The sequence below is a fragment of the Thamnophis sirtalis genome, unplaced genomic scaffold (assembly GCF_051295495.1).
Source record: "Thamnophis sirtalis isolate CommonGarterSnake01/CBP01778 unplaced genomic scaffold, rThaSir2_p1.2 scaffold_2, whole genome shotgun sequence".
Classification (NCBI taxonomy): domain Eukaryota; kingdom Metazoa; phylum Chordata; class Lepidosauria; order Squamata; family Natricidae; genus Thamnophis; species Thamnophis sirtalis.
Window position 1 is genome coordinate 168,060,018 of NW_028261382.1, and position 72,089 is coordinate 168,132,106.

At 37.3% G+C, this 72,089-nt stretch overlaps 2 protein-coding genes across 2 annotated transcripts in view; both read right to left on the minus strand.

Moving 5' to 3' along the window:
* Positions 1 to 215: 215 nt before the first annotated feature.
* On the minus strand, positions 216 to 40,333 carry RANBP9 (RAN binding protein 9). Its single transcript, XM_087707413.1, has 14 exons — positions 39,728 to 40,333; positions 34,116 to 34,227; positions 22,015 to 22,067; positions 18,732 to 18,899; positions 15,378 to 15,400; positions 14,167 to 14,351; positions 12,334 to 12,446; positions 11,469 to 11,577; positions 10,449 to 10,642; positions 9,574 to 9,721; positions 8,588 to 8,709; positions 4,433 to 4,584; positions 1,890 to 2,001; positions 216 to 1,182 (listed from the first exon to the last, which is right to left on the minus strand). The coding sequence occupies exons 1-14, from the start codon at positions 40,167 to 40,169 to the stop codon at positions 1,052 to 1,054; spliced, it is 2,064 nt and encodes a 687-aa protein (XP_087563539.1). The 5' UTR covers positions 40,170 to 40,333; the 3' UTR covers positions 216 to 1,051.
* A 16,308-nt stretch (positions 40,334 to 56,641) lies between these two features.
* MCUR1 (mitochondrial calcium uniporter regulator 1) overlaps positions 56,642 to 72,089 on the minus strand; it is a 16,776-nt gene continuing 1,328 nt past the window's right edge. Inside the window, exons 2-9 of the mRNA XM_087707414.1 lie at positions 69,229 to 69,327; positions 64,819 to 64,922; positions 64,102 to 64,203; positions 63,426 to 63,467; positions 61,441 to 61,512; positions 60,852 to 60,905; positions 58,163 to 58,277; positions 56,642 to 57,463 (exon numbers count right to left, since the gene is read on the minus strand). Coding sequence (XP_087563540.1) covers positions 57,408 to 57,463; positions 58,163 to 58,277; positions 60,852 to 60,905; positions 61,441 to 61,512; positions 63,426 to 63,467; positions 64,102 to 64,203; positions 64,819 to 64,922; positions 69,229 to 69,327 — 644 coding nt within the window. The 3' untranslated portion in view covers positions 56,642 to 57,407. The remainder of the gene's footprint in view (positions 57,464 to 58,162; positions 58,278 to 60,851; positions 60,906 to 61,440; positions 61,513 to 63,425; positions 63,468 to 64,101; positions 64,204 to 64,818; positions 64,923 to 69,228; positions 69,328 to 72,089) is intronic.

Below are 72,089 nucleotides of genomic sequence, written 5' to 3' on the forward strand. Positions count from 1 at the left end.
AAAAAGCAAAAGTTAACCACAGTAATTCAGGGCACTTAATTTAGTTGCATCAGCCTTAAATCATAACAGGATTTTGGTCCAGGATATGTGACTTGATGTAGCAATAATACTTTAAAGGTGAAAGATTTATATGATCTGAAGAGAAACCAAAGTATTTAAATTTGAATATTTAAATTTTATCTACTTGAATCCCAAATACAACACAAGCAGAAAAATAAGGTAGCAATCCTACCATATGTAAGTATTTAATGGCTGATTAATTATGGTATCACTACATTTTATTGCAATAGAGTACTCATTTAAGCACTTTTTAAAATGCAGGGTGTACAAAGATTAAATTAAGACTGAAATTGACTAAATATTTGGTTTTTATATAAATAGGCCATAACCACACTGTGTTGACATGTAATACTGTTATGATACAACAGTTAAACAGGTGAGTCTACAACATAAGTTGTTTGCAGTTAAACAGGAAACAGAGCTGAAACGACCATGTTAAAACAAAAATCACTAGGAAACAGATTGAGATTGTAAGTAGCAACAAACATATTCACTCAGCTCCTGAGTATTTCAAGTTTTACAGTACACATTAAAAATATTTCTTCCCATCAATACTATACAGCCAAACTGTCAGGTACATATGCAGTTTGCAAATTACATTTGATTGATCTATGTAATGAGGGTGAAAGTTGGCAAATTATCCTGCTTGAAGTTTACATCACCCACATACTAACACATCCACAACATTATCTATTTTGCCCTGTCCTCCAAGAGGAAGGCAGAACTTTTTGGTTTGTTTGTAACAATTCAAAGGTTTTTTCAATCTGATGTTACTGATGATATTTAACTCCGGTTAAAGATGGAAAATATCTCCTAACAGTAGTTTAGAAAATCATTTGCATCATGCTGTAAACTAGGAAGCAATGTAAAGCAACAGACCTGTCCTTAGTACATAATTAAAAAAAATCCAAACTCCCAATTGGCAGAGTTGGTCTACTTTCATGTTGAATATATGCCACATTATACACCATGGACACCTTCAGATGCATAGCTAGTGTAGATAATCTTCCACTGTGGCAAATGCACAGGATCCAATTCCTGATCGGGCCATCAGACCTAGACACTGTGAAGCCTGTCCCATTGCGAGAGCAAGAGGAGGTTGCTTTGGTAGATTGTGTGTCTCTGAAAAAATTCAACAATGCACTATTTTAACTTGTTTTACTTCTCAAAAAACGATATCCACTAATATTTCTACCCAATGATTTAATGATTTATTTTCAACATTACTGGATGGGCTGTTAATTCCATACTAAGCAGTAGTTTAGTTCACTATGCAGACCATGTCAAATCATAAACTGTTAATGCCTCCAATATTCACTGAATGTTAATAAACTCTTGATAGAAAGTTCTGACGTTGGTGAAAGAGAAGGCCCATTTGTATCCCCTCAACTAGTAATGCAAAGGCGCTTAGCCTGGGTGACACAATACCTGAATGTCAAGACTGCTTATGGAATGATACTAATTATTTTAGGTGTAATAGAACAATCCTTCATTTCTAAGCTGAAAGGCCATTATATTTCATATTTCCCTATGACCGGCAGAGTGAAAAAGAAGTGAGGGTAGTGGAGTACATGGCGGGGGTGGGTGGGTGGGTGAAATGGCTCTCCTACTCTGGCTGCTAAGAAGCCTCTGGATAGAACTGCTTGTTTGTACGATACATCATGAGCTTGATAATAAATGGCAGACCCAATGGAATACTAATATGTAATGGCTTACAGCACAAGAATTATTTTTTATCAGAAGTTCCTTCAATAGTCAAGTAATCTGTTTCCTATGTGTTTAACGTACCTTTACAAATGTTTATAAGGAAGGAAACTTAACAGGCTTACCTAGTATTGCGCTGTTGAGAACTGAACATACAGGCTCTCTCTGAATGGGATCCAGCTGATTTCCAACAGGACTATTCCATGGATCAGAATATGCAAGTAAACTGAAAGCATCCTGTTGAGGAAACAAATCTTTGAAATTAGTGGATAGCCATTTATTCTAGATGCTTCAATTTAAGATTACTGCATAAAGCAGGAGAATAGACTTCATGACTTAAATGAGCCCTTCTAAGTCTATGATTAGGGGCGTGGTGGCTCAGTAGCTAAGATGCTGTGCTTGTTGATCAGAAAGGTCAGCGGTTCGGCAGTTCGAATCCCTAGTGCTGTGTAACAGAGTGAGCTCCCATTACTGGTCTCAGCTTCTGCCAACCTAGCAGTTCGAAAGCATGTAAAAAAATGCATGTTTGGAAGGTAAGTGTTACATGCGCCTTTGGCATTTAATCATGCCAGCCACATGACCACAGAGACATCTTCGGACAGTACTGGCTCTTCGGCTTTGAAATAGAGATGAGCACTACCCCCTAGAGTTGGGAACGACTAGCACATATGTGCGAGGGGAACCTTTATCTTTACCTAAGTCTATGATTCTATTAATTGTGTGAATTATGACATTTACGTTGTTCTTCCTACTGAAATAAACTAAAGCTATTTTCAGTATTAGGTTTTACCTTACTCAGATCAAATCTGAATCTCTCATCGGATGCATCATAACATTTCTCAAAATATACACTTGAAATATTTGTACCCCCTCCCTTTAATATTGTCAACTGGTGTTACTTCTGTATAATAATAAAATAATAATAGTTTCTAGTATTAAACCTCAATAAAGACTGAAAATGTGCTAGTTAAGAGAAAAGGAGGAGAATTGCCTAAAAAAGAAGGCAAATGTTTTATTTAATTCCCACCAACCAATTCTAATAGGATAAATTCTACTGCATTCCCCTCAATACAATTCAATCTTCCAATCACTTATGCAAAAGAAAAAGTCAGCACAATTTCATGCTATCTATATTTTCAGTACCAAGAGAAGACAATTTATGTAGCTCAGGATTGAACTGGGGAGTCTTTGGCGCTCTCTGAGCTTAATTGTTTGCAGACATTTCATTACCCAAGAAGGTAGATTCATAAGTTTGAGTAAGTGTGGGGTTTGCTATCTGTTTATAGCTTGCCTTGCCAGTTTTAGTGGCGGTATGGTGTTCTCCTTGAAAGGAACGATGGTGTGACCTAGAGGTGGAGATCTCGGCTCACAATCAGGAGGCTGTGAGTTCAATCCTAGGTAGAGGCAGATATTTCTCTCTCTGGACACAATGAGAATGTATCTGCTGAATAAAAGTCCGCACTGGCGACAGGAAGGGCATCCGGCCAGTAAGCACTCTGCTTGCTCCATTCAGCTGCCCAGAATCCAACCTGAAAAGGATTATGGGGTTGTAAAAGGAGATGATGATGATGGTTTTCTCCTTGATAGTTCCTATTGTTTTCGGCGTGACTGTTTTCCTTAATTAATCCTTTATCTGGAGGTTGGCTGCTGGAGAGGGTATGTTCTGGTCTTTTTGTTTCCTTCCTAATGTTTTTATTGTGTCTTTTGAATAGCATGTGAATGTGGTTTATTTCTCTGGGTCAAATGATGGCTGATTTGTCTGAATGCAAAACTTCCAGATATCGGTAACATTTCTGGATTCAGTTTAGTCTAGGATTCAAAAGAGATAGTAAAAAAGCTAAGGAGGAAACAAAAAGACCAGAACACATTCTTCTCTAGCAGCCAAACACCTGGATAAATAGGGATAAACACCACTTAAGCAATCAGGCAAAATATGCTATCCTAATCTAGGAACTACTGCAAAGAAAGCCACATCCTCATCAAAACTGGCAGGGAAAGCAACTATATATACAATAAGTTGGGTGCAAACCCCATACTAACTTTCGTGACCCGTCAAAAGCGCGTTCCACAAAAGCGCGGTCGACGAAATCGCGTATGTGACGTCATCACAACGCGACGAAAAAGATCGAAAAATTGAAATAAAAATTAAATTACAGCAAGCCGATTCACATAAAGGTAAGGGTTAGGTTAAGGGTTAGGGTTAGGTTAAGGGTTAGGTTAAGGGTTAGGGTTAGGTTAAGGGTTAGGGTTAGGGTTAGGTTAAGGGTTAGGGTTAGGGTTAGGGTTAGGTTAAGGGTTAGAGCGTTAGCGTTACGTTTAGCGTTAGGTTAAGGGTTAGCGTTAGGTTTTTCGTTACGTTAAGGGTTAGGTTTAGGGTTAGGTTAAGGGTTAGGTTTGGGGGGGTTAGGGGAAGGTTTTAGCTTTATTTTTTACATTTTTCGATCTTTTTCGTCGCGCTGTGATGACGTCACATACGCGCTTTCGTCGACCGCGATTTTGTCGTCCGCGGTTTTGTGGTAGAACCACTAACTTTCATTGAAGATGTTACCTAGCTGACTAATGAAATGTCTGCAAGCAAACTACAGTTTTCCTCTACATTGTATAAATGGAGTAGGATCTGAACTTACCATGTTATTAGCAATTTCTACACAAAGGTGACATGACTTACTTTGAGCATTTTCTTGTTTTGTGAGTTTTTGCCACACTCCCTTCTTAGTTGTTCGCTCATAGCTTGTAATTCTCTGCCAAAGTGAATCATTCTTTCAATAGCTGCTTGGCTACCACCACACAGTTGGCGTCTTAACTGACTGGAATCCACCTCTGTAAGAAAAACAAGGTAGTAATTAGATAATGATGAAAGCAATGCAGGTATGGGACATGTTCAAATTTAAACCAGTATTTATATATATATAACATATACAGTATTTATATGATTGCTGTACATTATGATAACATAATGATTCTCCCTCCCTCCCTATCTATCTATCTATCTATCTATCTATCTATCTATCTATCATCTATCTATCATCTATCTATCTATCTATCTATCTATCTATCTATCTATCATCTATCTATCTATCTATCTATCTATCTATCATCTATCTATCTATCTATCTATCTATCTATTATCTATCTATCTATCTATCTATCTATCTATCTATCTATCTTTCTTTCTTTCTATCTATCTATCTATCTATCTATCTATCATCTATCTATCTATCTATCATCTATCTATCTATCTATCTATCTATCTATCATCTATCTATCTATCTATCTATCTATCTATCTATCTATCTATCATCTATCTATCATCTATCTATCTATCTATCTATCTATCTATCTATCTATCATCTATCTATCTATCTATCTATCTATCTATCATCTATCTATCTATCTATCTATCTATCTATTATCTATCTATCTATCTATCTATCTATCTATCTATCTATCTTTCTTTCTTTCTATCTATCTATCTATCTATCTATCATCTATCTATCTATCTATCATCTATCTATCTATCTATCTATCTATCATCTATCTATCTATCTATCTATCTATCTATCTATCTATCTATCATCTATCTATCTATCTATCTATCTATCTATCATCTATCTATCTATCTATCTATCTATCTATCTATCTATCTATCTATCATCTATCTATCTATCTATCTATCTATCTATCTATCTATCTATCTATCTTTCTTTCTTTCTATCTATCTATCTATCTATCTATCTATCATCTATCTATCTATCTATCATCTATCTATCTATCTATCTTTCTTTCTTTCTATCTATCTATCATCTATCTATCATCTATCTATCTATCTATCTATCTATCTATCTATCATCTATCTATCTATCTATCTATCTATCTATCTATCTATCATCTATCTATCTATCTATCTATCTATCTATCTATCATCTATCATCTATCTATCTATCTATCTATCTATCTATCTATCTATCTATCTATCTATCTATCTATCTATCTCTATCTATCTCTCATCAGTGACAGTTAAAGAGTTATATGAGAACTTCTCACTAACTGTATTCCTACAATGTAAATTGGTCTGCGTGGCTAGTCTAAAAACATTCACAGAGTTTGAATGTCAGTTGGGGATTTGTCTGTGTCTCCCTAGTCTAAATTCAACACCACTATGCTATACTACCCTCCCAGGAAACTTCGTATGACACACCAATTGAAAAAAAATTCAAGGACGCAAATGCTCAGGGAAAAAAAGTTTTGACTGCTTTTCTGAAATCACCAAGGAATACAAACACCAACCGATACTTTGAAAGAGAGTTCTATGAAGCTGAGACCAAAGCCAAAAGCTGTGGCAAACTGAAGATCCTCTGCTTCTCTGGAATATACATGCTTGAGGTTTTTTTTTTGGGGGGGGGGTGGCTTGGGGAGGGGGGAAAAGGTTAAGGAATAAAATAGCTTCCTTGAACCTGAACAACGAAGGCTTATTATATTATTCTATCCCTTTATAAAATAAAGAGAATCAGGGAAATTTGGAAAATCCTTCAGACAAACAAAACCGCTGTTTTAAGCCTCTTATTAGGCTTATTTCAGTCCTTGGGTGAAAAATGCACACGACATTTTTGCAGGTTGCAAATGTTGCTCTGCAATATAGTCTCTTAAGTATCTGTTTGTATCTGTTCACAGCTTTTTCCCGTGTTTCCCCGAAAATACATGTCCTGATAATAAGGCAAAATGTAAGCCCTCCCTGAAAATAAGCCCCCTGGACACCCCCCCCCCTCCAGCCAGGCAGAGCGCCACTCACCGACCTAACAGTATCCTGAAGGCGCCAAGCGATAGGAACGGGGGGGGGGGCAAAGGCTCGTGTTTCTTGGTGCCTTCGGGATACTGCTAGGTCGGTGAGCGGTGCTGTGCCCAACTGGAGAGGGGGGGTTGCCAGGGGATTGCTCTCTTGTGAGTTGGCTCCCGAAGAGCTGGGCACAGCCTCAGGGTCGAATGGCTGTGTTGCACTGATGCAGCAGCACTACACAGCAGCGATGAGGTGACCACACTCATGAGCAGCCAGCTAGGCACAGCGGCATTCACTAACCTAGGGGTATCGCCAAGCCGCATGAGCGCCTGTTCGCCGCCCTCCGGCTCCCATGGCTTGGCGTCTTCGGAATGCCCTAGGTCAGTGAATGGGGCTCTGCATGGCTAGAGAGGGGGGGTTGTGCGAGCAGTTTTTTTGCTCCCCACTCGTGCACCTCCCAGCCTCACGATGCCCTTGCCTAACTCTCCCTGCAGAGCCAGGGCATCTCCGCTGCCGCCACCACCCACATGGCTTTTTCTACGGCTTCCAAAGCACGGAGGCAGGATGCTGAGTCTTCCGGAAGTTGCCACTCTGGGAATACGCTCTATGGTTGTACGCTCTGGAAGTATGCTCTGCCTCAGCCAGCCCACAACCAAAGAGTGTACTCCCAGAGAGGCCGCTGCCGAAAGACTCGGCTGTGGATCTCCAGGGTTTGGAAGCCGGAGAATAGGTTATGCTAGTAGCGGCATGGCAACGCTGGCACACTGGCCCTGCAGGGAGAGCTGGGCCAGGGCATGGTGAGGTTGGGGGGCACACCAGCTGGGGAAGGAACAGGCGCTTGCGCAACCTCCCTTTCCAGCCGGGCAGAGCATCATGCACTGACCTAAGGGTATCCCGAATGCGTCAAGCCGCAGGAGCTGGGGGGAGGGCAGAGCACCATGCGGCTTAGCACCTTTGGGATATCACTTGGTCCGTGAGTGGCGCTCTGCCCAGCTGGAAAGGGGGGTTGCCGGGTGGCTGCTCGTGAGCGTGGTCACCTCATGGCTGGTATGTTGCGCTGCTGCGACAGCGCAACACAGCCGTTTGCCCCTGAGGCTGTGCCTGGTTCTTCGGGTGCCCGCTTGCAAGAGAGCAGCCACCCGGCAACCCCAAAACAATACCCCCCCGATAATAAGACCCAATCAATATTTAGGGAGTCAAAAGAAAATAAGACCCTGTCTTATTTTCAGGGAAACATGGTACTATATCCCAACTCTGACCTCTGAAAATTCAACTGATCAGTCACAGAATTATTTTCTAATATTTCTACAGAATATCACATCTATATCTCAAATAGTAAGACAAAGCATACAAAGAATTTAGGCAGTCACCAAAACTACAAAACCCTCCTCACATCTTGTTCTGTGGACTGCAATGGTTCTTTTCCTAAAACTTTTGTAGAGGGAGTACTGTAGCATCGTTCAGTCTGTGCCTTTTCATTTCACATCAGCCGTTTGGGAAGAAAATTATGTGGCTGATGCTAAGACATGCTTTTCAGCCCGGAAGAATCAAATGATGGCACAAAGAAGCATACCAAGTAGTATCAAACTACTAAGCACATCCGACTCTCCATTTTGAGCACTTGCCTAATCAAACACAACACAAATGGAGCTTATCCCCATTTTAATAGTCTGATTCCATCAGTATTCTGCAGCTTAGCTGAGCCATGGAACTGACACAGGTAAGGTATCCAACAAAAATAATGCTAATTCAAATATTTGAGATACTTAGTATATATGTACTTAGGGAAAGGTGGTCTGTATCCTCCAGGTATTTTGGACCTGTTCTCATCAGTATGAATATGGACAAAACACTTGGGGACAAAATATCTGGGGGATATCATGTTGTATGTATGAGGTATACTTTGCATAAAATATTTTTATAATAATGTTAAATATATAAACTGACACAAGAGTTAAATATCCTTATCATTCGGAAATCATTTCAAATAACAGTAATAAAAAAACAATATTTGCAAAGGTAGATAGATAAAAAAAATTCATTGCAGACCCATTTCTGTGTCACATTCTTCCATTTCATGGTCATGTTTAGAACTACCATTTAAGAAACCATTAGATGATGTCTCTGCAACTCCATTAGAGTAGTGGTCTGTTTCCATGTCTACATCATTGCTGTGAAGAAAGTTATGGATAATTTTTATAATTAGATCTTATTTGTAAATATTCACATTGTAATCTACAACCTCAATGTGGCAGGAAACCACCATTATTTTACTATATATCCACAATACAGCTAAATTCTGTTTTGAGCGGACGATGTAGCCCCATGGATGGGGAACCCGCTGCTACAACTCCCAGCATCCTGTAGTTCTTGACTCTTTCAATAGAGCAGTGTTCTCCAACCTTGTCCACTTTAAGACTTGTGGACTTCAACTCCCAGAGTTCCTCAGCCAGCTTTGCTGGCTGAGGAACTCTGGGAGTTGAAGTCCACAAGTCTTAAAGTGGACAAGGTTGGAGAACACTGCAATAGAGCCTTTGCTTTCTTTGGTAAGAAAGCTCTTTCCTTACCCTGTGCCAAGATAAGAGAATCAATATGGAAAACCTTGCCGCTCAACATGGTGTTAAATGAACTGTAGAAAAATCCTAAAAAATGATAAAAAAAATACCAAATAGCCCTAGCTCTAAATTTTAGGGAGCTCAAATGAAGCCATGGGCTTTCTTGCTGCTCTCCTTTGCAATCTGGAAGTTGGCAGGCAGGCAGTCTACCCATGCATGATGAGGGGTGGAGCTCTTGTCATGATACTTAGCCTATTAACATTGTCATATGTTGTCCTTGACATACACACATGGGAATTGATGCCAAGCTACTATCATCCCAATTCTCAGTGGCAGCCCACTTCTATCTCACCATACTGGTGTGAGGGTGAGGAGAACGAGAAAAGAGCGGAATAAAGGAGTACAATAAAGGAGAGCAAGAGAAAAAACACGACAGCTGAGCGAAAAAGAATAAAACTAGACAGAATTACATTTATTTACCTGGAATAGTTGTTGATCTGTTGTGATCTTGTTACATTTATATTGTTGAGTTCTGGTACACTTAAACTGGTAGACTGATGTTTACTGTGACAATATGACTGATGAACTTTGTTTGATATCACTCCATTACTGCAACTATTTTCAAAACCTAAAAAAAGGCGAAGGAATCAAATAATAATTTGAATGAATAGAATGTGTTCTTACATGATTACAGTATATGTAACTCATGTAGCACGTATGCATTAACGAATCATAATAAACTTATGCATCAAGTAAGCGAATTTAAAATAAATCCTGGTTCTTGCCTCAAAATACTTAAAAGCCAGTCCTGCTCTAAGGATAGTTCTTTTCCAGAAAGTGGTACCATGAACAGTCTGTGTGGACAAACATGGTGTAAAAGCACAGAGGAAACTTCCCTTCTTCTAGGTACACGTCACGACATGAATTTCTGAGAAATCTTTATTTTCACCATGAAGGCAATGGTAACACCTCTAGAAGTTTGAGGTGTGTTGAGTATGTATTCTTTCTCTTTTTCCTCCTGCCCTATTTCTTCCCCCCCCCCCCCAAATTTTCAGAATACCAATTAATTTTTATTAAGTGAAACATTATTGAAAACAAATGACATCACACAAAGCAAGAACTCCTCTAGTTTAAACTAGATCATATTATGGAACCTGTTCATAGAAGTGCAGCCTGCAGTGGGAACAAAGTATTATAAAACAGCTTGTAACCCTTGAAGGAGATACTGGCAAAAAAGGGTCAGTTTCTCCTATTTGACATTCCAGGCCAGGATGCACAACACAAATTATTCCACGTACTAAGTGACAAACTCTGAAGAAGATAAGAAAGCGACGTATCGCCTTCTTCAAACTCACCAGAACAGTGCGTGCTACTTCCTTTGCCCGTGGTTGATAGACTATGGATATTCATTCCATGGCTGGGGCTCATACTAGGACTACTAAATGATCGTGGACTAACGGGATAGCTATCTTGTGATTTTGGACTGTGACCTCCTAGACACCGTACTTCGCTGTCTGTACCATTGACCATTTCTATAAATTGACGTACCCTGGAAAACATGAAGAGAAGATATTTATGAAGATCAAACAATAATTTTAAAAACCAAGCTTGTAATATTCGCACTAAAGATTTCTACAATGGGGGCTTACTGCTATGTTATATAAATGATAGCCAATTATGCATCTATTTAATTAGGTGTCTAAATTGATGTATTAAAATAATGAAATAATAAAGGAAGAAGTCTTCTTCCTTTCCCATAGAAATCTGTACATTAGAGAATTAAGCAATGATAACATGCATATCCAGAAATATGTTCCATGCAATCAAATCAATTTTGCTTCTTGGGGGAGTAACTATTAGAAGGAGATTCTAGGCTTACCCTTTCACTTCTGGGGATTAAAAAAACATTTTGTCAACAAATAAGCCTTGAAATGGTGGGACACAACTCTGTAGGCAAAATAATGAATTGCAGCACTGATATGATCTATGGGCAATATACATATAGAAATCAAGACTCAAATAAATGAATGGTTATTGGCACACTTCACAAATACTGAGTGTAAAGAGGTTCTATCTTCATCTAATGATCTATTATAGAATCAACGTAATCAGAAATGTTTTGTTTAAATTTTAACCTACTTTTTAATTTTTTTAATCTTGCTTTTAATTCTCCTAATTTTTAATTTTAAGATTAAAAATTTAGGCAAAGTTTGGAGCCATTATTTTGTTATTCATTCGGTGAACATAACTACATAAATTCCCAGATGATTAGTAAAGTAATTTGATGCTATAGGAGCTTGAAAACCATAAAATGGACACACAGAAACTCCCCCAGACTATTTATTTACAAATATCTGCCTTACATAAAAACTCACTTCAAAGCAAATAAAAGATTAGGATTTCTTTCTAACAGACTTGGATACAACTGCTGTGTTGTTTCAATGGCCTCTCCCATTCTTCCTGCTAGAACCAGTTTCTGAATTCCTATTGGCAGAAACAAAAGTACAAGTTTAAAAATGTATATTTCACAAGCAGTTTAAACAACAATTGAATACTTCTGGATCTCCCCTCTCCAGTCTTGATAAGAGCCTGAATTTCTTTCTTTGCTATGACAATATTGATGTTTTCCTTGGATCCCACAAATCTCTTTCTCATCATGTTTTACTAAAGTTGATGAATTACATTTAACTTTGATCAAATGACTAGGATCTAAAGTTAATAATTAAACTAAAAGAATTCAGACAATTTTTAAAAATCTGCTTTAGTTCTAATACAGTGTTATCAAAAATATATAAAATATTCCAGATAGCTTTGATCATAATTATAAGCTATGTATCTATTAATGTCTTGACGATGTATATAGTTTTAAACTGCAAATTGATATTAACTAATAATAAAGCATGTAAGCATTACTTCATTAGAAGTGTACTAAATAAATTTCTACATATTGCTTTTTTTAATCAGTTTGTTTATTCAGCTGTTTTTATAAACACATAATATAAATGTAAAAAAATAAAATTAAGTAAATAATCATTATTTTTATTAGGTAACAATCCTATCAATTTTTTGTGCATAATCAATTTCTGACAAAAGAAAATCATGCTTCTACTGATTATTCAGATATTTAAAACCGTGATCAATGAAATATAATATCTGAAATCCAAAGGCCACTTAAGAAGAAGCATTTCTATATCTCAATATTTAAATTCTTTTAGACATCACAGTACTATTCAAGCTTACTTTGTCTATTTTTAATGGAAGCTAATTCTTCTAGTACAGTCTGGTCAGTAGATCTAGCAAAAGCCTCTGCTGTTGCACAGTATCCATGGTGTACCAAATAAGATGAAACCATCCTGTAAAAGAAAGTTAATACAAAATATAGCATGGAGGCAGCTTTACCATTTAATCCTGCTGATTAGGCAATTTATTTACAAGTATTTCTTTTCCTTGAAGATTCACTTCAATACAAACTTTTTTCAGTAGGTTATGTAAATTTACTTTGAATAAAATGCTACATTTATTCTAATATACAGTTAAAAATAAAAATATTATAAAATATAATGACATAAATAAGAATATAATGATATGTATTTACAAGTTATATATATTTAACTTTTCTCAATTTAATATTGGATACATATGTATATTTAAATACATATGTACATTCAAGTTAGTTACCAGTTGAAACCTAAACGTTTAAACAGAACATTCAAGAGTGCCAAAGATAACAAAGACTATAAAATGGAATTACACACAATGGAGAAATCGTTTAGTACGGTGAGAGATGTGGTAGAAACAGTAACATAGTGATGTGTAACACACGTAATAATGTGCATGCAAAGAGTATTCTTTGTCCTAGACAAAGTAGTTTTGGATATTAAAGAGGAAATATTATCTGCATTCTCTATCCATCATTTATCCATTTATCCAAATGTGTCCACATGACTCTTGATTCAAAAACATATATTAGTTACAAATGGCTTTGAATGAAAAGCAGCAACAGTAGGTAAATGGCATGTGTTAATTTAGCTTTCACTGAAAAAAATATACACAATTTTCCAACCTCAATCAAGCAGAATCAAACCTGCAGTACACTGTTCATAGAATAATTAAGAGAAAATAATTCTACACATTCTTCCCATCAAATTACTAGAACAGTATCTTCTTAATCCACGTCAGTGCTAACAATTCACAATAACATGAAATACCCTATCCTGATTGTAAAGAATCCATAATGACAGGATTGCCAAACAGAGCTCTCTGCTTGATTGAATGGTATGGTATGAATTAAGGTATGTACAGTTGGAAATAGTGATTAGTCCTAAATGAAGTACCGTGTATTTAATTATCCTCTCCTGGTACGTGCTGCATACTCTATTAAAAATATTAATATGAAGCATGCAAAGCTTAAAAGAGCAGTACTTAAACTAAAATGATTTTGCCAACTACATTTGCATTTTATAGATCACTTTTAAACTTGAAATTAGCGCGCATACAATAATTCTAACATTTCCAAGCACAAAAATGATTCAAGATGTTCTCATAAAATAGACCTTTTAAATTAGATGCACTAGAACAAGTTTGGACCAGAAATCAATGCAGCCATCACCAAGTTACAGTAATCAGATAATGAGAGTTGTGCAATGCTTCAGGTATGAAAATGGGAAAAGTGCCTTGCAAGGAGTATATGCGAATATGCATGTCTGTGTTTGTGAGCTGTACCATCTATCTAAAACTCTTTAAAACAACAATGTCTTTTTCCAGGATTACATGGTTGTCCTCACAGCAGCCCTTAAAAATAGTTAAGAAACTCCCGTCGTACCCTTTTCCCTTCAAATCCAAAGTCCTGCACAGCCCTACCACATACACAAAATGAGTAACATTTATTTAAAGGAGTTAAATGCATGGTGTTACATGGAGATAACTACATCAGATAAAATTATCCTCTCAGGAATAAGAAAGCATGTCTTAATTCACAAGAAATATAGAACAAGATTTGCAGGACCAGTTTTAAAATCTCCCAAATTTGAATAGGAATTTAAACAGACACTCATTATAATCTTCAAATCATACTTTTGGATCATCGTCTGCCATTCTCCTTCCCGATCTCCTATAGGGAATCTGTCAATCTGAGCCTGAGTTTTGGTTCTCCATTCACGCATATAGTCTTCAATGTCAAATACAAATGGATGTTGTCCAAAATTAGCATCCACAACTTCTCCAGGTGTTTGAAGTCCAACTGTGGGGTATAGATTTGGCTGCAAGAGAGAATTACAATATAAAATTTAATTGTACAAAATGCAAATAATTTGAAGTTAGCATTAAAACCATATAATTAAGTTAATAACTTCTGCATGCTCCACCAACAGAAAAATTAAGTAGTTAATGTTTGAGTTTCAAGACTATTTAAGAAATCCTCAGGAGGAAAAATTTCACTCAGTGAAACTTGCAGAGTTCTTGCCAATCAGGATAGGCAATAGACTTGATAATCTTATGAACTGAAATGAAGCAACATCTAGGTTTCAAAAGTCTGAAGCAGGCCTGTCTCTCCAAGAATAAAAAAATTATAAAAACAAAAAATAATTTTTGTAATGAACAGGTTGATAAAACAAACATTCTAAAATAATCTACTGCTTTTGGGGGGTTGGGTGGGTGGGGGTTAATGTGTTGGACAACATTTTTCAAATCTACCAGAACAAAAAACCAAAAATCAATACATTCTCATAACATGATGTAGTTATTATAGCATCATTTCTCAACCTGGATGGCCTCTAAAATGTGGACTTTGCATTTTGGAAGCAGAAGTCCATCCATCTTGAGGGAAATCAGATTGGGGAAGGCCAGAATTGGTATTAAGCTAGTGCAGTACTTTTACCTCATTGCTGTGCATAAAAACTAGCTATTGTTGCCTAGAGATTTTAGCACAAAATTTTCCTCTTGTCAGTACTTCTTTTTATATGTATGAAGATGCCAAAAACCTAATCAAAGACCTTATATAGGCAAAGGATGTGCTCTACAGCTAAACTTAAATTTCTGTATTTGCAAATCCTCCAGATAAAACATCAAAAGTTAGAAATACATAACTCCAAATAGTAATCATAATTCCTTAGAATCCTCTGCCATTATTATAAACAAATGCTTATTAATTAATTTTGATATTTTTAAAAAGCACTTTGCTCTTATGATTTAAAAAAAAATAGAACTAACTGAAAAATGCATAATACGCAAGCAAGGAAAATCCTCTTTGGGCACAGATATTTTATACTTTAATACAATGATCTTACCGGCAAGTCTGTAAAAGCAATACCTGTAATCAAGAAATATTTAATTAAAATCTGAGCTGTCACAGTCAACACAAGTCATGCTTCAATGGTCTTGTAGTTAAATTATGTCTCCATACAAGAGAAAATATTAACAGCTATTCACTTCTTTCTGCTAGAAAATAAATTTATATAGGCAAGATATCCAATAGCAACCGCATTCCATTATTTACATAATTACATTTGTAATGAACAAGGCCAGAAAGCACAGGATTGTCAAAGTATTTAAAAGCACCAATTTACCAAGTAAAATTCTTATTTTCAGCTTCAAGAAAAGCTAACTGAAAAGCTTCTTTTTAGTTAATTCTTATGAATCATACTTCCACTACTGTGTACCAAACTTCAAAGGGTTACCATTCTGTCCTTGCTTGTTTGTTTATCAAATTTGTATGGCCACCACTTTCTCATGGAAAGTGATACTCAGCAGCATACAATAGTACAATAAAACAGATATAAAACAATTGTTAACCTAAAGCAATTAAAATAATTATTAAGGAATATTAAAAACTAGAATATAACAGTTCTGTATAAAACAGAACTAAAGAAGAAAAGTAATAGACAGTGGAGCAACAGTGGAGCAACCTTTGAGTTCATCCATCTCCTGGCGTATCCAGACCTGCTGGTATAACCAGGCCTTAACTATTCCGCTTATGATACCAAATATATTATTCAAATTTTCAAAGTAATTGCAATAAACCTAACGTAGGACGTTTCACCAATGATGACTTTGTCCAAGTTTAAACAAATACAGTATTATTTTAAATGTTACATGGTATTATGACTAATAAATGAGTTGCTACCAAATTGAGTGGCAAAATAACCACTGTCTCTTATATGTAGCAGTCCAGCTAACGTTTTCTACTACTGCAGAAATGTAATTCTCATGTGGCAAGTTATTTTGGTGTTATCATAAAGACTATACCTTATCAAGTCAAATATGAAGGACAAATACATATAGGCAACTCTTTTCTCTTTCTGAATACAGTGGTGCTTAAATGTTTTGAATCTTTTTGGATTTTCAATATTTCTGTATAAATATGACTTCTTCTCCACAATGAATCCAATTAAAGATATGAGTGAAAAATATTCTTGTTCATTTTTATTGAGGAAATGATCCAAAGCCACCTAATTGTATATGTGCCTCTAGGATAATCAGCTCATTTGAAAAGAAAATTAAAGCCAGGTCTTTCAATCAATGGGATGATAATCAGGTGGGGGCGGGGAGTGTCCTGTCTAAAGAACAGTGTTCTGGATATTCAAAATCTGATCTTCACAACACAGTTATATAGAAATATGTCACGGCTCAAACAAAGGAGACTTCTGAGGACCTCCGAAGAACAGTTGTTAATGCTCACCAGGCTGGAAATGTTGTAAAACTATTTTCAAAGAAAGCAGATTGTTTATATATGGAGGCAATTCTCCAGGAGGTCTCGAAGAACAGCAGGGTAATAACTTAACAAACTAAAGGCCTCTCTTGCATTGCTGAATGTCAGTGTCCATGAGATCACCATCAGGAAAAAACTGAACAATAGTATATATGGCAGGATTGCAAGGAGAAAGCCACTTCTTTTCATCAACATGGAAGCAAAAATCTTAGCCAAATTGTGTATTGAAATCTCTTTCTCTTTTCTCTATTGATGCTAGTTCTAGAGAGTTAAGACTGAACTCCTCAAAGTCTTTTTGATATTGTTCTCAACAGTCAGATCTGAATGCCACAGCCAAATTACCAGTCGTGGGGTTTTTAGTTGAAAAAACTTTACACCTGCAAGCTACTCATTCTACTTTATTTGCCAGCATATTACCGGTAATAATACCTTCACTTTGGCTCATTTTAATACTTTGCCTTCAACAATATTAGATGGATGTCCCATTCACCAACAAAAGCCAGAAGGAAACCGAGACCCCAACTGGTATATTTTTTGTTGTCTCTCCCACAGTAACATACATGCAAGAATATTTTCACTTTCTCTCAACAAAAACTTAAATGTGTTATGAAGGAGAGGATTTTTTTTCCTGCTAAAGGGTCACAATCCTGCCATCAATAGCATAGTTATCAAGTTTTTATCTGCACTGATTTCCATAAGAAGGGGTAAAGTGTCTTGATTATGAGGAGGGTCTTCTGATTTTTGTTTTGTTTTGAACTTGTAATTTCAAAGGTTTTACACAACTGTTTTATTGCTTCTGTTTAATTTGCTCACTATTTCAGTGTTTTATATTGCTTGACCATAATTCTATTTAATTAATACAAATCCAGCTCATCTTTGCTGTCCTGATTTCAAAACTCTGAGTTATAATGGCAACATATTATCTAAGATATAAACAATTCATAGAAAAGTCTAATTGTTCTACTAAATGCTATGTATTTTAACTGTCATTCTCAAATCAAATACAATATTTTACCTTAAGAAACTGCCCTATAAAATTAGGTCTATTGGTTTTTCACTTTTGTTGAAGATGAAAATTAAAACTGTAATGCATTCATTGTACAATATTTACTACAATTACACATGAAACCAAGGGAAACCAAACTGGGAAACTATCACATATGTGTTCATTTCATGTTTTTTTCACTGAATGTATAATTCCACATCCTTATTTGTTTAATTAAGCTGTATTGAAAAATATTTAACTTACTCAAACATTAATTCTTGAGATAACCAGAGTAACTGGAAAGCAATCACATTAAAAGGCTATATTTACAATAAAATCAACTATATAAATTTCAAAGCTATTATCAAATTGCCATTGCCACTGATACTGACAGATCATAGCACCAACAAATAACAGCAATCAGCTGTTGCTTGTATTTCATTTTTTTGTGTTTTTATTGTCTTTATTTGCTCCCCTGAGTCACTGGTTTGAAATGGGTGGCTATATGAACGAATGAATGAATGAATGAATAAATGAATGAATGAATGAAGTTTTCTGAACTTTGATAAAGATCAGAAACACTTTCAGAATTCATTTAGTGTTTCAGGAATGCCATTCCCACAGAACAGAAGCATTTCAAGCATGCTACTAAACTGTATTTTCAGTTCAAACTAATAATGTTTTATTCTTTTAAAATGGACAAGCATGGATATTACATTTCTCCAAAACAGATCATAGTCCGCAGAGAGGTACTAACAAGGACCTTGCTTGAGAAACTAAGACCTGTTTGAGCCACACTTTAACTGTTATATATTTTTGAGTGTTTATTTTTTGGTCAGAGTTAAGCTCTGAATCAAAATTACATATATGTAAAATTTGGAAAGATGGTCAAATTTGCTATCATCCAGTATTTGATATTTTTACAAAATAGAATCATTTTTTTCATACCCAAACTATGCCCATTCTTTGTGTAGAAGCAGGTATTGTTGATCAGGTTTACACAACAACCAATGACATCACCAGTTGTAAATGTTGGACCATAGGGCTGTCCAGTTCCCGAGGAACAAAATGAGTGCCCATCATCTCCATGGTAACCATATGAATGTTTATCCCAACCTAGAAACAAGACAAAAATTAGTATTTACTATATTATAAAATGCCCAGAAATAGATTTGAGAGCTGCATCTAAATTTAATTATTCTTTTAATAGATTCAAATACTATATTAAATCCTACTAGTTTGTTTAAGGCTGGATGCAAACTAAACAAAATGTCTGGACTGTGTCAGCCTCAACATACAAGATTTTTTTAAAACGTTTTATAAAGACAGGAAGACAAACATTGTACTTCTGAGCTCAAGAAACAGAAGGTACCATGGATATATAAGTTAGCTATGTGTATTTGCAGCACTATGAACTATTAGATAGGAAGAATATTTATTTATTTATTTATTTGCTATAATCTAAATGCTGCTTTAATCTAAACCAAAGTATAATTAACTTATAGAATAAGATAAATAAGAAACACTCCAAGAAATAGACGAAAGTTTCCAAACTTAGCAGGGAAGTCTCCATCACCACAAAGTTATTCCCAAAGTGGATTTGATTTAATGGCTTAATGGATTTCCAATGGGAAAATAGATTAGAGCCACACTGACCTCATAAAGAATGCTGTTCCAGAGAAGGAGGCTACAACTAAAATGGCTTATCGCTATGACTCCTGGATACAGTATTTCCTAAGGGCCCAGAGCTACTCTCCTTTTTTAGCAAATTGAAGCCACTAGAAGATGATCCCATAAATATCAGTACCTAAGCCATACAGAGCTCTAAGGTAACAACCAGCACTCAAGTTACACCCAGAAGAAAACTGGTAGTCAGTGAAGCTCTTGCCTTAGAGGTGTTAAACGGGAAAAGTTAAAGGCTCCCATCACTTTAAAAGTGCTGCATTTTCAACCAGTTGAAGCTTTGGAGTAATTTTCAGTGACAGCCCCATGAAAAGCATATTGCAATAGTCCAAATTAAAGGTGACCAGGCATGAGTGACTATGAGCAAGTTCTCCAGGAAAGGCCTTAATTGGTGCACACGATGGTGTTACACAAAGGTTGCCTTAATTATAGTTGCCATCCATTCATCAAATAATTTGTCCTCTGATTCAGGTTTGGCATGTAAAAATTGACTGTGAAGTTCTTGTTCAATGCAAGATTTGAAAGCAGCAGAAGAGGTACTGAAATGTTCTCTTTCTACCTAGGAAACAGTATTCTCCCCTTCTTCTCTTCCCAAGTTATCTTCTCTAGTGTCAGTTCTATCAAGATTGTAATTGGCCTGTCCACCATGCTGTTAGGTTGAAATTTTCTCACACATTCCTGTACTATTTAGCTGTATCAGCCTTATACAAATAAATTAACAGAGTTTAGAAATCTCCAGTAAACTGACTTTGAAAATGAACCTGGTTCTGTCATTACAACATGAAATTGTGGGCTACATCTGAGGCTAGACAAACATAAAAAACAGATGATGTATGGAAAGTTATATGTTACTCTTGGCATTCTGCATTCACATCAATAATTTGCTGAATTTTGTATAAGAACAAGTGATTAAAATCTGATTCAAAGTAATGAAATTAATTAATGAAATTATTTTTTCCCTTCTCATTTTCCTTTCCACTACAATTTTTAGAAATGTAAATAAATGCACTTAAAGAAGTTTATAAATATAATGATTTATTCAAGATCAGTTCTTCTGGTTTCAAGGAGACATACACCAAAATATGTGTATATAGTTGTTGTTAAACCTTTCAGACCAGGAATATTTTTTGCATTTCCTCTCCCATTTCCTCTTGCTTAAGGACAGTGAGAATACATAGTGCTGGGGATAAAATCACAACCAATCTTAGAATATATTAGTTATGTAATTATTATTTAAAATGCATTTTAAGATAATTTTCCTAGTTTAAAACTAAATCTAGGATTTACGCTACTGTTACAAAAATAACTGAACTTGAGACTGACTAGCAGTGAAGAATGACTGGCTATAAAAACTAATCTAGATTTTTGGACTATGGTTTGAGAAATTTTTAAAAACACTATTTTAAAATAGTATCATCTTAATTAATTCTCACTTAAAATTCAAATTAGACAAAATGTTTCTTCAATGTTTACATTAGCTGTTTTCAGCCACTGAATGATATGGTACTATTCTATAGTTCCACCTTCTATTCTCCTCATTCTACACATATTCAGTTGGAGGAGAACATAAAGCATGTTTGCTTGAACTGGCATAGAGAATTTCATGTGATGAATCCTAATAAAACAGTTCCAAAATGTATCAGTAATAGTACTAAAACAGATGACTAAAACGTGTCTTCAGTTTTCAGGCAGAAGTCAGGAGGAGAAAAGAGGCTAAGACCAATACAGTATGTACATCCTATTGTCTGCTCAGCCATTCATTCAGCCATACATAAATTAATCTAACAACTGGCTATATTTCAATTAAGAAAAAAAGGATTTAAATTTTTTTTGGGGGGGAGAAGGTGATAATTTAAACCATCATGCATACAGAAAATGAAAACCACAGTGCAACTTAGGCAATTGCCAATACAGAAGCCTTTAAGCATTTTATAATTAGCAATCAATTCATCCAAAGCCTTAATTTCCAAGCAGAGTTTCAAATAACAGGTAAGAAAAACATATCTGTTACTGATAACTTTTTTGGGCCCAATTGTTTAGGAAGTGTTCCTCAAATATATTGTGAAAGTGAAATCAGCATCAGAATAGTGTAAAAACTATCTTTTCGAATTCTCTGTTAGCATCTCGACTCCTTCTCTTGGTCAAAATGTTGCATTTTGAGACTTCCTAAGCAGAGCCAAGTTATTCACATAACGGTAGCATGTTGAATATTCCTTTTTTGGACAGAAACATCCATTTATATGCCTATTCCAAATGAAATTTATACTGAGTTACAGAATGCTTTTTTCAATTCTGTTATGCTAAATGGTATTTAATTGATGTTTGCATGGAAGGCCAGCATTATCTTCCAGCAAATCACTCTTGAAATGTAAGTTTTGATAGGATATGACAAGCTATAGCTTGAATAAAATCCAACAAAAACCAGTCTAGGATTTCTAAATCCTAGATTACATTAAACATTTATTAAAGATAATTCTCATCTAGAAGAAAGAAAAGTTGAATATCAAAACAATAAAGGTTTTTTAAAAATAATTATTCTTCATCATACCTGGTAGTCTGTTCATGTTCACTCCTTGAGCTGAGAGCCCAATTCCCATATATCTGAAAAATGGAAATTAAACAGGTCACCTTTCTCTGCTTTATATATTCTCATTTCAAAACAGTAATGAAACAAAAAAGCAATTTTTCAATTTAGTTTTATATACAGCTTTTCAAAGATAATACCATTTTTTGAATATTTTTGAATATTTTTATTCAAAATATTTGTTTGGCTTTTATTATTTTCCTTTCCTGAGAGTATTAAAGACTGATAAAACATTTTCCCAATAGTTAGATATTAATGAATTATTGAGCATTTGTTCTGGTGTAACTAACTAATCAGGAAAAAAGATCCTGTGTTACATTTCTCATTTGGATTATATTTTGAGTTTGGAGTTTATTCAATTTGTAGGCCGCCCTATTCCCCGAAGGGACTCAGGGTGGCTGAACAAAAGCCAAGGGAGGGGAAATTACAAAAAGTAAGACAGAAACAATCAGACAATACGAACAACTTAAAACCACAACACACACAGCAAATTCGAGTGGGGGGGGGGGAACTCAACCCCAGGCTTGCTGGGACAGCCAGGTCTTCACGGCCGTCCGGAAGGCCTGAAGGGTGGAAAGGGTCCGAATCTCCACGGGGATATTTTGACTCTGCAAATTAATCTCGAAAACATTTGCCAAAATTTAAGAACTATTTCAACAAGGAACAAACACCCCCCCAATGTCCAACTTTGAATTTTGCCATTGCAACAATCTTCCTAAAAGATAACATATATAAGCTATAGTGGATGGAGCCTGACTTTGACAGGTAGAAATGCCTTAAAATGGTTCCAGGGGAAAAACATATGAGCTTAGGAAAGGAAGAAAGGGAAGAAAGAAATCTGGTAGAAAACAAATGAAATGTCTTTTAGGATGAAACTCCTATAGGTTGTGGGAAAGAAATGCTGATTTCTAAAATCTTTTTGTAGGATTATGAAAAACAAACCACATTTCATGAAAACGAGGGGGAAAAAGAAAGTAAGTTGATTTATAATGTATTAATTTCTACCTAGCAAGTAAGATTTTGGAAAAGGAGAATAATTTAAACATCTTTAAAGTGTATTTTGAATTATAATGTTAAAGGTGGATTTTCCCCTCGTTGGTATGTTTGATTTTTGATGCAATTCAGAAAAATATATACTTTTCGAAAGGAAATCATCCTCCATATATCTATTATATGGAGGAGCTCATCCTCTAAAACATTAATTAAAAAAAAAGAAAATACATTTTTCCAGAGATATTTAATATTAATGCTTTTCTTTTCTTCTGCTAAGCAGCTGAGAAAGTGTCATTCCAATATCCAGGACTCTGATAGGGAAATTCAAATTCAACATTTAAATTAAATCTTTAAAGACTGCTATAGGACGAGCGTGTATGGGTAAGCACATATAATCTATTTCAAATTAAACTGATAAAGAATAAAACTGGTGATTGTTAATATTCAGCATCACAAAACTTACTTATTACCCCGTGAAGCTCAATCATAATCTCCTATCCCACAACAACTTAACAATGTATTTTTGTGTAAGAGAACAATACAAATTTATCAAGTTATAAATTATAATGGCTAAAATAAATTATGCATTTTATAATTAATGCTATAAGCTTTACTAGAATTTAAGAAACTATAAGTGCTAGAATTCAGATGGATTACCTCTCAAGGATTATCCATCATGCCCTACTTTGTGCTCAATAATGGATTCAAATTCTAAAATTAGTATTGATGACTGCCAACAGAACTGTATAGGCATTCCCTATCATCCTTATGAAGAACTCTATTTTCACAAGTTACCATTTTTATTTGCAGAATATGCGAGAATATGTTCCATTCCTGGGCTAAGCTTATATATACTTATGCAGGTATTATTTTTATTTGGTGGAATGTGTTCCAAAAGAGGCTGAACAGATTCAAAGCCTTATTAACCTGAAATCAAGTTATTCTCTGGCTGATTGTCTTCCAGCCTGGATCTGGAAGTCCCATAGGATCTTAGCCTATTATTCTCTACGAATCTCTCATCTAGACTTGGGAGGGTACTGCCCTTACACTGTGCAAATGTCCCTGTACACAATGCCAGCTACTTGGTTGTGCCTTTCAATATATGCTGTTCCTGCCTGAAATTTATTTCCTGTCACTATGTGTTAAGCTGTCTCTGAGGTCTCTCTCTGCACAGTTTGCAACTTGGCTTGGTTTGGTTTTATTGGACTTATATGACACCCTTCTCCCAAAGGACTCAGGGCGGCGTATAACACAAAAACACATATGACAAAAATTAAAAAAGATTAAATAGGAAATCCAATAACCTTCAGTTAACAACTTAAATCAAATTTAGAAATTAAATTAAAATTAACAATTAAAAATTAATAATTTAATTTATTCTATTCAGGCCAGGCCGGCTTGCTGAAAAAGCCAACTTTTTAGGGCGTGCTGGAAGGACCGGAGGTCGGGGATTATTTGAAACTCTGGGGGCAGCTCATTCCAAAGGGAAGGCGCTCCTACAGACAAAGCTCTCCCTCTGGGGGTCACTAGCCGACACTGCCTGACCGACGGCACCCTGAGGAGGCCAACTGTGGGATCGTACTAGACGGTGGGAGGCTACCGGTGGCAGTAGGCGATCTCGCAAGTACCCTGGGCCTAAGCCATGGAGCGCTTTAAAGATCATAATTAACACCTTGAATTGCACCCAGAAAACAACCGGCAAACAGTGCAGGCCGTCTAAAAGGGTGTAACATGGGAGCGCGTAGGTACCCCCATGACAACCCGCACGGCCGCATTCTGGACCAGCTGGAGCTCCGGGTTCTCTTCAAGGGCAGCCCCATGTAGAGAGCATTACAGTAGTCCAGGCGAGAAAGGACGAGGGTGTTAGTGACTGTGCACAGGTCATCCCGATCCAGGAAGGGGCGCAACTGGCGTACCAGGCGGACCTAGTAAAAGGCCCCCCTGGTCACGGCCGTAAAATGTTCTTATAAACTAAGCTGCATATCCAAGAGGACTCCCAGATTGCGGGCCCTATCTGAGGGGGCTAAAATTTCTCCCCCTATCATCAAAGATGGTACGTGATGCACAAATCGGGATGACGAGAACCACAGCCACTCAGTCTTGGAGGGTTTAAGCTTGAGTCTGTTCATCCTCACCCAGATCCGTACAGCCCCCAAGCACCAGAACATCACTTGGGTCCTAGCTAGTGCAGCAGACCCCTGCTTCTATAGATCTGATGCTTACTTCCTGTTCCTGTGCTGCTGTGACTAGTGTTGTCTTTCAGTCCAGCTCTTTTCAGTCACTGGCAGGATTTCCCAATGTTCAGCCACCTCAGCTATCTCTTTATAGTACATTCCTTGTAGGGCTTGTCCCGCAATGGCACTTCCTCTGCTTGATCTTCCTCCTTTGTCCATTGCTGACTCAGATATTCTCTCAGCAGCTCATGTTTGGGTGTTATCTTACTGATGTATTCCCAGATGCTATGGGTTTCATCCAGGACATTGGTTTAGATATTTTTTCCAACTGGTGTACTATATCTGGGTGTTGAATGTTGGGTGGAAACCTTTATAGATTGTGAGGAGTTTCTGGATCTTCACATCATTATCTTCCATGTCCTCCTTTGGCTAGGTCACTATATTGACAGGGTATCTAATGACCAGCAGAGCATATATGTTGATGGCATGGAACTTGCTCTTTATGAGCTAGCTCTTCAGGGCCTATCTTATTTTTGGTGTTGGGGTCTTCCCTGCCTCCTCCTCATGGTAACCATGTGACTCTTGGATACTAAGGTACTTGTGGCTGGTGAGCATGGCTGTTATGTTGATTTCTGATCATTCCATCCATCAGTCAACTACCTTCCCTGTCTTTATTAGCATTTGGCTACACTTCTTGAGTCCAAATGACATCCGACATACCAATCTCCTCACTGTAGATTCATGGACGGACGGATGGATCAGCGACTCAATTCACTCTTAGCACACAATTCAATGTCCTCTATGTAGAGGAAATGGCTGATGGTAGTTCCACTCTTGAACTTATATCCATATCCCTATGTGATTATCTGCCTATGCAGTACAGAGCAGGTACAGTGCTTTTCCTTGATATATGCTGCACTTTACAGCTACTCAAATAAATCCATCTAGACCTTGAATTTTGGATGACTGTTCTATTTAGGAATAATTGGTGCGGTTTCCAATGTCCTTCTGAGTTGTGTTCATATTCTGGCCCATAAGCAATTAATAGACACTAATCAAAACCACAGCTGTCCTATATGTTTAGAAACATGAATTAGGCTGGGCTTCTTATGAAGTATAACATAAATTTGAGTTGTGTGTCAAATAGGTTGGCTATATAAATCAATTAAACCAAACAACCAAACAACCAAACAACCAACCATAATTTCAAGTAGTGCTCAACTTAAGCCATATGTTGTGGGAAGTTTCAGGGGTTAACATATGTATTTGTTTATTATTACTGTACCCATAAAAATACAACAACAATTTAAACAAATATTTAGGCAACTGACTTTTGTATACATCTCTAAATTAAAACATCCTCACCAGATGGCTCTGCATGGAACCAGCAAAAAGAATCCAATCTCCCAATATAATAGGTTTCATTTTCTTATTATTAGTTTTTTTTTAATAATCAGAAAATGTTTCCTAATTTATGACTGTTATTCCATATCTTGCATCTTCAGATATAATAACCAAACACATTTAATTATTGATTAATAGTGACCAGTTTTATTATCAATTCTGACATTTAAAAGAAGCCACTATGTAACTGCAATCTAACTGTTTCTATTTGGTTCTCATCAAAGGCATCTCTACTGAGGCCTTATTTAGTTTCATATTAATATTGAAATCCCTGTTATTTGCCTAACAAAAAAGGCAGTTTCAGATTCGAATTAGAAAAACAACAAACCAAGAAAAGCATAGATAGAAATAACCTTGTTTACTTAGTCCTTAGTTAAGCAACTTGGTGACACCTCACAAATTCAGAACGACAACTTCCATAATGACAGATTTGGCTTCTTCTGCTGGCAGGAGTCAAATGGTGAAAGATTGGGCAGCATAAACCAACCAGTTATTAACAACGAGCCAGATTCATAAAGATTCCGACTGATTATTATATGCAAAGTGCTTTATTGTTAATAAACTGAGCATTATAAACAACAGACCAGAAACTATATGCTGAATAATCCCCTTTCTACCTTTATAATTCCCAAACTTTGAGATTACAATTCCAATCCAGACATTAAGATTAGCAACAATTGTCACTTCTTACGCTGTACAATTTTATATTAATCTATTGAGGTATGCTTAATTTATTAAAATCACAAATGCTTTAATCAGAATACAAGAGCACCTAGATGATCTCACCCAGAGAGTTTATGTTGATATCAAACAAAAGATGAAAGAGCAACAAATTCTGCAGCAACCCTACACAATTGGGACCATGTGCTGAACTCTTCTCCCCTATCAACAAACAGCAAACCAGACCTGGAGGAAGGAAGATAATGAGCATAATTCAGTGTCACCCACACAGTCAGTCCAGAAGGATACCGTGATCAGTGTTATTGAAAACTTCTGAGAGGTCATAAAGAGTAAGGACAGCATGCCATCCACCTCCCACTCTTGCCAGAAATCATCCAAGGGTGCAATCAATGCCATCTCAGATTTGAATAATGACTGAAAGGGATTCAGATAATCTACTTCTTCCAGAGATGTTTGACAATCTTCTCCACAACCTCCCCTCAAAATGGATGGTTGAAAACTGGCCAAAAATTGCCTACTACCACTAGATCCAGCATCTTTTGTGGAGGGGGTAGACCACTGGAAACACCCTCTCTTAAAGAGGAATTAATCACCGCTATGGCCAAATCACATGACATCTCCCAGTAGGCCTTAGCCCATTAGGAGGAACAGGGATCTAAAACAGAGGTGATGAAGCTAACAGTTTTTAAAGCCTGCCCACTTCATCAGACTTAATAGCATCAAACTTCCCAGATAACTTTGTCCACGTCATCTATGTAGAGATGCTTAGCAGTAAGCTTTTAAAATTTTATTTGGGTACTTTTATTTTGAGTCTTCTTTTTTTCTATTCTTTTTTCCCCTTCATTACAGTAATTAATCTTAGTATTTCATTAGTTATCTTACTGTTAGCCCTTTCTATTTTTATACCCTGTTCATTTTAATTTTTTTAATCTTGCTATAAATATGATAAAATAGTCTTTTCTCTGGAATCAGGGGGTAAAAGATAAAAACATAAGCTACTCAGGAAAAGGAATCTGTCACCTCTCTGAACAATTAATTTGACTGCCAAATTGTTCATATTGTTTTGTAAAAATGTATAATATTCAGTCAATTTGACCTTCTAAAACTGCAATCTATAATTTTATATTATCTGTTACACCAGATGAAGCAATCAAAACGTCCTCCAGGTCACATTGCCATCTGCTCATCAAGAAGGAACTGTAAGTTAAAGAGAACAGAAGAACGAGTTCCATGTGTCAGAGCAAAAACTAAAGATGGTATGCCTCTGGAATCAGCTACTGTATCTTCCAAACACAAAGCACTTTGTCTTGTTATGATTAAACTTAATAATATTTCTCTCCATCGAGACCTTCGGCCTCAGACATCCAGACAGTACTTCCTCACCTCTTTGGTCTGGAATTAAGATATATAATTGAATATTATCAGCATACTGATGACCTCTGACCATGTGTTGAACGAGTTTATTCAGTGACTTAATGTAGACATTTCAATACATACATTAGTACTGTAAAAAGGACAGTGGTGCTGAAGATGGGATTCACCATCACAAGATAAACTACTAACTCTTATGATTCAGAAATCATCAGCTATTTTGCTGATATAGCCTCAAATTGTATTTGTTTTTTTTTAATCTGCAAAATATTATTGACTAATAAGCCAACATCTAATTTTCACAACTTCTTTGGCAACTAGGTTTTTAGAAGTATATAATTTAGAATCAAATCACATTATTTTCCTCAAAACCTTCTTAACTATCAAACAAAACCAGGACAATAGAGAAGGAGCCATATAGGTAACTGATTTTACATAATTTTCCATTTTAGAACAATAAAATTTGCAGCCAGCCTTTGGACATTCTCTTATGTCCAATAATCTTTTGTTGAATTATCTCAAAATTAGAAGAAACATAATACTCTTTAAGACTCTTTGTCATGATTTGTTCATACTGATTATTGCAATTCTTTTTTTTCCAAAATTATATTTAATATTACCATCTTCATATTACTCTTCAGTTTTAGCTAAATAATTCCACAGGCTTTCCCAGCTTAAATTGAGTTTACAATAATTCAAAGGATATTAAAACTTGATGCAAGCTTTATATTTTATAAAACATACTATAACTGAATCTATAATAAAATTACATTACACTATTTGTATAACACTGTGATATTTCTTTAATGGCTACTTTAAAAAAAACACCACTGATTCCCCCCACAAATGAAAACGGCAAAGTATCTAGATCCTATTTTCATTTTTATATTATAAACTGAATAATGAAATCCCTTCTGAAATTCTGTCACACAGATGTTCTAGTGTAATTTTCTAATAATACAGAACCCAAATTTCTATTGCAAATAAATTAATAAAATAAACCAATGAATATAATTGAGATGTGGAGTTAAAAGTATCAGAACTTCATCCTAAACATCTATTCCAGAATTAAAATAAACTTAAACAGATTAAAATTCCTTCTTTACAAAAAGCCTGAACTTTGCAATGTTCCTTGAAAAAAAAATAACACACACACACACACTCTCTCTCTCTCTCTCTTACAGGACAATCCTGTAGAGTTCTACTAAAAATTGACTACAATTTGTTGTAATATACAGACTTCTAAGAAAGTTAAGAGGACTTTGTTTGAGTAAACATAGCCAAGTTCAGGTTCTAATATGTTCTCTAGAATTGCACAATTCAAGCGATAAAAACAATATGGTTAAAAATATCCACTACCTAGTATATCCACTTCTTCTTTTAGTATATTAAGATTTACATGCATTAAATTATACTAAGCTGTAAATATACTATTCCAATCAGAGAAAACTATAAGGAATGGACTTTCTGAAGTCAACTTATTATATTCACAATTTGTACTACTGGCTTCTCAGATTCACCTTATCACATATTACTATTGGCATTAGTGATTGTTTAATATAGCAAAAGACAAGTGTTCTAAAGTGCATTTGCTGGTTTTGCTAAACAATGTTGTGCAGAGTTTAGCATGGTTTCACAAAGAACTCTGTTAAACTAAAAGACAAAAAGGATAAGCATAAAAAGTGGAAAGAGGGACACATAACTAATAAAGATCAAGTCAGGAGGCTCAGAATGAGCTAAAACTTGCAACAAATGTAAAAAATAATTCTAAAAGTTTCTTTCAACATATAAAAAACAAGAAAAAAGTCTAAGAAACAATTGCCCCCCTAATGGGAGAAGATTGCAAGGAAGTGACCACCAGCAGGGAGAAAGCAGAGCTGCTTATTTTTTTCTTTGCATCTGTCTTCACACAGAAAGAAAAAATAGTCCAACCTACCAAAAACAAAACAGCAAAAACAGCCAAGGAATTCAAATTGAAATAAGCAAGAAAATGGTAAGAGAACTCCTGTCCACTCTAGATGAGTTCAAATCACCGGGACTGATGGATTAGATCTGAGTTCTGAAGGAGCTGACAGATGTGATCTCAGAACCATCAAACCTTATCTTTCAAAGATACTGGAGCACCAGGGAATTACCAGAAGATGTGATTCCCATCTTCAAAAAAGGGAAAAAATTAGATCCAGGAAACTACAGGCCAATCAGCCTGACATCAATACCTGGGAAGATCCTGGCAAAGATAATCAAAGATAACCGATTTGTGAACATCTAGAAGCACACAGTTATAACCAGAAAGCAACATAAGTTTGTCAAAAACAGATCATGCCAAACAAATCTTACTTCATTCTTTGACAAAATGACTAAATTAATGGACCAGTGAAATGTTGTGGATATAGCACACTTGGATTTCAGTAAAGCATTTGACAAAGTAAACCACAATCTACTCCTTGGTAAGCTAGAAAAATGTGGGATAGATAGCATCACCACCAGTAACTGGCTGACAAACTGCACTCAATGTTTAGCCTTTAATGGAAATACATCTACATGGAAGGAAGAAAGCAGAGGGTTAAAACAAGGTTCTGTTTTAGGCCCAGTACTCTTCAATATCTTCATAAATAATTTAGATGAGGGGTTAGAATAATTACATTTGCAGACGACACCAAGCTGACAGGAATAGTCAACACTCCAGAAGATAGGCCCAAGAGCCAGATGGATCCCCACAAACTTGAACACTGGGCTCTGTCTAACAAAATGAAATTCAATGTAGACAAAAGCAAGGTTTTTTACACTTAGGCAAGAAAAACCAAATGTACAGCTACAGATTGGATGAAACATGGCTCAATAGTAATAACTGCGAGCAGAACTGTAGTCCTATTGGACAATCACTTAAATATCAGACAGCATTATGCTGTAGCCATCAAAAAAGCCAATCTAATCCTAGGCTGCATGAACAAAGGGATAGAATCAAGATCTCCTGAACAAAGGGATAGACTCAAGATCTCCTTAGTACCACTTTATAAGACTTTGTTAGATCACACTTGGAATATTGCATCTAGTTTTGATCATCACAATGTAAAAAAAAAATGCTGAGATTCTGGAAGGAATGCAGAGAAGAGCAACAAAGATGATTAGCAGGTTGGAGGCTAAAACATATAAAGCATGACTGCAGGAATTATGTATGTCTAGTCTAGCGAAAAGATGGACTAGGGCCGACATGATAACAGTGTCCCAATATTTGAGGGACTGCCACAAAAAAGAGGGGGTCAACCTATTTTCCAAAGCACGAGAAGACAAAACAATGGATGGAAACTAATCTAAAATGAGAAGCAACCTAGAACCAAGGAGAAATTTCCTGACTGTGAGAACAATAAGCCAGTAAAATGGCTTGCCTTCAAAAGTTGTGGGTGCTCCATCACTGGAGGCTTTTAAAAACAGATTAGACAGACCTTTGTCTGAAATGGTATAGGGTCTCCTGCTTGAGCAGGGGGTTGGACTAGAAGGCCTCTCCTTCCAACTCTGCTATTCTGTACTGCTCTGTTCAGCATGATCTCTAAACAGGGACAATTTATTAACAGAGACAGGTTAAAACACAGAATTTTGGTTACATTATGATACTGGGGCTCATTTATAATTAACTTCTGCAAAATGTGATTCTGGCTGTTATTGAAATCCAAATTGGAGAAAGACCAATGGTTAACTTTCTTCTTTAGATGTAACAGAGATAGTGGTTAAGGTACCTGGTGAGAAACTGGGGGATTTTGAGTTTTAATCCTACCTTAGGCATAAAGGTGGCTGGTGATCTTGGGCTACTCATTCTCTCTCAGACCTAGAAAGAAGACAATGGCAAGCCACTTCTAAATTCTTGCCAAAAAATTTTTAGGTCTCAACATTCACTCCAAGATGCACACACATACACAGAATATAGAGCTGGATCTTTCTACTGCTAACATTATTATTATATAGCCATTTTATAACCAAGTTCAAAGAATTCTTGACAAAGAAATGTTATTATGGAGGGCGAACGGGCGGTTTAAAAATGTGATAAATAAATAAAAATTATCTCACCTATATGTATCAAACATTTATATAGAAATAGTAAATAATATAAAGCTTCCTGTATACTTTAATCCCACCTGTTCCCGTTCTATTTAAAAAAAATCAGTACATACCACAGAGTGTATACATTTTTTAGAATTCCATTAAAAATCCAACTGTTAAAAATATTTTATAACCTGACTATATTAACTCTATCAATATCACAAATATAAACTCTCATATTATCACATTCCTCAAAAGGAATGAAAGTCCCATTGCCTTTTGGACAAGCATCTTTGGGACAAACATGACATGGATGATTGAGGATCTCCATAGACACTCAAAAGTAGGAGGAATTATTTATTATTTTTTTATATTTCATATTTCTAAATCACTCATTCCACTCAAAATGGGGTTCTGGGCGGTGTACAATTTGATTGATACATAAAACAACATATAAAAATTAAAATTAAAATTTAAATTGGGGTTAAAAACTTTAAAATTATAGAATGACAAACATCCAAAGGGAAAAAAAAATCCTAAAATGGCCATTTAACATTAGATTATTACAAGTGGAGGGGCTAACCAGCCCCACAGTTGCCTGGTCCTCTGTGCCTCTAATGCAAGGATGCAGAGCCAAATTTTGTTCCCTTTGCAGAAGGCCAAGAGATTGAGGACTTTCTTCACCTCTGGTAGCAGCATGGTCCACAAAGTGTGCACTTTTCCTGGACCCCACCAGTCAAAAACCTGTCTGTAGCATACCTTCCCGGTCTGATTTAGTGAGACAGACTGATGAGATTGGATAGGGACAGTTCTGGATGTAACCTGATCCTATGCCATGAATTTGACACCCCTGCCCTAGACTTATTAACTTTTGGATCATGATTATCATCATGTTCTGCAAAGCCTGTTGTGGTTTTTTAGATAGTTGGAACTGTCTACTCTTCTATAGACCAAAATAAACTGAATAAAAGAAATCAGGATTTTGAAATAGTAGGCTGCATTAGATTATTTCACATGAGTCACAAATTTACTAAATTTGAATTTACTAGAACACTATCAAAAAGCAGAAATGAAAAATATTTTTTTAAAAAATCTAGGAAGTGGTCTGGTGGTATGCATACCATTAATTTAACAGTGTTAATGTATTAAATTACCAATGGAAACAAAAGGAATTTGTTTGTAATGTGAGTAGGCCAAGTATTTGATTTCTTTGGACTATACAGAAATTGATGATTGAAAGAAATGAAGAATGTCAGCCTATAACAATTCTTCAATTGAATAAACTGAATGTCTTTAAATATATGGAGAAAATTAGAAACAGAAATTGCAAGCACTTTACATTTTTTTTTTAAATGTCAGCCTGTACAAATCAAAATATATTCGTAACAATATATATGAAAATCTTACCCATCTCTTCCTTTACTGACAATTTTTACTTCAAAATAATATATTCCACAAGCAGCAGGTATGGGGTGAGTGGCGCGAACAGAAGCAGCATCTTTTGGAGTTTTCCCATGACCTGTAAAAATATATTAAATTATATTCTAGAAATTGAAGACAGCTACAAAATCAAGTATATGTGAGAGGCTAAACATGAACCCTAGAAACATGCATTCAGTTTAGTGGTGGCCTGTCTTCTGCAATGAGGTCCCCCTGAGATTGGGATGGTCCCCCATTTTACTGATGTTTTGAAGACTCTTGTAGACATGTGTCTATGTCCAGGCCTTTGGCAAGGTCCCCCTTAGGATTGTATAGGTTTGTTGTTCTCTTTTGTTTCGGATCAATTTCTATCATCCATCTTATTTTCTTTTATTTTTACCTACTGTATTTTTTTGTTTTTAATATTTTTACTTGTGAATTACCCTGAATAGTTTAAAGTTGGCTGTTATACAAATTCAATAAATCATTATCATTTTCATCATCATTTTGATCAGAAAAGAAGGAAAGATTCATTTGTAAAACAATTGTATTAAAACAATGGTTAATTTACAACCATTCCCTTGTACCTTAAAAAAATTACAAAGAGTTTAACATTAATTTCTTTAGAGCAAAGACTATTTTACTACTTCTACGTAATTAAATATTTTTTTTGTTTTATTCTCCAGAAAGACATCTGCTCTTAGTACTTATTTTAAAAAAAACTCTCAAACTAGTAAATAAGATTAATCATGGCTAAATAGTTTTACACATATAAGACTATTTAGATACCTGTATAAGATTTGAAACCATTGATGACATTTGAAATGATTCTATGTATGTGTTAAAATACAGTGGTACCTTGGTACTCATCATTAATTGGTTCTGGGAGGTACAATGAGTACCAAAAATGATGAGTACCAAACATTTTCCCCCCATAAGGAATAACGTAGTGAGTCAAAAGGTAGCCGACACTGACAAGTTCTAGCTTGTGCGTTGAGTACCATGAGTATCAGGACAAAATTTTCATGTCAAAATGTGTTGAGTACCAAATTCTATGAGTTACAAAACAATTTAGAGTACCAAGATACACTGTACATATATTTCCATATGTATCTCCTCTTGAATTGCCTGATTGGTGCTTTTTGAAGTGTTTCAGGCCCTACATAAGGTCTTTATAAAGAAATTGCTAGTGTTTTAATTGCTCAGAAAGTTGAGTTAAAAGGTTGGGGGAAAAGAGCTGATTTCTACCCATTAATTGTATGTTGCTGTCACCATTGTATGCATTGCAGATTTTCCATTGCTTCTGCCAATGAAAGGTTCATGAAGCTGTACTTTTATGATGCTGATGGTGGGGGAATGCAGCATTATATTGCTAAAGCATTCTGACTCCATGGCTATTTCTAGATATCTGCATCAGTGGTGGGTTTCAATTTTGTTTCACTTGCACGCTCGCTCAACGCTTCTACACAGGCACAGATGCGTCAGGGCAGGTGGATGGAGCCTCCTGCCACCACTACTGGTTTGCTCGATCTGGACTGAACCGGGAGCAACCCACCACTGATCTGCATGCCAACACTGATAATCCCTTGCAATACTCAGGATGAACATTTTGCTTGTTATTGATTGTCCCTCCTGGTTCATCCTATGTTCCTTTTCTATTAGTTTAACTTATCAGGATTAATTTTAGATACAGATTTAGGGTTTTTTCATAAAAAGTGCAAGATGTGTATTCAGAAGTAATCTGTCTAATAGATTCTAACACCACAGCACCTTAGACCTGTTAGTTGAATAATTGGACAAAGAGCGAAATTACTCAAGCACTTGTCTAAACTTGCTCAATCCCATTCAAACCATTTTCTCCAAATCAGGGAAAGTGAATTATGTTTTTTTCCTATTGGCAGGTAACATTAAGTAGAAGGAAAAAGTAATCTATGGGAATCCACCGATCACTTTCCTTACTTTGTCCTGCATTTAAACAATAGGTATATAACCAACTATCAAAATAGGTCTTAGCAATTGAAATACAATTGTACCACATTATTTTATGCTGACATAGGTTGTATATGTCCTATGGTAAATTATAAATGTACATTCTTTTCTTACAGTAGAATAATAGTTTTAAAAGTTAAAACAAAACAAATATTAACACAGAGTTAAACTCTTATATAAGCAATCATATCTGCTGCTAGAAAACCAAAATATAATAAACAGCCTACTAAAATATAGGGTTGAAAGATCAATATTCAGTTCATATTTTAAGTGGCATTTATGCAAGGGAAGGAACAGGGGAAAATGACACTGCTATCCATTCAAGCCCATATGCAGTCTGGGTTAAGCAATTTACAAATATTTTTAATTTGTAATTAAGCTATAAAAAGACAATAAGCAACATGGCTATAATATTAGTTCAATAAAAGTTAATGTTCAGCTGGGATGGTTTTAATCAGGAGCACTTGCATTTCAGCTATCTGAAAATTAGTACAGACATTTAGAGAAAAGAGTTTGTGTGGTTCCCACATAATCTTATTGCTGTAGAATCACTTTGAAAAATCTACTTATAATTTAGTAGAACATTTATTATAGTTTTAAAATGATATTTATTTATGTAACTAATAACAAAACAGCTAAATTTATTATTGAACTTATTCAAAATGTTATTATATATAAAAATACAATGCCTTCTTCTGAATAAGTTAATCTTTCATTTTCTAGTTTGCAGTTGTTACACAAGTTTTCTAGATATCTTTTTCCACTAATTTTTAATATATGGTGTTTGACACTACTGGATAATGTAGCTTATACAGCAATAAGCTGTATAATGCATGAAGAATTGTTCTTTATATTTGAGAACTTTACCTAAGACTAATTAGGACTTAATACCTGTTTGAACTGAAATGATTTTTCATTTTATCTCTCTAAATATACTTTTTCTAAGAAAAAATTCAAAAGGTATCTATATAGTCAAATCTTCAATATTCTTCTCTATATAGATCCTCAAGTAACTAAATCTATGTTTGAATTACAGTAATTATTAATGAATCATAGTTATGAATAATGAATTGTGTAGTTTTATTTCTATTTTTCTATAGGTGAAATCAGCTCAATCTAAATTTTCTGAATTGAAACTATTTTTGAGCATTGCAGAAAAAGAAAGAAACCACTATTATATTTTTATATTAAGCCAAACTACATACTATATAATACTTGTTAATAAAATATCACACAAAAGGCCTAATACAAAATAAAATAAAGAATATGGAGTAGTTGCAAATTATTCTCAAAATATATTTCCTGATTAACAACACAAATCATATTAACTTAAAGCTCAAATCCATAGGAAGTTAAGCACTTGTCAGACTTAACAGTACATAAATCATGGTTAGTCCAACAAATTTAGCCACTCCCCTTGCGATCAACTCATAGTTCAGCAAGGGTGCAAGGAGTTCAAAACCATCCATTATTTTAGTTTATCAGCAGTTTAGCATCTCTCCCAAATCCAATAGTATGATTATGGTTAGTGAGCTTAGATTCATAACACTCTCAAATTCTGAATATTTCTAATTATAACTAAGATAAATAAAAATTGATCTGGCCTTTGATGATATGAAAAGTTGTAATTAATAGAAACGGAAGCAATGACTTATGTCTTTCTCACAGGGATAAAGAAGTATGTAAGTTGAAGGACAAAACATCATTCTCTTTTCAGTTAGTGATAGTTTAGTACTTTAGCTTTGAATCATTAAATTGTTACATATTTCAAATATACACTGTAGTACCACCATACAACATACAAAGTAATCCAAAGAAAAACTTGGCTTGGGAAACTCCAAACTCCTAGTTATCTAAATCTTTATGCTTGAACTTAAAAATATTATTTCACTATGTAGGAATTCGGCATAAAAACAAGGAACAACTTCTTCTTCCAGTGCTTAAAGGGACTGTCAGCATATCAGGACACTGTACCACTTTTTGTGAAAGATGCATGGTGATTATCTAAATATTTAGAATTTCATATTTGCTACGTACTAAGCTGAACAGAAGCTATATATAATAGATTCTTATTTGTTTTCACTTTTCTGCATTCTAGGCAAAGTGCTCCTGTTTCTGTGTGTGTGTATACATACACACATACTTTTTTCCAAAGCCTGTACTTTGTAAGTTCAAAAATTAAGTTTAGAATAGTGAGTCTTTTTCTACAATAACCAGTTCTCTCCTTTTTATCTTGCTTCATTTAAGTCTATCTTGCTTTCCTATTCCATTTTAGATGAATGAGTCTATGTGTGAAGCGTATAAATCTAAAATGCAGAAGGAAACATGATCTGTCCCAAATGATTTCAGCACAACAGAAAATATAGCTTCTTTTGTACATCAGTTTTTGCCTTTTTACTTCCTGATATTAACATCAGAAGAAGGAAGATAAATTCAATATATAATAGAAATCAAATTTGAAGGAATTAATTTTCCATTAGCCAATATTGCAACTAATGTTCACCATCATGCAGGATGAATTTACAAAACAAAGGTTTTCTTTCCGCATTTTTACCCGTTTTAAAAGTTTTACATTTATTCTTCCAACTTCTGCTGACCTTTACTCTCTTGCTAAACAAACACATTTCTTGCCCTAACCGGTTATTTTTAATTGAACACGTCACACTGACTGACTTGCTTTCTCCTCCCCTGACCCCAAGTTGTTATTCAACAAGAGAAATAATCACTTCTGAAGAAAATGACTCTTTATGTACTCTTTCCCCCCACATCACACACAACCAGAAAATAGGCTCACCCAAGTGTCCCAATATTTGGAAGCTGGGGGGAAAAAATGAAGCTGAGAGGGAGTCTACTTGGCTTCCTAACTTTTTCTCAAGAGGACCCAATGAGATTTGTTTCCTGTTGTTCTATTTTTTAACATCCACTCCCCCCCCCCCCAACATCGACTGCTTCTAAAACGTTTCCTCCCAGGTTAAGAAAAGAAAACCAGGGATGGGATTTTTTTTTTTTAGAGATGGAGTATAAGGTTTAAAAACAGATAATCCCAGGCCTAGTTCCCTTAAAAGAACAGGCCCGATTGCTCTTAATCCGGTTGAGAGGAACCAAGTTATGGAAGGTGAAGGTAGATGGGACAGAAAGGAAATCGAGAGAGACCAGAACAAAACAAAACAAAAACAAAAGGCGTCAAAACCAGGGTCGGTTGTTAGAAGGGAAGGGGGAAAAAAAGGCCATTCGGGTCTTTTGGGAAGTGGGCAACGGAGACACTGTGGTGGCGTCAGTATTGTCTGCTGAAGGGGAAACAAAAAATGATGCACGAAGAAGCGGGGTGTCGTCCATCGACAGCGGCGGGTGCCAAATGGGGCGAACCGAGGTGGATGTTTTAGGGGCAGGGGTCGACCTGGAAATACTTGGGTTGGGGGCTTCGCTCTCTAGAAGGCAGCGGAGAAGAGATCGACAAGCTCCGGCCTTCTGTCGACCATCCTGTCACACAACCTGCTGGGCTGCCTGCCCGGGTGTCTCTCTGCCGGAGGGAAGGCCGGACAGCCAAGCGGGCTGGCCTCGGCCTTGTCCGTAGCCCCCTCACCTTTCTCTCCCCCCCCTCCTCCCCTCACCTTTGTAGTGGACGCGCAGGTTGTTCTGTGAGAGGCCGATGTAGCTGAATTTGTCTTTGGGGCTCCAAGAGCGAGGGAGCGGCGTTTCCTGCTCGTCCACGGCCGGATAGAGCCGCTTCAGGCGCCGCTTGAGCTCTTTCTCTTGCTCGTTGAGGGCTGGATCGCCGCAGTGAGGGAAAGGGGCCGGGGCGCTACTGCCGCTCCCGGCAGATATGGGCCCAGCTGAGGAGACAGCCGAGACTGTTGTTGTTGTTGCCGCCGTCGCCGCCGCCGCTACGGCGGGCGGAGGAGGAGGAGGCGGCGGGGCCGAAGTGGCCGGCGGTGGCGGCGGCGGCGGCGGCGGTGGGTGAAGGAGAAGCGCGGCCGAGGCCGGCGAGGGAGTCGGGTTGCTCGGCGCCAGAGGAGACGTCGCCGGCAGTTGTTGCGGCTGCTGCCCGGACATTGCCGGCCTTGGTCTCTCGGTCTCTCTTTCTCTCTCGCGAAGGCCTCTTACAACGGGGGGGTTTATGCGAACCACCTCTCACCGGAGTGACAGTCCGAGATGCGGAGAGCACAGGAGCCACACAAACGGAGGGAAGGGGGAGGGAGGCGGCGGAGGAGGAGGAGAAGGAGGCGACTCGGCTGTGGAAGCTCGCGCGACTACGAGAAAGGGATTGGAAACGACGGAGGTGATGACGAGCGCGGGGGCGCGCGGGGCGCGCGCGGGAGGTGTGTGTGTGTGCCTGTATATGTATATATTTTGCGCGCGCTGGAAGGCGCGCCTCAAGAGTTCGGGAGGATGCGCGCGCGCGCGAGAGAGACTGCGCGCGCGTGCGACGCGAAAGGGAGCGCGAGACGGGAGCTCGGGCTTTGTCGCTGCTGATGCTGCCGCCGCTGCCGGGCTGCCCCCTGTACTCCTTAACTCATTAGTGGCAGCAGTTGCCGCCGCCGCCGCCGCTTCCGAACGTGCTCCTCAATCAGCTGAGCGGCGTGGCGACGCCGAGTGGAGGCGCTTGCCTGCCAGGGACACGGAGTGCGTGCTGGGACCGTGCCGGTTGCCCCGCTAGCGACGGTGGGGCGGGCGAAAGGAACGAGGGGAGGAAGTGGGCTAGCGGGCCTGGAGCTGCAGATGAGCCAGGCGGCAACCATTAGAGCTGACCGGCTTCATCGGCCCGCGATGTCGCAAAACAGGAAAGGAGTGGGGACGTAACTTACTCCCTTTCTCACACACACATACTGTCGCTCTCTTCCTTCTCAACCATAACAGGAATGGACCTATTTCGATCTCTCCTTGCTGCCGTTTAGCGGCCGTCTGGATTTTTGCGGGACAAATTCCTCTGTTCTCTTATACGCATGCCAATACATTTTTCATTCAATGCCTATTTAAATAAACTCCTTTACAGTTACCATTGTGTCCAGTAATAGGAACAAAACGCCAAGGGGATAGTAAAATCCAGTTGTTGGATTTTTGTGGAAATGTGAATTGGAATCAATAAGCGCTATTTTGAGTAAAATTAAATATCAGTGTCGCTGCCAAATAATCAGTTCATCTTGGCCTGCTGAGTTCAGTAGGTCTTCTTCTCCCAAGCGGCTAGGATGGTAGTGAGCATGCATAGAATTAAAAACAAAAGAAATCGCACTGCAGGCCTTTCTAGTATAAATTTTCACAGTAGCTGAGTTGGGGATTTTGGAAAAGCCCAGAAAACATTAGAGCTGACACTTGGCCACTGGATCCCCCCCCCCCCCCCCCGTTTTGTTTAGGAAAGCAAACTGAAAAATTCCCAAGACATGACTTTCCAACTTCTGCCGGAAAACATTTAATGAAGAAAAGCCTTTCTCAATAATTGATTAATATCAAATTTATCTTACTGTTCAGTAACATCAAGTATAGTATAAATACATGTTCATTTGCGTTGATATATTGTGCAAAGTATTTTTATGAGAAAAAGTACCTGTATCTTAAAGCTGCCTTAAAATAATTACAACACAATAATAACATAAAAGAAAGCATCATCTATCACATACATTTATTTAATGAAAGATGATACTTGGATAATAATTCAGGAAAGTCAGATAACTATAATATTTTTAACACAATGGGTTATAAACAAAATGTAAAAAGCACATGATACTGGATAATTTGGATATATGGAAGTCCTTTATTATCATTATTTTGAATTTGGCAGAATAAAAACAATACATGTAAGAAATAGTCTTAAAATGATAGAATGAATAGTGATATCAAACTTTTGCATTTAAACCTTCATAAAACAGAGAAAAAGAAATGGGAATAGTATCAACATTTGGTTTTGTCAATTAGCCAGTATTTTACCATATTTCCTAATAAAGCATATTGCTTATGGTTCAGGGATGCATCATATGCGAATATAGAGTGGAGGATTAAGGCTAAAAATCCATAGAATGGGCAAGTCATGTAAAAATAGAGTAGAAGAGAATACTACACTTTAAAAGTAACATTCTCATTTTATTTTTTTACCTTTGAAGTTTATACCGTAATTTAAATAGTTTTCTAGCATTCCTAATCTTGATGGCCACCCAGATATATAGAACCCCAATTCCTTCCATCTTCTGCTGAACATTTTTGGATAGCACCATACTAGAGAAAATAATGGAGAATCTGCTTTAGTAGAGTGATGTAATTTAACACACAGTACTCTTTATTATCCTTTCACTGCACAAATACAATGCCAACTTTATAACACATAAGGCAACAACATTGTTTATTTTCATTATTTTCTTTTGCCATTCCATTCATATTTTCAATAAATTGGGAGTTTGACTAGCTTGTGAATAGACTGCGATCTCACAGTTACAAGTTGAAGCTTGTAATTATTTGTGCTACATCACTATGTTCTGATTTGATGACAGGCTATTTGAAAGCTTGACTTTCACAATTTAGTCCCGGACAAGTAGAAATTACATGGGAAAACTAGAAAACTACTATCTTCAGTTTAGAATTCTTTCTCACATCATAATGGACAGGCTGTCTTGCTTATCATACTAAACCATGGATTACTTAATCACAACATACAGAATAAACCAAAGTCGAGTATTATTGTAAACTCTGGATTACAATCCAAATGGCTGAGTTCGAACATCATGTTGAAATGGGAACTTGGGAAATGCATGAACTCAATATTGCAGTATTTTCCCTTACTACTATAAATAGGAAAACTCTTATCTTTACCAATAGCTTAATAGAGAGACATGTTTACTGAATTAATGAGGCTTATTTATATTACCCCAATCCAAGACACTGAACATCTTATATTTATTTGTTACAAAAAAGGTTAAAATCAAAGTTGCAGTTGTAATTACCAAATGTTTGGCATACAAGGAGAAAACAGAAACTCAGGATGGGAGATTATAGTTACTAACAGTTGAACTATCTTGAAAAGCCAGAATATAGTGGCTTTCCTAAAACCCAACAGGGTGGGTGCTAATTTTATTTTGGGAAGGGCGATGCCATTGAAAAGCCTTAAATCTGGGCTTCTGACATTCCTTAAAGAAGAGACCTGCAGAGAGTCTCCCCTATCTATTATTGGTTACGGAGAAATCACTGAAAAATTTGACTTCATAGCAGTGACATGCGGTGAGGTTTATGGCAGTCCTCTCCCCGATACCCCATTGACTAAAGCGCTTTCTTTTGCCCGTCTGAGCTCGCGGCAGAGCTCTGGTGGGCTGCCGCTAGCTCAGGCGGGTGAAAGAAAGCGCTTTAGTCAGTGGGGTGTTGGGGGGGAGAAGAGAATGCCTGAGCATTGCATTTATTAAAGAAAAAAAAGGAAATTTGAAGGAAAAAAGGGAGCGTGGGGAGAGGGTGGGGGCATCAGAAACAGAGAAAGAGAGGAGGAAGATTGAACGCGACGCTGCAGCTTTAAACAGAATGACAGAGTTGAAGCCTCTAAAAAATGTGCCCTCTACTATGAGGCAGAAGAACTGCGTGCCTCAACTACCTCGGGATTTTTTAGGCTTTTAACCCTCGCTTAACTCTGCTCGAGCACCTAAAAAGTCAGACTAGATGAGGCATACAGTTCTCCTGCCTCATAGTAGAGGGCGCCTTTTTAGAGGCTTTTTTAAACAGGCTGTCATTCACGGTGTGGCAGCAGCTAGCTAGCCTAACCTCAGCACTCGCCTTTTCCCCTTTACATTTTTTTTCCCTTTTCATGATTGACAGCGGTAAGGCTGTGCCTCCCCTGCCTGCACGTCACTGCTTCATAGATATACAGCTCTTGAGCCATGTAGAGCTTTAAAGCTGACAACTGGTGTCTTCTTACTACACCTGAAAGCAAATGAATAATCAGTGTAAACTAATAATCATGCAATGAAGCAGACTGTTACTGTATCAGTGACATGCGGTGAGGGATACCGTTGGTGAGGCAAGAGCGCAGCAGCGGCGAGAAGCAACGTCCCCGCCGCTGTGTCCGACAGGCGTCAAAGTATTGTGAGAATTGTTTTCAGCATTCCATATAATCAGCAGCACTTAGTCTTTCATTGCCCTAATTTGTTCAAGCAGCCTCTTATGGACATAAACGTGAGACGCCTGCCGGACACAGCGGCAGGGGTGTTGCTTCTCGCCGCTGCCGTGCTCTGCCGCCTCACCCCCTGCCTCCTCCGTCCCTGCTGACATTCTTGGGAGCAGGTCGGCTGGCTGGCTGGCTGGGAGGAGAAGAGCGGTGAGTCTTTGTGCCGGCCGGCCGGCCAGGCAGGGAGCAGGTCGGGTGGGGGTGAGTGGCTGGCTGGCTGGGAGAAGAGCGGTGAGTCCCTTCCCAGCCAGCCACAAGGGCTCACCGCTCTTTTCCTCTTCCTCCTCATCGTCCTCCCCGCTCGGTGCTGGGCTGGCTGCAGAAGAAATGGCGGCTGGTGAAAAAAAAACCTCTCCAGAATCACCCTTGCACTTGCGCAGTCGCTCAAGTGCAAGACATGATCCGCTGCTCCCAGATCAGGAGGCGGGAGAATCAGTGCCTCTTTTGCCTATTAAATTTTTTGCTTTTTAACTCCTCCTTAACTTTTAAAAGGCGAAAAATTCCTTAAGCAAAAGAGGCCCCGAGTTCTCTGGCCTCCTCCTAGTTAACACTGAGAGCAGACACCAAGCCACTGTGACTTGAAATCTGGTAGCAACTACCCTGGCTTTAATTAATTTTAAAAAAATATTTAAAACTCTTTCCTTTCTCTCAGGAGACTGGGGAGGCTCTGCCTCCCTTGCCTCTAGTGACTGCACATCCCTGTACTGTATATGTGGTAGCTTTCATACTTCATCACTACTGGAGCCAGATGCATTTACTTGAAAACTTAAAGTTGTCTCCGAGGACAAAACCTCCTTAGTGAATTATATTAATTCAAACAGAGATGTCTGACATGAGTGGTTGTTACAAGGTCAGGGATGTTCCAGGAATGGTTGTAAGGGGCACAAGACAACTCAACAAAAACATCCTTATCAGCAGCTGCCACTTGCTCTGTGAATCAAGAGGACTCCTAGATTACAAACCATTTCTGCAAGAAAGAATGCAATCCCATAAAGAACTATAGGTTGAATATCCATGAAATCAGAACATTTATGTATCCACAGCTTCTTTGTCTTGCTCAGATTAAGGCTGAGTTTGTTCTTCCCCATCTATATCTCAACAGTCAATAGGCACCAGAGTACGACCTCTATCACATCTCCTGTTCAGCCTGGGTCAAAATATATAACTGGGTTTCATCTGCAAACCAATGTCTGACCCCATGTTAACAGATATCCCTTGTGAAGTACTTACAACAAATACAAAGGAATGAAGGAAGGAATGCCATCTTGAGTTCGAGAGGAACAAAAGCAGGATATTAGAACATCAGGTAATGAAACTCTTAATATTCCACATTAAACATTTTTTTAAACCAAAGCATTTGTCTCATTTATATAAACCGTAAAAGTCCTTGCACCGAGCAATAGAATAATGTCCCCAGAAAGACTGTATTTAAGAAAACAAGTATTGTGAGAATTGTTTTCAGCATTCCATATAATCAGCAGCACTTAGTCTTTCATAGCCCTAATTGGTTCAAGCAGCCTCTTATATTAGACTGTCAGCAATTACAACTTGGGATCAAAGGAAAAAACAATTTCAAAATTGTTTTTTTATGGGTCTACTTCTGTAGATACCAATGAAACTGTAATGTATCTATATGTGGGTCTATATATGCCAAGTGGTTCCACCACAAAACCGCGGTAGACTAAAGCGCGCTCGACGAAAGCGCGTACGTGACGTCATCACAGCGCGACGAAAACAGCACGCTGTGAGCAGTAAATTTAAAATTAACGCGAAAACCTTACCCTAACCCCCCCAAACCTAACCCTAAACCTAACCCTTAACCTAACCCTAAACCTAACCCTTAACCTAACGCTAAACCTAACGCTAACCCTTAACCTAACCCTAAACCTAACCCTAACGCTTAACGTAACCCTAAACCTAACCCTAACCCTTAACCTAACCCTAACCCTAAACCTAACCCTTACCTTTATGTGAATCGGCTTGCTTTAATTTTATTTTAATTTTAATTTAATTTATTTTTAATTTTATTTGTCGCGCTGCTGATCACGTCATGTATGCACTTTCGTCGGGCGCGCTTTAGTTGACCGCGGTTTTGACGGGTCACGATGCCAAGTAGCCAAGGTGCTGTCAACAGGATAAAGCAAATGCCATTAAAAACTACACTGATGCATCTACAGACAAGATTAAAACTATTTTTCTAGATATATTTTGTTACGGGTCAGTGCTGTTCTAAAATTGTATAGGCAATGGTACCCTTTCTGCCTGAATGGTAAAGAGTGTTTTGTCAGGCAAGAGTATTAAGGAGAGTATTCCTGTAATGCAGAACAAAACAACAACAACATCCCTCCCACTTATTTTTAGATCGATTTGGGTCCCCTTTAAGAACATTGCAAAATTTTTCATTCATAGCCTCTAATGAAGAGAGATTTTATTTTTCTTCACCTTATACATTTGATGGACAGCAACCAAAGGATTACTTAATGCAATGCTATTCTCTTAGGAAATTATTTATGTCCACAAGAGACAGCAATAAAAGGATATGTGCACAGAGATCGGACTCATAACTAAAAAAGGGAAACTTTAATTCTGCAGACACTATTCTGAGAGATGTTGTTTTGAAATGTTTTGCATTGGTAACATACTTTTCTCTTTTTATTTTTGCATTTTTAAATAGTTAGGCTTCCTGCCACACAACTTTTGACAGTTGTCCAGAGCAGTTTATTGAAATAAGGGATTTGTCCAAGTGCTAATTATCTCAATAAGCCTAGTTTAGATCTGAGTCTGGATCTTGTCCAGAACTCAGGAATTATGTAATAAAAGTGGAGTATTTTTTCTTCTCCATTGTGTATTGTTCCACTAGCACTGCTGTTAAAGATTTATATTTCCGTAAATATTAAGTAACTAGTATGCAAGTAGTTTGTGTATCCCCGTTATCATCTCGGCTGGGCCATTCACACTTAAAACAAAAACAGAGTAGCTAGCATTAGCACTGTCTAGCTGCCACACACTTTTAAAATAAAAAAGAAGTTGGAAAGAGTTGATAATATGACTACATCATAGGCTGCTGACATCTGAGGATAACCTTACTTTTAGGTTTCACAACACAGTGAAAATAATGTGTTCTCATTGTTATGTACAGGTAGTCCTTGACTTAAAACCATTTGAGATTACAATGGTCTTGAAAAAAATTGGATGCTTTGCAATTGGCATATATTTATGACAGTTGCACTGTCCCGGGGTCATGTGATCACCATTTCCCAGCCAGCTTCCAACAAGCCAAGTAAAAGCATATCTCTCCCAGTGACGTGCAGTCAGGGCCTCACCACTGTCATCATGAAAAGAAAAAAAATGTAAAAGGAAAAAGGCAAGAGCTGAGGTCAGGCTGAGCTAGTTGCTGCCAGAGTCACCATGGATGACTCTGCTTAGTGCTTAACTGTTTAAAAAAGCCTCTACAAAAGCACCCTCTACAGGAGAAGGCAGGAGAACGATGTGCCTCATCTAGTCTGACTTTAGGCGTTTTATGATCACTCGAGCAGTGTTAAGCAAGGGTTAAAAGCCCAAAAAATCCTGATGTAGATGAGGCACGTTGTTCTCCTGCCTCCTCTTGTAGAGGGTGCTTTTTTAGAGGCTTTTTTAAACAGTTAAGCAGAGTCATCCACGGTGACTCTGGCAGCAACTAGCTCAGCCTGACCTCAGCTCTTGCCTTTTTCCTTTTACATTTTTTTTCTTTTCTTGATGGCAGGCAAGAGCAGAGTTGAAATCCTCTCTGAAACAGCTGGAAAAGGTATGTGTGGGTCAGAGGGGGAGGAATTCAAACTTCATCCTCCTGGTGCGGAGCTTTGGGCAAAGGCTGGAGGGAAGTGCTCTCCCTCCCCAAGTGTAGTTTGATTGCAGGCAGAGCCACGTTGTTTTTTCAAACCTGTAATCAGTGAAGCTGGGCTGGATCCTTCCGGGGCTGGGGGAAAGTGTGTGTGCTCCAGTATGGCCCTTTGACTGACTTCCTGCTTCCTCCTGTGGTCTCCCTGACTCCTTCCAATCCAACTTTGTTTGTGTGTGTGTGTTTGAGGGGGGGAGGGAGGGAGAGAGGGAGGAAGGAGGGGAAGGGAGAAGAAAAAGAAAGAAGGAAACTTATTTTGCAAATGAGAAAAACAAATGCTGTCGCTTTAAATTGGAACTGAGTATGCCTGGCTATGGAATTCTGGGAGTTGAAGTCCACAAGTCTAAAAAAATTTGTGTCAGTGCCTCACCAGTCATAAACCTCACCACACGTCACTGAATTCTCTCCATATACTTAAGATAGAAGTATATGGAAGGAATAGCTCTCTGCATGCTGGTAAAGAAACTTTGTCATACATCTCTAGTCTGCTTTGGCTACTTTAAAAGTGATCTTTTTTTTAAAATCACAACAGCCTGACATGATCAATAGAATACAAAGACTACATATTGGGGGGGGGGAAGGGTTTTCTTTGTCATCAGGCCCAATAATTTTATGCAAAGAGAGCAATCTGTGGGTTCCCAGCCAAAAAAATACCAAGAGTCCTAAGTATTCCAAGAACAAAGAATTATATAGAGGAGGAAATTATACAAATTATCCAGATGGTGTGAATAATTTATAACATGATAGGTGAAAGGACATCGTCAAATAAAATAGGGAGATGTTCAACCTAGGAACACTGGTGCCTCTGCTTCACTGTAGGTGGTTCCCTGCTTACACTTGTATATCATCTGTACAATTGTATAAATATTCCTTAGATTGCTCCATTTTATCATGTCAAGGGGATGACCTTTTCTCTTCTACCAGGAAATGCCAAGTCTGAGGCCTGCGGTCTACAATCTCTCAAGCCCAGACCTTAATTTGAAACACAACACCTAACTCCTTGCAGGAAATAGCAAGAGGTTCAACAAAGTTCAATCTTAGTTTCCACTTATATGCTAGTAAATCTAAATTCAATATAGTCTCAGGCTTTGCAAAATCAGTAGTTACTACATTTCCCTTTTTGGCCACCTAAAGTTTTAAATCACTTCCATAGCATTATTGAAATATCTCTTTCCAGTTAACTTCTTAAATTTTCTATGGGGTTATATTGTACTTTTTTTTATCTTGCAAATTCTGTTGGATGGAAAAAGCTGAGACCAACTTAAAATCATGCACTTCATAGCTGAAGTCTAAATATCTTGCGGCATTTCTCCTTTGACAAGTTAAATCCCAAACAAATAATAGTTTGTTGAATAAATCACGGTGATCAGGTTCACGGATATAGATTTGGCGTGCAAATTACTATAAACCAAAAGCAGAAAAATGCAGGAGTGTTAGATGCAAACCAAGTTTACATGTTGATTAGTACTATTTTTTAGTACTAACTGAAGTTGATTAGTACTAATTTATGCAGTATACAGGTAAGCATACTTGTGCTTTTCATGAGACTTTTTTCTTCTTCTGTTCAATTGTATCTCAGAGACTGCAGTTTTCTTGGCAGAAGTGGTTTATTGAAAGAGTCGTGGTAACGTAGTGGTTAGAGTGCAGTACGGCGGGCTAATTCACTGCTAACTGCCAGGAGTTCGATTCTGACCAGCTCAAGGTTGACTCAGCTATCCTCCTGAGGTGGGTAAAATGAGGACCCAGATTGTTGGGGGCAATATGCTGACATGTGTAAACTGCTTAGAGAGGGCTGTAGAGCAGTGAAGCGGTATATAAGTCTTAAGTGCTATTGCTATTATTGCCTCCTCCTTAGGGCTGCAAGAAAGTGACTAGCCCAAGGTCATTTGGCTGTCTTTATGCCTAAGGCAGAACTAGAACTCATGGTCACCCAGTTTCATGCCTGATGCTTTCACCATTACACCAAACTGGTTCTCATTCATGAGACTTATTCTGTGGTAAATGTACAAAGGATTGCATTCTTGTACTTAAGTAGCAGTCTCCTACTAATAGGGTAGTGGCACTGCAAAAGCTAAATTATAACATTATTTTATATTATATTCACATGCTGCATATTATTTAGAGGCTAAAGGAGAAGCATCTTTTTGGACAAGGATAACCAGATTTCAGATTGGTTCAAAGTTGTCCCACTGTAATATATCTAAATAAAACCCTACGTTCAACATAGCTTGTCTAGACTAGAGTATATGTTTTAATGAATGATTGTCTAAACATTGTGGGCTACAATTAGATAGCAGGTCGATGATGTGAGATAAAATGCTGAATAAATAGAACAATAACAGGACATACTTAACACAATTTAAAACCACTATATATTTTTAAAAAATTGCATTGTAAGCTCTTCTCCAAAAAAGTAATTTTGGAAATAAAACATTTCCCTGTTAAACTGATTATGGATCAACTTTTTTAACAACAAAAAGGCAAAGAAAGAAGGAACAAATAACATAGGACAATATGTTTTTTATTAAGTTAATTGGCATCGTTTTTCTCTTTCCATGGCCTCACTGGTTTATTTTCCAGCCCTGAAATATTTGGGATGACATGGAAGAATTAGGTCACTTGGCTCAAGAACACATTTATTGTTCAAGGCAAAACTGTTAGCTGAGTTTTAAATGCACATTTATTATCCAATTGGCTTGGAAAGCAAAAACAGATTTCAAAGTCAGATTCAAGAGTGGTAAACATTAAGCCAGTGTTTCTCAACCTTGGCGACTTTAAGTCCTGTGGACTTCAACTCCCAGAATTCCCCAGCCAGCTGGCTGGGGGATTCTGGGAGTTGAAGTCCACAGGACTTAAAGTCGCCAAGGTTGAGAAACACTGCATTAAGCACACATGGGCTTATTAAGTTCAGTCATATGGTCCCCGCTTGATCTGCAGCAAAATAACCATTCTTTACATGCAAAGGAAAGCAAATCCAAATTATTTATTGCTTTACATAACTCATTGTACTAGAAGGTAGTCCTCAATTTACGACCACAACTCAACCTAAAATTTCTATTGCTAAGCATGACCATTGTTAAGTGTGTTTTGCCCTAGTTTACAATCTTTTTTTGCCACAGTTGTTAAGCAAATCACTGCAGTTGTTAAGTGAATCACATAGTCATTAGCAAATATCCCCCAATCACTATACATATATCTTAGTTGTTTCCTTTACTAATGACCCCCCTCCCCACAGTGTATTTTTATCCAGGTCAGGATCCAATGTCTTTAAAATCTCCTCCTGTTACCACTTATAAATGCACTCCTTCAAGTATTGAAAACATTGACAGAACATAATAGGAGAATCTAAATTAGGTCCATAAATATTAAGCAAATATTTTATTAGTTACAGTTCTATTACAGTTCCTGCATCCTTACATCAATAATAATTTGTTTATCGATTGATAATTGCTATTAGAAAGAACAGGTAGCTCCTGTTCGTATTGTATTGTGTAAATGTGGTGTACGTCTATGTTTTGTGTGTATTTTACGTTTGTTAATAAAACATTAAAAAAAATTGTTGCACATCAACTGATGTTTTGAAAAAAAAAATAGCCATATATTTAGCTGTCATTGAAGTCTTTGTAAGTAAATTTGTACCACAATATTTCTAGATTAATATTTATATTCATTCTGTACTTCATTAATAAAGGTTTATCCTATTCCACTAAATGTCTCTCCTGTAGATAAGAAGTATCTGTCCTTAACATATTTTAAATATGCTAGAATTAAATTTTGTTTTTTGGTTCTCGAAGCACTTTTTGTATTAACTTCATCCCTTAATTTTATTTTGGTCCACTTATCAATGTTTTCCCAATAGCAATTCATTGTATAATCTGCATCATTTCACGAATATCTAGTAATGAACTTCACTGTATTTAAATATGTATCATATTTTCTAATACTATTTACAGATGTAGGACCTTCATAGGAACTCAAATCAATATTCAAATAGCAATATATTGCATATGCAAAGAATCTATACTTAACAAAAGAATGTGATTGTTAAGAAATTAAAATAACAAAGAATGACATCTGTAAACTACCAAAAGTCTTGTTCCTAGAACATTTTAAATGGGAAAAATGGTGCATCATAGGGCAACAATTTTTGAACCAAAGTACCTCAAATGGGCTAACTTACAAAATACGTCTAAAATCTGGAACTCATGACTCCTGAGGGAATGAAATGTGAGAAAGTTGGGGCTGCTTCAGCTCTGCTGGGCTGCTGGTGCAGTCACTGATGCTCGTTTTGAATGTTTTGTGACAGTTTCCCAGCCATTCTCGCAATGCCTTGCCCCTTTCCTCACCCAGCAGCAGCCACTTACCTGTAATGCCGGGAAGGAACAGGAAGGAAGAAATCCCCCACACACTCCCAGCTTAAACCGCTGCCCCCTCCCCCATTGCTCTTTCCCAACCTGTGCCATCTCTGCAACGTGCTCTACATGGGGCAGCCCTTGAAGAGCATTCGGAGACTTCAGCTTGTCCAGAATGCAGCCGCGCGAGCGATCGTGGGTGCACCTCGGTACACCCACATTACACCTATCCTCCGCGAGCTGCACTGGCTGCCTATTGGTCTTCGGATACGCTTCAAGGTGCTAGTCGTCACTTTTAAAGCCCTACATGGTATTGGACCTGGGTACTTGAGAGACCGCCTGCTGCCAATTACCTCCAACAGACCGATTAGATCCCACAGATTAGGCCTCCTCCGAATTCCATCCACAGGCCAATGCCGATTGGCTACCACCCGGAGGAGGGCCTTCTCTGTGGCTGCTCCGGCCCTCTGGAACAAGCTCCCCGTGGAGATTCGGACCCTCACCACCCTCCAGGCTTTCCGCAAAGCCTTAAAAACCTGGCTGTTCCGACAGGCCTGGGGCTGATGAGTTCCTGTCCCCACTCGAATGGTGTGGCTGTTGATTGTTTTTAAAATTGTGGTGTTGTGTTGTTCGTTGTCTTTCTTTTTTTCCATTTGTCGTCTCCCCCCCCCCCCCCCGATTTGGTTTGTGAGCCGCCCTGAGTCCCTCTGGGAATAGGGCAGCATAGAAATACAATAAAATCGAAATCAAATCGAAATCAAATCAAAATCTCTGACAAATATGGAATTTCTTATGTACCCCTTAGCCTGGGGCTTGCAACTTCCAAGCTTTCCAGCTGATTCTCTTATGGCAAGATACCCACAAGCAAAGTAAAGGAAGGGATAGAAAGAAGGAAGGAGGGGGGCAGGAGGAAGAAAAGAACAGTGGGGAAGGGAGAATGTTGTTTCCATCTACTGTTCCCTGCTAGCTTCCTATAAGTAAATTCAATGGGAATGCCAGCAGGAAGTCAAAAGTCATTCCCACTCAATGCATTTTTGCTCAGCTGTAGTCATTTTATCTGTGTTTAGGTAAAAATATATCTCTGAAACAATAACCCAATGGCACACGGGTTGTTTAATTCTTATAAAACTGAAAAGAACCTTACCTCCCCCCACCCCAAGAAATAAAGAATTGCATGACTTCTCAGTGAGATAGTATTGTAGTTCATCTCTCTTATTACAAGTAAATATACAGCACAATTTCAAACCAAGCATTTAAACTCAAAGATGAACACTTAAATTGGCAATATGCCCAGACTCATTATCATGAAGTTGCTAAGAGTACAGAGACAAGTGGTGGTGGGGGAATCAAGTACCTTTAGAGTGAGGCTTTTCTTTCCCTCACCTCGGCAGATTCACACTTCTCCCTTAACAATTGCTATGAAATGAAACACAATCAAACTTATCCATCAACCGATTTCAACAACAAAGGTCTCTGCATTCATGTGGTTATCAAATCTGTGAATCTGATCTTGATGATTGTTGGGGGTAATTGCTGGAAAGCACATAAAATATTGTAGTTGTACTGATCCAGTGAATTCAGGTTCTTATAAACTTATTTTATCTTGAGACTTCTTTGGTGAAACTAGGATAGATTGATACTTTTCTATGGCTGGAACTCCGATAAGGATTTTACCAATTACACAAAATATACACAATCTCATGGTTGACTTGCTACGCAGCCCTGCTTGCAACCAGACAACAGTAACAGGAGTGGGGGGGGAGAGAAGGCATTGGATTGGAAGTTAAGAGAGGGTTTGGGAGGGAACTCTGGAAAGGAAGTGTGCCGCTTGGAAGCGTGAGACACACCTAAACCCTAATGTCATAGACTGGGAAACGAAAACGTCAGAACTGGCTTTTCTACTTCGGTACCCATATGGCTTTTCAGCGAAGTTATATTATTGAAGAAAAAAAAATGCTCCAGGAGTTTCTTTTCCTGTTTAATGAAATGGGACGGTTGACACATAGAATCTCATCTCTTGTGGTAATACGAAATAAATGTACAATAAAGTTATTGGAAGTAGCTCTAATTTTTTTTCCGCCTCATTGGAGAAAGTTTAAACACATGTTCAAACCTGGAAAGTCCATTGCTAAAATAGGGAGCTTTCTGAGAAAAAAATCTTCCATAAATGCGGCTAGGTTTATAGCACAGTAATCAAATACATATTTATTTCGTTCTTATCCTGAAGTTGCCTGAGACAAATTTCCGTTACGTCAAGAGCCATTAGTACAATTAATGAAAGACTCATCTCATCACCTATCTATATAACTGTAAGTTAAATAATTTTATATTAACTATGTATTTTCCCACCTGATGCTCTCTAAAAATGAGAGCTTTCAGAATTTTCTAACATAAATAGCTTTGTCCTGAATTTAATCTATACACCAGACTGGACTGGACTGAAAAGGGGAGTATACATTTAATAAATAGAATGCATAAAACATGGTTAGCTTCCAATTTCATGTATATTGATCCTAGAATGAAAAAAATAATATAAAGAATACCTATTTTAAAATGTATTGCTATGCTGAGACTATAATTTGCCCAAAGAAAAGAAAAGGTAAAAGCAGCAGTATAATTTTCTCATAGTAGTACATAATTTGAGGGGCAATAAAGTTATCCTGAATAATTTATTATTTAAAGTACTTATTCCACATAGAATTATTCTGACACTTAATAGCCCAATAAATTTTATGCTGTGATAGAAAGCCTGATAACCTTAATTCCCATTTATTTTCTTGGGTCTTTACTGATTAAGATTATATTTAGTTTCCACTAAAATTATCCAAAGAGGAAATTTCAAGAAGGCAACCCTAGAAATGGTATATAAATATTTCAAATCAATCTATCCATCCATCCACATTTATTTAGAAAGAAAAACCACTAATAAGATACAATTTAACAAACAATAACATTTAGAAATATTGATGGCTTTTTAAAAATACAATATGTTTTACAGTGAAAAGTTAGTCACAAAATATAACTGCCTGGACTAAAAAGCAATAATAATCCCCCCCCCATCTCTCTCTCTCTCTCTCTCTCTCTCTCTCTCACACACACACACACACACACACACACACACACAAACACACACACACACACACACACACACACACACACGGCTCACCAGATACACATATCTCAGGCCTGGCAATGACAACTACTTCAAATCATTGTATTATTTTATTTAGTGTAATCTAAGGTATCTATTTATTTGTAAATGAATTTCCTTATAAAACATTTGCCACTAATTTGTGACAGTTTACATGTAAAGAGGCTTTCGAACTGATATTACAAAGAAGTAATTACACATGTAGCATAATAAAAAAGGTCAAATGTTGTGGTAAACTACGTTGAAACGATCTTTCATAGTTTGTATTACTCAGTAAATCTTATTCATCAATATATTTCTTCTATTTTATATTTATAAAATTGATAAAAATAGTGAAACCACTCAAGTCACCTTTATTTTAAGAAGAAATTATTCAAGTCTAATCTTTCTTATGAGGTTAATTAAATGGATCATAATCAATGGCAATTTTGCTTGTGATTGACAATAAAAGTTACAAAAGAAGGGGAAATAAGTATATGTATGAACAACTGAAAGTATTTTGCTGTGGGATTATTTTGGCATATGAGCTGAAAAAACCTAGGCATTTTTCTTTTCTTTGGTAATAAAGTTACTATCAATTGGTGTTTCATCGTAAAAGTGATAATTTCTTTTATGTTGCCAAATTTAACAATTAATCAATTGCTTAGGTAAAACAAGCATTCTCTTCCACATTTCCCTAGAAGAAATGGACCTATGGATATATGTGTTAGGTTTAAATTTTGGCCTAGCTTGTACACATAATTTTCCAGTCTGCAAAATGACTATTCTTTTGATTTCATGAGAATTTATTTCCAAGTATGTATTTGTGGTATTTGGTATCTTCTAGCTGCAATCGGCGATACTATTTTCTACTTAGGAAAGTTTTCTCTTTAAGAACTTCTTATAGTGCTTAACTGCAGATAAATTTGGTCACTGATTTATAATTACTGTTATTCTGGAAATATTGAAAAAATCTCAATAGGCTACAACTTTGTAATCACTGGCTGAGAGTAAACCCGATTAACCTTAAAAAAAAAGGTTTATGATTATGCTGGTAGCCTTTTATTATTTTATTAAGAAAAATGCCTTTTTTCTCTAGCTGTTTCCCCAATATAAAAATATTGGAAGTACAACTTTAAAAATTAAACTTTTGTAAAAGTTTTTGCTTCCATTATTTTTCTATTAAGGAAACAGTTAAGATTTTGTTTACTGTTCTTTTGGCATTTTGTTATCAGCACAATCTTTTCACAACCGTTGCTTATAAAACATTTGGACGGAGGTTTATTAACAACAGATGACAACGGAAACATCCATTAAATACAGAAACAAAAAATCTTTAGAATCCTGTTTATCGATACATAGGAAGTAAAATCCTGACATAATTCAAGAATTTCTAGCTCTGAAGGAACATGATAAATAAAGGCAATTGAATTATATTATCCCCACTCACTTAGCATTAATATCTGTTGTTATGATACCACTAATCTTCTAACTTAAAACTTGCATTTGATATAGGTAGTAGGTATTTTAAAAGCTATCTTTTTAGGATCATAATATCCTGGAGACATATAAACAGTCAGTTCTGAGTGGACATATTCTGTGCAAAATATGGATGCCCATAACACAGGCAAGGTTCCTTTCAATATTTTGATACCCATACATTTTTCAGGCGCCCATATGTAATTCTTTGATTATATTTTTCAGTGCAATAAATAAATAAAATGCTACTTTCTCAGATGGAAATAACATGTTATTTCTTACGGCAAGCTAATGCAAGATCCTTGAAAATAATGTTTCGTTATATCCATAAACGGTAAAATCCGAGTGCTACTGTAAGGCACGTAAATACTGAACCTAGATGAAGAAACGGAGAAAAAATATACATAAGGATTTCTGGGTATAAAAATAAGTTTAAATATGGTTGTTTTACTCCTTTCAAAAATACAATTCTATCAACATTAAAATGTTCTAACATATTACTAGAATCTTGCAAGCAACGGTGTATTATTAGACAACATGGAAACTAATGCTAGGCTGTATATATCATATCCTATTATGATCTGCATTTCAGAGAATGAAGAAAATTGAAAAAAGGACTAATAATCAAATAAAGGGAAGAAGTACAAAGTAATAAGCAAAACTTGAGAAAAATATTATTGTTTAAATTATTCTTTCAAGTTATCACAATTTTAAAAACAGTTTATGCTATTCAAATTTTATACACTAAGTTACATATATTAAAATAAACTTATTCTAATATGACCTGTTTTATAGATCCTGTTTTAGCAATTAAGCATCAAAAGTGAAAGCTATACTGTGTAACTAGTAGGAAAAATGTTATTTGCGGCATCAAACACATAGCCAATGTAAACAAGAGATTATGCCAACAAAACATAGCAATAGAGGTTCTAAACTAATATACTAAACTAAACAGTCAATTTTTGGTACCAACTAGAAACTATCATATTTGACATAAATATTAAACATAAGCATAAACTGAGCAGGCATATAAGGAAATTGACCAAGCAAATATGTAGACAAAGGATAACTTACCAGCTAAATATTTGATATTGTCAAGTTTGTGTGATTCAAGCATTGTTTTCACACCTGCAACTTCAGTATCTATTTTTCTATAAGTCTGTGTTAAAGCTCGATCTTGCTGGGCATGCTTAAAATAGAGAAAATACTTTAAAACAAATCTGTTAGCATTAATACAGCTTTAAGCATTTTATTAAAATATTAAGCAAACATATCCCAAAAATAATACTGTACATTTTTATGTAACAGATTCTTTTTGTATATATAAGGAAGGAAAAATCTGCTTTTGCTCTTAAATAATACAGCATATGTGTTTATAACTACATAGTGCTAATTGCTTGTGTACAGTATTAGGAACACATTGAAACACTACATTCTTTTTTCCAAGACTGGCAATTAAAAATTCACTTTTAATAAAACTTATTTGAATATATATATGTAGGGCAACACCATTTAACTATTTTCACAGATTTAATACAAAAGTTAAATCAAAAATCTTAATGTATATACTGTAATTTTTGGAGTATAAGACGCACCAAGATTTTGAAGAGGCAAATTTTTAAAAAAATGTTTTTGCACTCTGCAAACCTCCCAAAAATGGCCTGTTTTTCACAAAAATGGGGCTGTTTTTGTTTTTTTTGTTTTTAAAAAGGGCATGAATAGCCTTTAGGAGGCTTGTACAGTGGCCCTGGGGTGGGGGCAAAAACGAGTAAAAAACGGCCCATTTTTTGTGAAAACTGGCCCGTGTTTTGTCAGAAAAAGGACATGCATAGTCTTTAGGAGGCTTATAGAGTGCTCCTGGGGGTTGGGGGAGCAAAATCAAGCAAAAAAAGACCTGTTTTTCTCTCATTTCTGCCCTCCCCAGCCCCCAGGAGCACTCTGCAAGGCTCCTAAAGGCTCTGCATGGCCATTTGGTGAAGGGGGCGGGGTTTGGGGAGACAAAAAATGCTGTATTCAGTGTATAAGATGCACCCAGATTTTCAGCCTCTTTTTTGAGTGAAAAAGGTGCGTCTTATACTCTGAAAAATACAGTACGTAGTATGAAGGTTTTTTTTAAATTTGTGAATGACATTTCATTTCAAACAGATTTAAACTTTCACTAACCTTCACCAATTCTCAAAAATCTATCAAGTCTTCATATTGTTTTTGGAGATACGTACCAGTTGGCGAAATTATGCTTTGGAAAATGTAACAGGACTTACTTATAACAAAAGGCTAAATTAGGGAAATATCTAAGGATTTTTTTCTTACTTCTACATGATATTCATATTCTAAAATAGATATCAGTTTAAAGCTGATCTTTGCCATATATTATCATCCATCATTTATGATTCTTAATTTCCTAAAGCTTTAAAACTTTTTCATCTAAAGCTATTCATTTTTACATTGCACTACAATTTTACTAGTAATTCATGAAAGAATAAGAACCAGCTGTAATGGTCATAGAAGATTATTTCTACACTAGTCAAGCTGTTTAGATAGCAACTCTACTGTACCACAGCTTCATCTTGTGTATCAGTTGCGCTCATTCCTGGGTCGTTAAGCACTACGCAGAGTCAACAATGTTCTGGACACTTTCAGATTGGACTACTGCAATGCGTTCTACATGGGGCTGCCCTTGAAGACTTTCTGGAAATGAGAGCTAGTACAAAATGCAGCAGCATAGGCAGTTATGTGCACTTCTAGAGCAGCACATATTATACTTCTGTTCCGTGAGCTATATTGGCTGCCTATTTGTTTGCAGGTCCAATTCAAGATCTAGTTTTAACTTTAACACCCTTCATGGCATAGATTATCTGAGGGACTGCTTCTCTCAAATATATCAGCCATCCATCTAGATTGGGCAAAGCAGGCAAGTTGTGGGTCCCGTCAGCTAGGGACCTTTAACTGATGAGTCCCAGGATAGGTGTCTTCTCTGCAACAGTACCTACTTTATGGAACATTCTTTCCCCCAACATTAGATTACCATAGCTCAGTGATAGGTAACATTTTTGTCATTGGGTGCCAAAAGCACGCATGACACTCCCCCGCCCCCCCATGGATATGCGTGAGACCTTCACGGGCCTTGTTTTGAGCCTAGTAGGCCTCTCTGCAGCCTCCTGGGAGCAAAAACGAGCCATAGAGGTGGTTGGGAACGTTGCATCCCCTGCACCCCCATGTAGTAAGCCTCCCTGCAGTGACACCCCCTCCTCACGTATGCACGTGCGTCTCCTGCGTGCATCCTGCCCCTCGCACGTTCATAATAGGGACCTGAAAATCAGCTGGCCGGCGGGAGGCGTGTGTGCATGCGCGGTGCAACTGAACTTGGGCAACGGCTCATGTACCCATCTGTGGCACGCGTGCCATAGGTTCGCCATCATGGCCATAGCTCCATCCCTTTTGCTATTATGAAAAGCCCACAAGTCTTACTTATGCTGTCAGGCATGAGGCTCCCAGGCAGCTGCTCAGATGGGTCTATTGTTGAGGTGGCCATTTTTATTCCCCCCCCCCTTCTGTGGTTTGTATATTTTGCTTTTAGGATGTTTATTATTTAAAGAGATGTTTATAGTGTATATTTTTTGTTTTTATTTATGGTTCTTATCTGATTATAGTTTGCTGCTCAGAGTTGCCTTTGGTGAGAGGGGTGGCTATAGTCTAAGTAAGTTTGAAAACAGATATGAAATGTACTTTTACTGTGATTAATAATTATATTTGTAATTCTTACCAATTCCACTATTTCTGTTCTCATTTTCAGTACTTTTCTATCATTCAGTGAATACTGAAAAAGAAGAGAGTAGTTAATTATCTTCTGCTTCTAAAAAAATTGGTCACCTTCCATTTGTCATTAATCATTAAGCTAAAGTCTTTGCCTCTTCCACATTCTATTCTCCCTTCTTTACTAGCAGTTAAATGAATGAAATGCTATCTAAATACCATCAGGTAAAGTTCCAAATGAAATACTTTCAAATCTACATTGGCCCAGGAAAACCATAAATATCTTCCAAGGTTTATTTTTAACTATGGTTCTTGAACTCATTAAGCACTCAGGAGAATCTGCGCAGCCAATGAGCCTAAAATAATTTATTTCAAGTTCTGTTAAAAAAGGGTTATCTAAAACTAATGTTTAATCCATTCATTTAAATTCATTTAATCTAATAGATTAAAATATTAGACAGGTGTCATCCTCACAATACTATTTGATCAAATAGTGACATAATAATTATGAGAACCTGTTTAACAGTTAACACAGAATTACAGAGTACAGTATGACAGTATTTCTGAATTATCTTTATATAAAAGGAAAGCATACATACCAATTCTTTTACTCTGCTTTTTTCTAGATTGAAATCTAATTTGCTATCTGTTCGCACTTTGGAAGTTTCATCCTAGAAAAAAAAATGCACAGAACTAAACTGAATGCCTGTATTCAGATTCCTTAATCAAAAAAGTAATACTATATTTAATGAAATGTTCCACAGTCAACAGCCCTAAATTATTCCAGAAATATAGCAATAGCAATAGCAGTAGACTTATATACCGCTTCATAGGGCTTTCAGCCCTCTCTAAGCGGTTTACAGAGAGTCAGCATATTGCCCCCAACAATCTGGGTCCTCATTTTACCCACCTCGGAAGGATGGAAGGCTGAGTCAACCCTGAGCCAGTGAGATTTGAACCGCTGAACTGCTGATCTAGCAGTAGCCTGCAGTGCTGCATTTAACCACTGCGCCACCTTGGCTCATAAATATATTTCTTTAATTACTCTACCAAACTCTCCTCCTGCTAAATTGTTCCAGGTTTTTTAGAGACCCAAAGCAGGAGGAGAAAACTAAATAAAAGCATGAATATGTATGTTTTACTCAAATCAATACCACTCTCTATATTACTTGGTATCCAATCAAGAAACCTCAACATAATTTATAAAAGGTGCCTTAAGTTAGCTGAATTCTGAAGGTCTGCCACACACCCTTTCTGTTGCTATGATACAACATCTATTGAACACTATCACAGAAAGACCCGTCAATGATTTACTTTTTCAACAGCAGTATCTTTCACCACATAATCCAGTGCGAGAAATTCTTCTAATTTAGAATGTAGGGAAATACATTATTAGACATATTCAAAAGCAGTACTGGTAGTCCTCAACTTACAACAACAACTGAACCCAAAATTTATGTTGCTGAGCACAGAAATTGCTGTTAGACAGGTAAATGAGTTTTGCTCCATTTTATAACTTTCTTGCCGCAATTGTTAGTGAATCACTGCAATTGTTAAGTGATCACTGTGGTTGTTGAGTGAATCTGGGTTCCCCATTGACTTTGCTTGTCAGAGGGGTTCAAAAGGTGATCACTTGACCCCAGGACACTGTAACCATCATGAATCAGCTACCAAACTTCTGAAATTTAATCATGTGACCATGGTGATGCAGTAATGGGTGTGAAAAATGGTCTGAAGTCACTTTTTTCAGTGTTGTTGTAATTTCAAATGGTCACTAACAAACTGCTATAAATTGAGGACTACCTGTATTTGAGAGTGTACTACCTTTATTTGAGAGTGTCATCTATCAATTACCTATAAGAAAATGTCTTTATTTTTTGCTAAAGATAATTTAACTACGGTAATTTTACTAGAATATTTTTACTACCAAGATTCTTTTGGCATGGTTTCCTATGGATTAGATTATAGATGAAAAGCAAATTAAGTGGTTTCACTTTATGTAGACAACTTATTTTGATAACAGAAGTCCCAGCCCTCTTTTTGAATTTGGAGCTTGTTAAATTTTCCCAGCAATTTCTTAGCGCTGCCAGGACACAGGCCAAAAGATACAAGATAGAGCCTTACATCAGTATTTCTAAGGTTCCATGTACAGATTGTTAGTATAAATGCATGCGATACCGTGTATATTTACTAATTTGTTAGCATACAATTTCATTATCATTCTGAGTTGTAAGAGTAAAAACAACAAACCCTTTCTAGACTAATACAGAATTTGTATTTTTTGCAGTGTTTAAACTATCTGTATTTATAGAAATTCATACATAATTCTTCCTGATGGGTTAAGCAGATATGATGGATTTTGACAATGTTGCTGATGTGTTGGTTCTCACCAAGTGCTTGTTAGAATATAGAATATTTTAGAATATAATCCTATATATATATATTCATTCAGAAGTAAGGGTAGTAGAGCCCAATGGCCTTTGTTCCCATATAAGTGGATACAGAGCAAAATTATAAAATAACGTCTTACAGAAAGTATTCATTTTATGTTCTAAAGTTGCATTTTGAAAATAATGTAACTTACCGTTACTTGCTTTTTTAGCTGCTGAAGTTCAAATTTTATTTTCTTTGCATAAAAAAAAGAGAATAAGCTTAGTTAAAACACCAGGCAAAAAAGTAGTGAAGCATGTAGTAAATACAGATTTTAGGTTACAATCAACTCAGTTTGATAATAAGGAGGTAAAAAAGAAGAAGGGAACTTGGAAATCTCATGTAACTACATTTACTATTTATGAGTGTATATTGATATATTCAAAAAGCATCTACTGTATATGCCTACACAAAGCTGAACTGAATATAGCCAGCACATAGATCTTACTAAAGCATTCACAAATACGAACATGGAGGTGAAAAGGGTCAAAAATCAAGATTTCCAGTCTCAGAGAAACTATATTGTTTTGTATTTGTTGGTTTTTGTTGGACTCCAAAATCATAATGAAATGAAATAGGCACGGGCATAGCACATTCTTTTATCTACTGCTCTCAATGTGGTTAAATTTTAAAACTCCTTTCAATAGTCTAATGGCAGTGATTTCATTTAGTGCAAGCTTTCTACCTTAAAACTGAAAACAGAAGTCTTTCCTTAATTTCAGATGGTAGCTAATATTAAATGGATTCAATATATTTTTGAGCTACACTACTAAAATTTCATCCACATATGTTCAAAAAAATAGCCAATACCTTTTTTTAAAAATAATTACCTCATTTTCTGCTCGGAGTGCTGAAAATTCACTCTTTTCCAAAATAATCATATCCTTTTTTACAACACCAATGTGAGACATTATCTGCTGAACAGCAATTTCCTTTGGAGAAAAAAGGAAAAAGGGTTTCTTCAGGCCATCAGTACAACCAGTGCTGAGATATCATCCTCAATGTTCATTCTAGCTATGATGTTTATGCAATATTATGTAGTTTATTATTATATTATGCACGGTTATTTGCCAATTACAATTGTTTAAAATTCAAAGGTACCTGCTGCGGTGCTCACATGACCTGTTACTACCTAAAATAGTTCTGTCTTTTCCTGGGAATGGCAGGTGCTTTCTGCAATTGTAGTGTGATCCCCCCCAAAATGTTTATTTGATTTGAAGTGTTGTAAGACAGATGCCAAATGCATGGCCCACACTCACCTTGGACTCATGAAGAAGTACTAATTTTGAAGGTAAATATATAAGAATCCATGCAAAATAAGGCCATTTCAGCAAAAATGAATGCTTTTGCATGATTTATGAATAGATGGAGATCAGAGTAATCTATTGTTTAGCAGACATATTTTATATATTTACTTTGCAACACATTTTATGTTAGTAGCACAGCACTATCAAAATCAGTTATTATAACTAAATGTCTTTAATTTGGATGGTTTTAATCTGAGACCACCCTAGTAAATATAATTATACATTAAATACATTCCCAACCTGTTGCATTTTGGTGACCATGTCTTTGTGTATCATATCCATATTGTTTTTCATAATGTTCATTACAGCAGACACAATGATCTCAGATTGTTGAGTGGTGAATCCTAAAACAATATGAAACATTATTATTTGCTACATACAGATTGATTCAACAAGCATGATCATAAAAACAAGAGGTTTCAATAATAATTTGGTGAGCAGAAAAAAATCCATCCTTTCCCATGTAATTATCATTAGAGAACAGGTGTAACCCTAAAGAACAAGACAGAATTTTTCAATTTTGCTTCAAATACAAAGCAAACTATTGCAATCTGGAAGTTTATTTTGCTGAACTTGCTCCTTGGTAGAAACAAAGCTAGAATATTTCATCTATCCAAACACTCATTGGATTGATTTTAAGAAGGATGTAGGGCAAAAATGATGAGATTTACCCTGTTTCCTCCTTTCCTGCACGGCTGGTGCATCTGCTCCTTATTGCAATGGCCTTACCAGAGGTGGGTTCCTACCAGTTCGCACCTATTTGGTAGAACCGGTTCATCAAATCTACCGGTTAGAAGAGGTTCCACCAGTGGACCCGGAAAGCAGGCTACACCTATAGAAGAGGTTCCAAACTTTTTTGAAACCCACCTCTGGTCCTTGTATATGATTATTCTACACTATCATGCTCATATTTATAAAACTCAGTGCCTCTGTGAAAGGTAAGGATGACTACTGCGATTGTGGTGCAATCAGAACATTGCGTGTGTTGAAGTTGTTTTAACGCAAACCAAAGATGCCTTTTAAAAAACAAGTTTACCTCATATTCTTATGCATGCCAGTGCTGTGTGTGAGGTAATTTAAGGTGGTTCTGACAAGAGTCGTCGGCATCTTCATATCCGGTCACATGGGCGGCAAGCCACTCTCATCCGGTCACGTGGGCAGCAAGCCACTCCCACAAAGGAGGCCACACCCACAGAATAGGTTCGAACAATTTTTGAAACCCACCACTGGGCCTTACCGACATCCAGTGAGACCTTTTCCACCCATCTTTCCAGTACCTTCTTTCCTTTGCCTCCCCATAGCTGCTACCAATGTACTGGCTTGTGCCTTTAGTCCTTAACATTTAGATCTTAACATCTCCCAGCACGAGGTGTTCCCCTGGCACTCAAACCTCTCAACATTTTACCTTCCTTCTTTGCCCAACCTTCCCTTAGCTACTGCCAAATTATGGCTTTTGCATCTGTTCTTATTGTAATGTTTTCTTCCCAGACGGCATGTTGCAATTTGGATATAGGACATCTAAAACGAATTGATATACAGTACTGTGCAAAAGTTTTAGGCAGGTGTGAAAAAATGCTGTAAACAAAGAATGCTTTCAGAAATATAAATAATGATTGTTTATTTCTGTCAATTTTCAAAATGTAGTGAGCGAACAAAAGAAAAATCTAAATCAAATCAATATTTGGTGTCACCACCCTTTGCCTTCAAAACAGCAGCGATTCTTCTAGGTACACTTGCACAGAGTTTTTGAAGGAACTCGGCTGGTAGGTTGTTCCAAACATCTTGGGGAACTAACCACAGATCTTCTGTGGATGTAGGCTTTCTCACATCCTTCTGTCTCTTCATGTAATCCCAGACACACTCGATGATGTTGAGATCAGGGCTCTGTAGGGGGCCATGCCATCACTTCCAGTACTTCTTGTTCTTCTTTACGCTGAAGATAGTTCTTAATGACTTGGGCCGTATGTTTGGGGTCGTTGTCCTGCTGCAGAATAAATTTGGAGCCAATCATACGCCTCCCTGATGGAATTGCATGATGGATAAGTATCTGCCTGTATTTCTCAGCATTGAGAACGCCATTAATCCTGACCAAATCTCCAACTCCATTTGCAGAAATGCAGCCCCAAACGTTCAAGGAACCTCCACCGTGCTTCAATGTTGCCTGCAGACACTCATTATTGTACCGCTCCCCAGCCCTTCGACGAACAAACTGCCTTCTGCTACAGCCAAATATTTCAAATTTTGACTCATCAGTGCAGAGTACCTGCTGCCATTTTTCTGTACCCAGGTTCCTATGTTTTCGTGCATACTTTAGTCGCTTGCCCTTGTTCCCACGTCGGAGGTATGTCTTTTTGGCTGCAACTCTTCCATGAAGACCACTTCTGGCCAGACTTCTCCAGACAGTAGATGGGTGTACCTGGGTCCCACTGGTTTCTGCCAGTTCTGAGCTGATGGCATTGCTGGACATCTTCCGATTTCGAAGGACAATAAGCTTGATGTGTCTTTCATCTGCTGCACTAAGTTTCCTTGGCCGACCACTGCATCTACGATTCTCAATGTTGCCCGTTTTTTTGTGCTTCTTCAAAAAAGTTTGAACAGCACATCTTGATACCCCAGTCTGCTTTGAAATCTTTGTCTGGCAGAGACCTTGTTGATGCAGTATAACTTACCTTGTGTCTTGTTGCTGTGCTCAATCTTGCCATGACATTTTGTATTTGTATTTGTATTTATTGCACATTTATAGGCCGCCCTTTTCCCTGAGGGGACTCAGGGCGGCTTACAATCAAAGGGGAAAGGGAGTGTAGGACAATACAAAAAGAGATGTGAACAAAAGTAAATTAAACAGTAAAACTCAACATTCACTCGGCATTCGGGAGGGGCGAAAGTAGACTTATCCCCAGGCCTGACGGGCTAGCCAGTTCTTGAGGGCTGTGCGGAAGGCCTGGACGGTGGTGAGGGTACGAATCTCCACGGGGAGATTGTTCCATAGTGTCGGAGCCGCAACAGAGAAGGCTCTCCTCCGAGTAGTCGCCAGTCGGCACTGACTGGCGGATGGAATACGGAGGAGGCCAACTCTATGCGATCTGATGGGACGCAGGGAGGTAATTGGCAGAAGGCAGTCTCTCAAATAGCCAGATCCACTACCATGGAGCGCTTTATAGGTGGTGAGTAGGACCTTGAAGTGCACCCGGAGATCGACAGGTAGCCTTTCACAACCTCACCTTGGTAGCAGAGTTTGGCTGTTCCTCACCCAGTTTTAAGCCTCCTGCACAGCTGTTTCTGTTTCAGTTCATGACTGGGTGTCAACCTACGTGTGACATTGATGATCATTAGCACCTGTTTGGTATAATTGGTTGATCATACACCTGACTATCAGCCTCCAAAATCCCTGAACTTTGTGCAAGTGTAACTATGAGAACTGCTGCTGTTTTGAAGGCAAAGGGTGGCCACACCAAATATTGATTTGATTTAGATTTTTCTTTTGTTCGCTCACTTTGCATTTTGAAAATTGACAGAAATAAACAATCGTTATTTATATTTCTGAAAGCATTCTTTGTTTACAGCATTTTTTCACACCTGCCTAAAACTTATGCACAGTACTATATATGCAGAATATTGGGGGGGGGGAGCCCTACACATCAGGGGTGAAATTCAGCAGGTTCTGGAGAACCAGTTCAGTTCAGTTCAGTTTCAGCTCAGTTTATTAAATTTCTATGCTGCCCTTTTCCCCCGAAGGGGACTCAGGGCGGCTCACAACCCGAACCGGGGAGGGCGATACAGACAAAAGATTTAAAAAACAACAACATAACAATATATAATTTAAAACTCACAACAGTCATACCATTTGAGACGGGGGCAACGGCTCTTTAGCCCCAGGCCTGTCGGAACAACCAGGTTTTAAGGGCTTTGCGGAAGGCCTGGAGGGTGGTGAGGGTTCGAATCTCCATGGGGAGTTCGTTCCAGAGGGTCGGAGCAGTCACAGAGAAGGCTCTCCTCCGGGTAGTCGCCAGTCGACACTGGCCGGCAGATGGGATTCGGAGGAGGCCTAATCTGTGGGATCTGATCGGTAGCAGAAATGTTGAGTAGTTCAGAGAACCAGCAAATACCACCTCTGGCTGGCTCCAGAGTGGGGAGGGAATGGAGATTTTGCAGGATCCTTCCCCTGGAGTGGGAAGGGAATGGGGATTTTGCAGTATCCTTCCCCTGCCACACTTATCAAGTCACATCCACAGAACTGGTAGTAAAAAAAAATTGAATTTCACCACTGCCTACACATAAGTTTTACATTATTACAAGAGGCAACCATTGAAAAGACAGCATCTTAAATAAAATCGATCAACCATACTTGTATGACTTAATGCATTTCAATGTTTAACAGCATTCATTTCAAAGTATAGAAATGGACAGAAAATGAAATCTAGTTCTAATTTGTAACTAATATGCAACTGTGTAAAATCATTAATACTACCTTTCCCCAAAAACTCATGCTTACTATTACAGTGACATAAATACACTACAACTACATGCAAATGCCAGCTAACTCCAGAAAAATGCATGAAAAATAGTATTCATGTAAGTGGTTATTTCTAGAGATAAAATGATAACAAAACTGTTACTGTTATTCAAATTGTAGATTAATATATTCATTACCATTTTCTTCCAAGAGGCATACAAAGGCATGGGTATCAAAATAAAGTGTTCTACTTCCCAATGGTGAACATCTACTTTTGCTGTTTTCAAACTGCAGAGCTGATGTAAAAAAAAACAAAAAACAACTTTAATACAAACAAGTTACCATTTTCTCTTTTACAGTAAAACAATGTATTTCAGCTTTAAATGGCTGGAATGTGTTCTCTGTAACTACAGCTTCCACCAATTAAAACATTTATGGCTATTTTTAACCAAAAAAAAAAAAATGGAGTGGAATTTTTATAATTCTCATTCGTTCTTCCTTAAACAGTTAAATGCAAACATGCAGTGATGGAGAGTAAGTATAAAGATGTTTTTGATTTTACACACACATACCAGGGGTGGGTTTCTCGCCCCGTTCCAACCGGTTCGGTTGGAACGGGGCCAGCGGCGTCCTCGTGCACGCGCGCAGTGCACGCATGCGTACTAGCGTCTGTGCGATGCTCCAGCTGCTCCTGGAGGATCGTGCAGGCGCTGTATGCGTCCTGCGCATGCGTGGAAGCGCAGAACTCGTCAAAACCGGGTAAGAAACGCGGGCGGGCGGACCCTTCGGCGTTCCCGGAAGTTACTTACTTCCGGGTTCGCCGACCAACCGGTTCGCGGGGACTGCCGCGAACCGCCTGAAACCCACCCCTGACACATACACACACACACGCACACACACAATCATTTAATTAAAAGTGTCTTAACATCAAGTTCAGCCCATTAAACTTTTTAAAACGTTTAACCCATTTCACACGGATTAAAATGAAGTACATACCAAAATGTACTTAGTTTTAATCCATGTGATCCGAAACTACTTAGCTTTGGTTAGATACAGTTTTCCACAGGCAGCTTCTTAAGGATGGGGGAAAGGTGACCTTTCAACAGATCTCACTGCAGTTGTCTTTCTTCAAAGTGCATGTCATTATGCTAATTATACATTGTTGGTCTCTGGTCTCCTTTGCTATCTACCAAGAGGATCTTGTATTGTGACTCTGGCTAGACTTGGTCCGGTGTGCCTGCCTTCTGCCTTCCCCCTCCTTCCTTCTATAGTCCAGGGATTTCATATAAATTTTCTCATGGACAATTTACCATTTCTAAGATAAACTACCGATTCTTTTGGAAGTTGAAACATTAACAGTTCATTATATTTCTTTTGCTATTGCTTTATTATTCATTTGATTTTTTTTAAAAAAAATTGTATTTTTTAATTAATGCACATTTTAAATTAATCATTTAAGCCACTTTTGTTGCGATTTTAATTATTTTAAGCCACTGCTTTAAGGTTTCTTTTAATAGGAAACAGAATACAAATCTTTTAATCAAATTATAGTGTAAATCGTTGTGGGATGCAATCCATTTAATCAAATCCTTAAATAAGTATCCTGAATAATAGATTAATAGTGTAATTTAGACATCTAAATCTGGTCAGCTTGGCTCACCTAGTATGACACAGGTAGATGTTTGATGCAGGCAGCCTTTCCAAACACCCAGTGTCAGCAAAATACTTTTTCCACCAAGACCTTTCTACCCTCTAAAGATAGTCTAAGAAAAATCCTGCTAGCAGAGGGAAGGTTGTTTCTTTTATAATTTAAACTTTGTGACCACGTGCATATATGAGAGGGGAAGCACATATTATAGACTTTGTGGGAGAGAAACTAAACCTTTGTTTTAAAAAAAAGATATTTACTGCTTTTCATTTTAAGTCATTCATTTAAAAAAAAAAGTGGTAATAATGGATGGCTAAAGAGCCTCCCAACAATTTTGTGATATTTTTGTACTTGCTCCAGTTTATTTTTGTCCTACAATAGGTTCCCATACACTAAATCAAACAAAACAAATATAGAGTTGCTAGATTTGTGTGGATCAGACTGTCATTAACATTCCACTTTGTACTTTTGATTGTGACATTACTTACTGCTTAAAATTACTCTTCCTATTACAATCTGCTACCAGTTCTGCAGAATTGGATATTAATCAATTCTAGTAGATGCTTATTTAACACAACATACAATCGTCAAATTGTGATTGGTTATTTACACGGAGGTCTACACAATACATCAATATTATGGTAATATATTTTAGAATTTGTGGTGAACATATTAAATTCCATAAATAACATATCATCCTTTGCCACTACACCCAGATCTTTATCATTTATTACCTGAATTATGTAATCTATGCCATTTACAATCAAACCGACCAACACCCAAAGAATGCTTTTTTTCAAGTGGCAACTGGATTAGGGCCGAGGTGGCGCAGTGGTTAAATGCAGCACTGCAGGCTACTTCAGCTGACTGCAGTTCTGCAGTTCGGCTGTTCAAATCTCACCGGCTCAGGGTTGACTCAGCCTTCCATCCTTCTGAGGTGGGTAAAATGAGGACCCGGATTGTTGTTGGGGGCAATATGCTGACTCTGTAAACCGCTTAGAGAGGGCTGAAAGCCCTATGAAGCGGTATATAAGTCTAACTGCTAACTAACTAACTGCTAACTTTGAATAAGTTTCGCTTCTCTTCCAAGAAGCTTCTTCAGTTCTGAAAGAATAATGGGGAATGGAAGGATTTATATTCCTTGTGGACAGCTGGTCATTTGCATCCTTTTAGAGGGTCATTGAAGCACTTGGAGGTTTATCTGTGTCCTCAGAGTCACCTGAGTAATGCTGGTTATACCTTTGGGTGACTGAGAAGCTCTACAGACATTTAGCTATACAATTTGGAATGAACCCCCTTTGAATGGTGTGGGAGTCAGAATGGATTTCCAGAGGGGGGGAAATGCAGACTACAGTAACCAGGTGACTCCGAGGACACAAATAAACCTCCAAGTGGCCTCAATAACCCCCT

Coding starts and splice junctions, on each gene's coding strand:
- RANBP9 (XM_087707413.1), bottom strand. CDS start 40,169: ATGTCCGGGCAGCAGCCGCAACAACTGCCGGCGACGTCTCCTCTGGCG. Junction 4,585..8,587: donor AGAATGTGACACAGAAATGG/GTCTGCAATGAA, acceptor TTTTTCTTACAG/AGGTGGATTCCAGTCAGTTA. Junction 1,183..1,889: donor TCTCAACAGCGCAATACTAG/GTAAGCCTGTTA, acceptor GAATTTTTTCAG/AGACACACAATCTACCAAAG.